The sequence below is a fragment of the Lissotriton vulgaris genome, chromosome 10 (genome assembly GCF_964263255.1).
Source record: "Lissotriton vulgaris chromosome 10, aLisVul1.2, whole genome shotgun sequence".
NCBI classification, from domain to species: domain Eukaryota; kingdom Metazoa; phylum Chordata; class Amphibia; order Caudata; family Salamandridae; genus Lissotriton; species Lissotriton vulgaris.
This window is the reverse complement of record NC_141698.1, coordinates 773,312,980-773,385,068: the sequence shown is the minus strand read 5'-3', so window position 1 is coordinate 773,385,068 and position 72,089 is coordinate 773,312,980. Positions and strand designations below refer to the sequence as shown.

General features: G+C 44.6%; 1 protein-coding gene across 1 annotated transcript; it reads left to right on the top strand.

Moving 5' to 3' along the window:
* Positions 1–20,031: 20,031 nt before the first annotated feature.
* Positions 20,032–50,233, top strand: NPVF (neuropeptide VF precursor). The gene is made up of 3 exons (XM_086939972.1): positions 20,032–20,169; positions 35,751–36,208; positions 49,857–50,233. The coding sequence occupies exons 1-3, from the start codon at positions 20,032–20,034 to the stop codon at positions 49,951–49,953; spliced, it is 693 nt and encodes a 230-aa protein (XP_086796098.1). The 3' UTR covers positions 49,954–50,233.
* Positions 50,234–72,089: the final 21,856 nt, after the last annotated feature.

The window sequence follows — 72,089 nt, the reverse complement described above, 5'->3', positions numbered from 1 at the left end:
ATGATACCTTTTTTTAGTGGGGGGTTCCTACTCAAACTATGCTGTCCTGAACAAGGATGGCTAGAATGACTTATAAGGTGATTTGCTAATAATGATTCCTGGCATGACAGCATCATTAAAACAAGCAGGTCTGCTTGGGGATATACTGTGATTGACAACTGCACATGCTGGAGCTGGCTCCTGGAAGAAAGTTATCTCCATTTCAGCATCAGTTTCTGGCAGGTAATTATGGTGTCGAAAATCCAGCCAAATAAGGCACTCGCCGTTGCTTGTTCCTCAGATTGAATAATGTGCTCACTAAAGTTATGAAAACAACATCAGTGGCATACATTCAAATGTTCAGGACAAAATTGTTGAGGACCTCATGACCCACAGTCTGAATAAAAAAATCTACGTCATTCAACGATACCTCTTGAATCTTTATAGATCGACTGTCCATTGGTTCTCTAAGCATTTCAAGGGCTGCAGTGGCTTGATACTGGATGCTTAGCTATTGCAAGCTTTTAACTCATTTTGTGCTCCTCTTTTATTAGACCTCTTTTATTCTCTCATGAACCAGTAACATTTAAAGCGTTTATCAGTTGACTGGGTCGACTGATTCCTTCCCTCCATTTACCATCTTCCAAGAGAACTTTGGAATTTGAGAAAACAATGGATTTATCTTGTCTAGATAATCTGGTTTGGCATTCCCAAACTATTTTTGTATTTCTACAGGAAATGTAAATATTCTACCATTGCCCCCGGTCTACAACTGCCTGAGTTCCATGTAACTAGCATTTTTCTAATTACGAGGCTGTCTCCTGGAGTTCTGACAGATGGCAAGACCTTTCAGAGCATGCTGAGGAACTCAACAAAGAATACTGGGACATAGAAAACAAATACACCTATAAGTGAGCCTAGGAAATCTGGGTTCACTGGTGCTATGAACAGAACAAGGATTTCCTTATTTCCTTAACATCTGTTCTGGTGAGCGGAGTGTCTGACCTTTTCCAGAGAAGTTCCCCTTGTAGAGCTGTGCATGCCTATCGCTTCACTATTACTTGGAATTTTTCCCTTTTGAGTACTGTGAGAAGTTGGCCTGATATATGATGTTTCCAATTCTCGAACCACCTTGTATCAGTCCAAACAATCCCTTATGGTGTCTGGTTGTAAGTCAACCTTATAGACAAGCTATCCTAGGGGTAGCATGGACTAAGCAGCCTGAAAGGCTAAATTCAAGAGGTCGTGTTAAGCGAGCTGTTTTACCAATCACAATCCTGTAATATCAAATGAAAGGACACCACACAAGTATATATTATAACAATATATGTGTTTATTTCTAAAATAATCCCCAGTACTCTTTATGAGCAAAGGGGCACAAGCGTTAAATCAAAAGCACAGTATAACATATGAAAGTTGCACAATTATGGATGAGGGCAGGGGCCACTCAAACCATATATTAAGAAAGTGGTATAAGAGATACCAATCGAACAGTGGTTAGGCCTAGGGCCTAGGGAATCGCTGGGAGCAGTCGGGACAAGCAATGCTGAAGTCGGGAAAAGCCCACAGGATTCGGGTACAGCGCTTAAAGCACACGCATGCACCAATGCAAAGTCAATGGTGCGTAAAAGTTATACAAATAGAGTTTAAGGATATTTCCGCTGAACCTAGAAGGACAAAACTTTAGACACAGACCCTAGAGGTGTGTACCAGTGTGGGAACACCGGCGTTGCTGAGTTACCTCACCCACAGGAAGCGGGTGCATAGGGTCAAAGTGGCGTCGGGTTTCGTCACGCAGGTTGTTGGTGCTTGAAGCTGAAGATGCTGCGGGCGATGTGAAGGAGAAGTGTCCGGTGTGATCCAAGGGTGGATCAGAGTAGTAAAGTACCTGAAAGCAGAGGGGACAGAGTCTGGGTCACTCAGCAGTGACCAGGGTGGTACCAGGACGGAACCAGGTAATGTCGGGCGCAATCAGGTGGTTGTCAAGGAGCTTCTCTCCACTGCCACATGGGCTCTGGGGCATCTGCAACGTCCAGGAATGGGTAACGAGCTGTCCCATGCAGGCTCTCACCGTCGGCGCTGTCGGCTTCAAGATCGGAGCAAAAAACACTTGGCAAGAGCAATCCATGCGGGATTGTAAGATGGCTTCTCACTCGGACCAGTAGGGTCAGAGCGGGTGCTCCTTTTCAGAGGAGCGGGTGCAAGTCTGGATCAACCAGAGTCACAAGTCGTATTTAGGTTTTCGCCGGCACAGGGGCCACAAGCCAGCTGGCAAGTGACCGGGCCAATGCATTGAGCCAAAGAAAGCAGAAGGGCCCCGCGCAGCACTCGTCGAGTGTAGAGGGTTGAGCTTCGGTGCAAAAGTGGCTCAGGGTTGGGGCTTCTCAAACCCCGGTGTACAGCTTCGAGGGTCATTTGTGGGCTGCACAGTCAGCGTCTTGAGGTTTTTTCAAGATGGCGTGCCCCACGCTTCCGGTCGCCTCCACGGGTCTCAGCTCTGCAGGGACTGTGGATCGGGCTGTAAGAAGGCAGGCAAGCTTGATCTTGTTGATCTCTGTCGCTCGAGTTTTGGCGGGAACTGCAACAAAGCAGACGTCGAGGTGCTGGATGGTGCCTGTTTGCACAGGGTGGTCACTCCTTGACCACAAGGGAGATTCTTCAGTCTTCTACGTTGAGTAGGATGTCGAAGGGTCCAGAGTTTTGTTTCAAATGTTTCATCAGGATAATCTGAGTGCGTTGGCACTGCTCCCATTCTTATACCAATCTAGGGGGCTGGATTACCGGCTAGGTCCCCTCCTATGGGTGGGATCCAGGAAGGGGGTGGATACACCCCTTTCCCTTTGATCCAGTCCACACTGGGACTGGGGCTGGTGTGCCCCAGAACCGGTTTGGCCGGATTATGCAAGGGGCAGCCTTGTGCGCCCCAGGCAGTGTCTGGTTTCTTTCAAACCTCCCTGCTACAATCCACTATCTCCTGTCTGGGGTGGTGTAACACCTCCCTGCGACAGGAAAGCCTTTGTCCAGGCCTCCTCTGCTGAGTTTCGGTCAGCAGCAGGAGGTCAGACTTGTGTCTGTGGCAGAAGCATCCATTTTGTGGATCTGTTGCTCTTTTAAAAATCAACCGCGTTTCAGTAAAGTAACATGTCTTCTCCCTCTAGAGGGTTGGAATGCTATCCCCGTTGACAGAACTGTCGAGGGGATAGTATTCCAAATCGTATGACACCTTACACGACATGTTTTGATAAAGCCAAACCAAAGTTGCTATATAACCGCGAGGATTATAATGCACTTAATAGTATATGGTATGGCATTATCCCGGAACAGCTTAGGGAGTTGTTCCCGACAGCTGCAGACAGGCTCAGCTCATGCCAGAGCTCCATCTCACAATAAACCACGCACTCTGCCTCCAGGATTGATAAGGCCTTTCATAGGAGTGGCTCACAGGTTTATATGTGTCCAGATATAGGTTTAGATATAGGTATACTATATCTAAGCAAGGGGTGATTACACCCACTTGCCCCAGCTGAGTGATCAGCCAGTTGTGTCAATTTAAGAACCAGCCAGGGGTGGCAAAAGCTATGCTTCAGCCCCTGGTAGGCCTTGGTGGCACCTATGCCCTGAGCACCTATAGTGCATGGTACAGGGGCTGACAAGGAGTCCATTTCCAATTGGGTTATGTACCTATAGTACATGTATGTGAATTTAGAGAGAGAACAGCAGGCTGGGGGTCTGATTAGCAGGCCCACAGCCTCAGTAAGTCGAAAACCAGTGAAGCAAAAAGCAAAAATTGGGGTGACCGTAGGATAGCAGACCCTACTCTCCTACACATCCCCCCCCCCCCAAACGCAGGGACATTAAACTTAACCTTGACCAGATAAGTCTTCATGTTCTAAGTGGAAGTACCTGGAGAGACCATCTGCATTACCATGGTCAGTCCCTGGACGGTGCTCCACTGTAAAGTCCATCCCCTGTAGGGAAATGGACAACCTGAGCAGTTTGGGATTTTCACCCTTCATCTGATTTAGCCACAAGAGGGGCTTAGGGTCTGTCTGAATTTTGTAGTGAGTTCCAAACAAGTATGGCCTCTACTTCTTCAGGGCCCAAACCGCAGCAAAGGCCTCTCTCTCAATAGCTGACCAACGTTTCTCCCTGGGGGTCGGCCTTCTGCTAATAAAAGCAATGGGCTGGTCTTGACCATCTGTATTCAGTTGTGAAAGCACAGCTCCCACCCCAAACTCAGAAGCATCTGTCTGTACAATGAACTGTTTGGAGTAGTCAGGACTCTTCAGAATAGGTGCAGAGCACATGGCCTTCTTCAGGTCATCAAATGCCTTTTGACAGCTAACTGTCCACTGAACCTTTTTGGGCATCTTCTTGGATGTCAAGTCATTCAATGGTGTCACAATGGACCCATAGTTCTTTACAAATTTTCTGTAATACCCAGTCAGGCCCAAGAAGGCTCTGACTTGTGTCTGGGTAGTTGGAGGAGCCCAGTCCTGTATGGTCTGGATCTTGCTCTCCAATGGTTGAACCTGACCCCCACCTACTAGGTGGCCCAGGTACACAACCTTGCTCTGCCCTATCTGGCACTTGGTAGCCTTGATAGTCAGGCCTGCCTTTTGCAGGGCCTCCAGAACCTTCTTCAGGTGGATCAGGTGATCCTCCCAGGTGGAGCTAAAGACAGCAATATCATCTAGATATGCTGCACAAAAGTCATCCAACCCAGCAAGGACTTGATTCACCAACATTTGGAAGGTGGCAGGTGCATTCTTCAAACCAAAGGGCATTACCACGGACTCTCTCCTGAGGCGGAAGCCGGGAGATTTTAGCTCACTAGCACGTTGTGTTTTTAAAAACTGTAATTTACTGTCACCTGAATTGACTCTGAAGCGCTCGCTTCGCTGATCGCACCCGACCGCCCAGCAGATCCATTGCTGTTGCGGAGAGGGTTGCCACAGCAACGCCGCCCTCGGCCACAGGACACGCCCATCGAAGCTGAGCACGCCCACAAGCCAGCCTTTAAATTGATTCGCGCTGCCTACTAGCGCTGTTGTCACGGACTCTCTCTTGAGGCGGAAGCCGGGAGATTTTAGCTCACTAGCACGTTGTGTTTTTAAAAACTGTAATTTACTGTCACCTGAATTGACTCTGAAGCGCTCGCTTCGCTGATCGCACCCGACCGCCCAGCAGATCCATTGCTGTTGCGGAGAGGGTTGCCACAGCAACGCCGCCCTCGGCCACAGGACACGCCCATCGAAGCTGAGCACGCCCACAAGCCAGCCTTTAAATTGATTTGCGCTGCCTACTAGCGCTGTTGTCACGGACTCTCTCCTGAGGCGGAAGCCGGGAGATTTTAGCTCACTAGCACGTTGTGTTTTTAAAAACGGTCATTTACTGTCACCTGAATTGACTCTGAAGCGCTCGCTTCGCTGATCGCACCCGACCGCCCAGCAGATCCATTGCTGTTGCGGAGAGGGTTGCCACAGCAACGCCGCCCTCGGCCACAGGACACGCCCATCGAAGCTGAGCACGCCCTCTACTATCCAATCCAATACTATTTACATGCATAGGAACCGGAAGCGCAGCGGACGAGCGCAGCGGGCGCGACGATTGCGCGCCAAAGGCGCGCATAAGGCAAGCTCGTCTGCGCTCGTCCGCGCCGAGGCCGGGCCTAGGGCCACCCCCCCTGCTCCGCTTGGTCCCCGGCCCATCACCAACTCCCCACTGCTATCCTACTCCTCCGCAGAACTCCTCAGTTATAAACCATACGCCGAGAAAGCCCATCCCTTACCCCTCCTTAACTACAACTCTTGCATCGGACCGCTTAAATGTCCCACATGCACGAAGACGCCGCCTACAGACCCTACTACCTCCCCACCTACAGTGTCTGCAGCCCTAATAAATGTACGTTCCTTACCTAAGCACAATTTTGAAATCGCCGAGTTCATTGACTCCCATGATCTGGATATATTATTTATTACCGAGACATGGGGAGACAAATCCTCTGGACCTGACTTCAGAGACGCCATGCCCAACAACTATTGTGTAAGCAAGCTAGATAGACCATTAAGAAAAGGCGGAGGAATAGCAATTATACACAAAGAACACCTAAAACTAACAACATCAGAGACAACTCTCTCTGAGTGCGAGGCTCTCCTTTTTGCCATATGCATCTCCAGTAAAACTACCTTTAGAGGTTTGCTAATCTACCGACCCCCAGGATCCAGATCAAAATTTCTCTCAAGCATAGACAAAATCATCGAGATGTCTATTGGATCCCAACACTTTACCGTTTTGGGTGACTTCAATTTTCATCTTGAATCTCCCAAAGACCCTGATACAGGAACAATACTTGGTGACTTAGAGACAGTAGGCCTCCTGCAAATTGTTAAACCTCCCACCCATTTAGCAGGGCACACCCTAGACGGCCTCTTCACCAACAACAGAGACATCGCAATCACTAAGGTCATCCCTCTAATTTGGACAGACCATTCTGCAGTATGCTTTTCAGTTCCCATTAATCCTTGTCCACCCTCCCAGACAAATTCTGGATCAACGAAGTTCAGAGACTGGAAGAACATTAATCTCAACCAGCTTACTCAGATCATACATGACAGCCCTCCGCTAAACAATCAGGACCCCGTAGCTGCTTCAGCTACTTACCTGGAGAATCTGAACGAAGCTTGTAACAAGCTAGCTCCCACAAAAACCTCTCATAGGAACAGAAAGCTTCCATCTGCCCCCTGGTTCTCTGAATCCCTCAGATTACAGCGTCAATATTGCAGAAACTTAGAAAGGCAGTGGCGCCGACATTATAATAACCCGGACAAGAGTATCTATAAAAACGCCCTCTCTAATTACAAAAAACTCATTACATCCGAGAAAACCACCTACTACACCAATCAAATTAATCAGGCCAAAAACTCATCAGGAAAACTGTTCCAGGTGGTAACATACCTGTCCAATCCTCTGCCACCTTCCTCAGAGGGATCCCAGGCCCTCTCAGATGCACTGGCCAAATTTTTCGAAGATAAGGTCAGAGCCATCTTTTCCACTTTCTCGCCTGACCCTTCCTTATCCTATACCGAACACTCCATTGTCAATAATACTCCACAATTTGCAGCCTTCAAAAACACCACGAAAGAAACTGTTCAACCCCTGATCGCCCGAACCAAATCCGGATCACCGCTTGACCCATGCCCTCCTGCCGTTCTCAACCTCGTCTCAGAAGCCGTTGCTCCATCACTAACCACTATATGCAACGCAATGTTCACATCCGGCACCTACCCTTCGGTATGGAAAGAAGCCATTATTAAACCGTTACTCAAAAAACCCAGTCTAGACCCTGCTCTTCCAGCCAGCTACAGGCCTATTGCATGCCTCCCTTTTCCGGCCAAAATCTTTGAAAAGATCATGAACCAGCAATTGTCAACATACATCCAGAACAACAACTTATTGGATGATACCCAGTTCGGGTTCCGTCAGGGACACGGCACGGAGACAGCACTCCTGAAAGCTGCGGACGAGATACGATCCACTATGGATAATGGAGGAGCCGCAGTCCTCATACTTTTCGATCTGTCCGCAGCCTTCGACACGGTCGATCACACCACACTGATCGACCGTGTCGCGGCTATAGGAATAAGGGACAAGGCTAAGGAGCTTCTCGCCTCATTCTTGTCCAACCGCCCACAAACGGTGAAGTTGGGACAATACACCTCCCAGACCTTCTCCTTGCCTTGCGGTGTACCACAGGGATCCTCGCTAAGCCCGACACTGTTCAATATATATGTGTCGGACTTGGCGAGGGTCATCAAATCCCACGGAATCTCTCTCACCACATACGTAGACGACACACAACTGGTGTTGTCCGTATACGATGATGGCCAAACAGTAGCTGCAAACTTCCAATCTGGTATGAAGGCAATAAGCTCCTGGATGTCATCAAACTGCCTCAAGCTAAATTCTGATAAAACAGAAGTGATGACATTCGGGAGACTACAACCAATCTGGTCTCCACAATGGTGGCCCCAACAAATGGGACAACCTCCAGAACCAGTAGTCAAGGTACAAAATTTGGGGGTTATCTTTGACAACAAATTGTCCTTCCAGCAGCATGCCAATTCAGTGGTTTCATCCTCCTTCCACACCTTAAAAAAGATCAAAAAACTCATTCCTTATTTACCATCTTCTGCAGGCAAAACTTTAGTCAGCACATTAGTCTTTTCCAAAACGGACTATTGTAATGCCTTGCTTCTAAATGCACAACAAAGGGTCCTCAACAAACTACAGACTGTACAGAATGCAGCAGCCAGGACCCTGCTACCCATTCCCAAATTTGCATCTGTCTCCCCCTACATCCAACAGCTTCATTGGCTGCCGGTGAGGAGCCGCATCAAATTTAAAGCCTTGTGTATAGCTTACAAAGCGATCCACAATCATGGCCCCCTATTCCTAAAACAAGCCTTCCGCCCGCTCGAACAGCAAAGAACACTGCGTTCATCCTCGGCCCATCTGCTAACAGTCCCCCGCACAAGTAGGGCTAACTGGGGAGACAAACGCTTCACCGTTGCCACAGCCAGATTGTGGAACACACTCCCTCTCCACATCAAATGTGCACCAACTCTGCTCAATTTCAGAAAAAAACTGAAAACATGGTTGTTTCAAGCCTAAACTCCCCTTCTCCGACAGAGAGTTCTGTGATAACAGCGCCGAGACACCCTCGGGTATTTGCGCGCTCTAAAAATCGACATATTAAAATAAATAAAATAAATAATACCACAAACTGATAATGTCCACTAGGGGTAGAGAATGCTGTCTTGGCTTTTGACTCTTCAGCTAGTCTGATCTGCCAGTAGCCAGCTGTCAAATCAAATGTGCTCAGAAACTTGGCAGAAGCCAATTTATCAATGAGCTCATCTGCTCTTGGAATGGGATGAGCATCTGTCCTAGTAACAGCATTGAGACCTCTGTAGTCCACACAAAACCTCATTTCTCTCTTTCCATCTTTGGTATGAGGTTTTGGCACAAGGACCACTGGGCTAGCCCATGAGCTCTCTGAAGGCTCAATCACTCCAAGCTCCAACATCTTTTGCACCTCAGCCTTTATACAATCCCTGACATGGTCAGGTTGCCTGTAGATCTTATTCTTCACAGGCAGACTGTCACCAGTGTCCACCTCATGGGTGCACCAGTTAGTTTGACTGGGTGTGAGTGAAAACATATGTCTGTGGGCCTGCAACACCTGTCTGCAGTCCACCTGTTGCTGCTCAGTGAGGCTGCCTGCCAAGGCTACTCCATCAACTGAACCATCATCAGGGTTCTGGGAAAGCAGGTATGGGAGAGGGTCACTCTCTTCCTCCTGATCCCCATCTGTGGCCATGAGGAGACTCATGTCCTCCTGTCAACAAATGCTTTCAAACGATTTACATGGAGCACCCTGTGGGGGCTCCTAGGGGTTCCAAAGTCAACCACATAGGTGACTTCTCCCTTCTTTTCAACAATTGGGTAGGGTCCAGTCCATTTGTCCTGGAGTGCTGCTGGGGCCACTGGCTCCAACACCCACACCATCTGTTCTGGTTTGTACTCCACCAGAACAGCCTTTTGGTCATGCCAAGCTTTCTGCAATTCTTGCCTGGCCTTCAGGTTTTTGGATGCTCTCTCCATATGCTCAGCCATCCTGGAGCGGAGACCAAGTACATAGTCCACAACATCTAGCTTAGGCTTTTTGAGAGGTAAGTCCCATCCTTCCTTCACCAAACATAGAGGACCCCTCACAGGGTGGCCAAACAAAAGTTCAAAAGGGCTGTAGCCAACCCCCTTCTGTGGGACCTCTCTGTAAGCAAAGAGCAAGCAGGGTAAAAGGGTGTCCTATTTCTGCCTAATCTTCTCTGGTAATCCTTTTATCATTCCCTTGAGGGTCTTGTTGAATATCTCCACAAGCCCATTGCACTGTGGGTGATAGGGTGTGGTAAACTTGTAGTTTACTCCACACTCCTTCCACATTGCCTTTAAGTATTCAGACATGAAGTTGGTACCTTTGTCTGAAAGAACCTCCTTTGGAAAACCCACTCTTGAGAAAACTGCAAGAAGGGCCTTTACCACAACAGGTGCTGTTGTGGTCCTCAGGGGAATTGCCTCTGGGTACCTGGTGGCATGATCCACTACCACCAGTATAAACCTGTGCCCAGATGCTGTTTGAGGATCAATGGGACCCACAATATCTATTCCAACTCTTTCAAAGGGTACCCCCACCACAGGTAGTGGTATCAGGGGGGCCTTTGTTGTGCCACCTGACTTACCACTGGCTTGGCAAGTGACACAGGAGCGACAAAACTCCTTGACATTTTCTGAAATATGAGGCCAGTGAAAGTGAGGGACAAGCCTGTCACAAGTCTTGTTCTGGTCTAAGTGTCCTGCAAGGGGAATATCATGGGCCAAGGTAAGAAGGAAGCCCCTAAACTTCAAAGGTATAACCAACCTCCTGGTGGCACCAGGCTTGGGGTCTCTAGCCTCTGAGTAAAGGAGCCCATCATCCCAATATACTTTATGGGTACCTTGAGCATTCCCTTCAGACTCAGCAGCAGCTTGCTGTCTGAGGGGTTCAAGTGAAGGGCAATCTAATTGGGCTTGCCCCAGGTCTGCCCTTGAGGGTCCCCCTGTCCCCAGAAACTCAACCTGATCAGGCTCCAGTTCCTCAGAGACAGTCTCCTCTTGGACTGCAGAATCAGCTTCCTGTGAAGTCTGATCCTCAACCTGGGGCAAGTGGGAAGACACAGCCTTAACCCTCTTGCACCTTCTCTTGGGTTGTGATTGGTCTATTGTTCCAAGATCCACCACTGGTTCAGGAAGGCACTTCTTAGCCTGGGACCTTGTCAATGCAAGGACATGAGCTGAAATCCCTAGCATTTCTGCATGAGTCCTGTACTCCACTTCTGACCAAACTGAGCTTTCAAGATCATTGCCCAACAGACAGTCTACTGGGAGGTCTGCACTTACCACAACTTTCTTGTGGCCATTTACCCCTCCCCAGGAGAAGTTCACAACAGCCACACTATGTGTAGTAGTGGTGTTGCTTGCATTGGTCACTAGGTAATTCTCACCTAGAACAATCTGACCAGGGTCCACAAAGTCGGGTGTCACCATAGTGGCACTGCCACAAGTGTCCCTGTAGGCCTGAGCCAGTTTCTCATTTATCAAAGGCGTCTGCCTATAGTTGCCCAGGTTACTGGGACTCACAGTAGTGGACAGAGATAAGTCCACATTCTATAGGAGAACTGCCTGAGTAGGGACTCTGACTAGGCGAGATTCCATCTCAGTACCCAGGGTTAACCCTACTATACCCTTTGGCTGTGTACCACCACTGCTAACTGTACTAGGGGGTGCAGGTGCTTTAGGAGCTGCAGTGGTGGGGACTGGATTTTTCTTGGTGCATTCACTGCCCCAGTATGAAACTGATTTGCAGGTATTACACCAAGGTTTCTTTGGGCCACCATTCTTCTTTTTCTTGTTTCCATTTTGGGAACCACCCTCCTTATTACTAGTTTGGGGGCCTGAAGACTTCTGGTCCTTTTCTTTATCTTTCTGATTCCCACCCTTCTGGTCTGTTTTCTTCTGGTCACCACCATGGTTCTGAGGTTTCTGCTTAATCCTTGTTCTGACCCATTTGTCTGCCTTCTTTCCCAATTCTTGGGGAGAGGTCAGATCAGAGTCAATAAGGTATTGATGCAACAGCTGGTTCTGACAGTTATTAAGGATCTGCTCTCTCATTATAAGATTATACAATCCTGTATAGTCTGAGACTTTACTTCCCTGCAGCCAACACTCCAGAGCCTTAGTGGCACAATCAACAAAATCAGTCCAGTCCTGAGTCTGTGCTTTTTGGGTGTCTCTGAACAACAACCTGTATTGCTCAGTGGTTAGGCCAAACCCTTCAATAAGAGCACTCTTCAGGACAGAGTAGTTTTTGGCATCCTCAGGTCTAACTGTGAGGAGCCTATCCCTCCCTTTCTCAGAAAAGGAGTAGCATAAAATTACAGCCCAGTGATCCTGAGGAACCTGCTGTACCATGCAGGCTCTCTCAAGAACAGTCATCCATTTGTGGATGTCATCCCCTTCTTTGTAGGGGGGCACAATTTTTGTCAGGTTTCTATTGTCATAGCCCCTGTCTTTCTCTCTAGGATTATTGCTGCCACCAGTGGCATCTAAGTCACGAAACGTATGTTCTCTTGCTAAAGCAAGTTTAGCTTGAGCCAAGACTATCTCTTCCCTCTCTATCTGGAGTTGGGCAACCCTCATCCTGGCCCTATGCTCTTTCCTCCGGGGGGAAGTCATTCCCCTTTGAGATTCCCTTGAGACACTAGAAATATGAGAGTCCCCTGATGGAGATCTCACCCTTCTGTTGCCTGGGGGAATTATGTTATAGGATCTGGGTGGGTGCTGGCCCTCTCCATTCCCATGTAGGTCTAAGTTGGCCTGGTTAAGCCTGGCAACTACAACCTGGTTACCCTTCTGATCCGGATCATCAGGCTCATCTACTACTGAGCCATCCTCCTCCTCTTCCTCCTCTTCTTCTTCTTCCTCATTTGGAGTTTTCTCATTCCCAGGGGTGTTCACTCCATCTCCTGCATCTAAGGGAGCTGCACTCGCCTTATCTAAGTCATCCTTTTCCAGGATAGCTACCAGGGAAGGAATGGTGGGGTTTCTACCCCTTTTTAGCCCTCTTGCAATGCACAAGGCACCCAAGTCTTTATGGCTAAGTTTGTCATAACTGGAAGTTGCCTTGGTAAGGTCAATTGTCACAGGGGCAGAGCCTGAAGCTCCTCCTGTGCCAGACATGACTGCTAGTGAGGTGCAAGTGGTGCACTTACCTACACTAAGTGTTTTCCGACTGTACCTTGCTAGTGAGTTGTAGTCAGGGTGTGCTAATCCCTTTAATCTACAACTACTAAGTTCAGTAGAATTTAAATATGCTAAGCTTTTGATTTATATGTACCTAAGGTACTTGATGTGATCTTTCAATTTGATAAAAAGATTGCAATGGTAAAACAACAGCAAGCTCAAATCCGCACCGCTGCGCACCAATGTGAGAAGTTGGCCTGATATATGATGTTTCCAATTCTGGAACCACCTTGTATCAGTCCAAACAATCCCTTATGGTGTCTGGTTGTAAGTCAACCTTATAGACAAGCTATCCTAGTGGTAGCATGGACTAAGCAGCCTGAAAGGCTAAACTCAAGAGGTCGTGTTAAGCGAGCTGTTTTACCAGTCACAATCCTGTAATATCAAATGAAAGGACACCACACAAGTATATATTATAAAAATATATGTGTTTATTTCTAAAATAACCCCCAGTACTCTTTATGAGCAAAGGGGCACAAGCGTTAAATCAAAAGCACAGTATAACATATGAAAGTTGCACAATTATGGATGAGGGCGGGTGGCCACTCAAACCATATATTAAGAAAGTGGTATAAGAGATACCAATTGAACAGTGGTTAGGCCTAGGGCCTAGGAAATCGCTGGGAGCAGTCGGGACAAGCAATGCTGAAGTCGGGAAAAGCCCGCGGGATTCGGGTGCAGCGCTTAAAGCACACGCATGCACCAATGCAAAGTCAATGGTGCGTAAAAGTTATACAAATAGAGTTTTAGGATATTTCCGCTGAACCTAGAAGGACAAAACTTTATACACAGACCCTAGAGGTGTGTACCAGTGTGGGAACACCGGCGTTGCTGAGTTACCTCACCCACAGGAAGCGGGTGCATAGGGTCAAAGTGGCGTCGGGTTTCGTCACGCAGGTTGTTGGTGCTTGAAGCTGAAGATGCTGCAGGCGATGTGAAGGAGAAGTGTCCGGTGTGATCCAAGGGTGGATGAGAGTAGTAAAGTACCTGAAAGCAGAGGGAACAGAGTCTGGGTCACTCAGCAGTGACCAGGGTGGAACCAGGACGGAACCAGGCAATGTCGGGCGCAATCAGGTGGTTGTTGAGGAGCTTCTCTCCACTGCCACGTGGGCTCTGGGGCATCTGCGATGCCCAGGAGCAAGTCATGAGCTGTCCTACACAGGCTCTCACCGTCGGCGCTGTCGGCTTTAAGATCGGAGCAAACAACACTTGGCAAGAGCAATCCATGCGGGATTAGAAGATGGCTTCTCACTCAAACCAGGAGGGTCAGAGCAGGCGCTCCTTTTCAGGGGAGCGGGTGCAAGTCTAGAGCAACCAGAATCACAAGTCGTATTTAGGTTTTCACCGGCACAGAGGCCACAAGCAAGCTGGCAAGTGACCGGGCCAACGTATTGAGCCAAAGAAAGCAGAAGGGCCCCACGCAGCACTCGTCGAGTGTAGAGGGGTGAGCTTTGGTGCAAAAGAGGCTCAGGGATAGGGCTTCTCAAACCCCGGTGTACAGCTTCAAGGGTCACTCGTGGGCTGCACAGTCAGCGTCTCGTGGTCTTTTCAAGATGGCGTGCCCCACGCTTCCAGTCGCCTCCACAGGTCTCAGCTCTGCAGGGACTGTGGATAGGGCTGTAAGAAGGCAGTCAAGCCTAATCTCGTTTATCTCTGTTGCTCGAGTTCCGGCGGGAACTGCAACAAAGCAGACATCGAGGTGCTGGATGGTGCCTGTTTGCACAGGGTGGTCACTCCTTGACCACAAGGGAGATTCTTCAGTCTTCTACGTTGAGAAGGATGTCGAAGGGTCCAGAGTTTTGTTTCAAATGTTTCATCAGGATAATCTGAGTGCGTTGGCACTGCTCCCATTCTTATACCAATCTAGGGGGCTGGATTACCTGCTAGGTCCCCTCCTATGGGTGGGACCCAGGAAGGGGGTGGATACACCCCTTTCCCTTTGATCCATGCCGCGCTGGGACTGGGGCTGGGGTGCCCCAGAACCGGTTTGGCCAGATTATGCAAGGGGCAGCCTTGTGCGCCCCAGGCAGTGTCTGGTTTCTTTCAAACCTCCCTGCTACAATCCACTATCTCCTGTCTGGGGTGGTGTAACACCTCCCTGCGACAGGAAAGCCTTTGTCCAGGCCTCCTCTGCTGAGTTTCGGTTAGCAGCAGGAGGTCAGACTTGTGTCTGTGGCAGAAGCATCCATTTTGTGGATCTGAGGCTCTTTTAAAAATCAACCGAGTTTCAGTAAAGTAACATGTCTTCTCCCTCTAGAGGGGTGGAATGCTATCCCCGTCGACAGAACTGTCGAGGGGATAGTATTCCAAATTGTATGACACCTTACACGACATGTTATGATAAAGCCAAACCAAAGTTGCTATATAACTGCGAGGATTATAATGCACTTAATAGTATATGGTATGGCATTATCCCGGAACAGTTTAGGGAGTTGTTCCCAACAGCTGCAGACAGGCTCAGCTCATGCCAGAGCTCCATCTCACATTAAACCATGCACTCTGCCTCCAGGATTGATAAGGCCTTCCATAGGAGTGGCTCCCAGGTTTATATGTGTCCAGATATAGGTTTAGATATAGGTATACTATATCTAAGCAATGGGGTGATTACACCCACTTGCCCCAGCTGAGTGATCAGCCAGTTGTGTCAATTTAAGAACCAGCCAGGGGTGGCAAAAGCTATGCTTCAGCCCCTGGTAGGCCTTGGTGGCACCTATGCCCTGAGCACCTATAGTGCATGGTACAGGGGCTGACAAGGAGTCCATTTCCAATTGGGTTATGTACCTATAGTACATGTATGTGAATTTAGAGAGAGAACAGCAGGCTGGGGGTCTGATTAGCAGGCCCACAGCCTCAGTAAGTCGAAAACCAGTGAAGCAAAAAGCAAAAATTGGAGTGACCATAGGATAGCAGACCCTACGCTCCTACAAGTACCCATCATGAAGACTCCTCATGTACTCCTAAAAAAAATGGGATCTGCTTAAAGTATCTTGTGCTGCAGCACTACTCTGCCACTTGAGAGTTGTCACTATCATGATGTTTCTGGTGCATGGACAAACCGAAACCAACCTCTTCTGGAAGGTGACTGGACTGAAATCAGGAATCTATGAGTCTCCATCCTTCACTTCCCACCTGATGAGTATTGTTCTACATTTGGGAGTGAGCCAAAAGTAGCAACTGCTCAATTCTTGACCCCTATATCCTCTTTCATCATGCTTTCTGCATTGTAGAATGCACCAGTAACTGAACATCCCAGATCAAGTGCTTAATTTAATTTCAATTATTGGTAAGAATTCTAGCCCAAAACGATTCATTGATGTAATAGATAGAAACTCTATTGGGACGAGATTGAATTGCAATTTACACCCTTTTCATGATGAACCAAATGCACACAGACAGGAGAAGTTATTTGAGTGTGGAAGTCCTCCCAACCGGATCACTGACAGAATTTCGACCTCCTAAATATCGACCTATAGGAATATCGAGTCAACAATATCGAGGGCAAGAATATCGACATCCTATCTACAACATGGTACGTACAAAAATATCGAAAAAATAATATAGATGTAAAAAATATCGATGTTAAAAATATCTACTTTTTTTCTTTTAATATATAAATGAAAAATAAAGTATATAACACTAATAAATAAAATCTACATATTTAAAAGTATCTAATAATGTTTAAATTTAATAAATAATACATATATATTAATAATACATTAATTAAATATATACAGTAAATATATAATATATATGTACTGAACAATATGTATTAATAATTATTTTATTAATTTATAAATTAATAAAATATATTCTAAATTACTAATACATTTACAAACATAAAACAATAACATAAATAAAATGTAACTAATATAAAAAATAAAATAAACATTACATTTTTTTACAATTAATTATATAAAACGTTGGATAGCGTAAGGGTAAAAATTACTATTCCCACTCCAGAGGGTGCAACAGTAGGGAAAGCGTTGGATAGCGTAGGGGTAAAAATTACTATTTCCACTCCAGAGAGTGCAACAGTAGGGAAAGCGTTGGATAGCGTAGGAGTAAAAATTACTATTCCCACTCCAGAGAGTGCAACAGTAGGGAAAGCGTTGGATAGCGTACGGGTAAAAATTACTATTCCCACTCCAGAGAGTGCAACAGTAGGGAAAGCGTTGGATAGCTTAGGGGTAAAAATTACTATTCCCACTCCAGAGAGTGCAACGGTAGGGAAAGCGTTGGATAGCGTAGGGGTAAAAATTACTATTCCCACTCCAGAGAGTGCAACAGTAGGGAAAGCGTTGGATAGCGTAGGAGTAAAAATTACTATTCCCACTCCAGAGAGTGCAACAGTAGGGAAAGCGTTGGATAGCGTAGGGGTAAAAATTACTATTCCCACTCCAGAGAGTGCAACAGTAGGGAAAGCGTTGGATAGCGTAGGGGTAAAAATTACTATTCCCACTCCAGAGAGTGCAACAGTAAGGAAAGCGTTGGATAGCGTAGGGGTAAAAATTACTACTCCCACTCCAGAGAGTGCAACAGTAGGGAAAGCGTTGGATAGCGTAGGGGTAAAAATTACTATTCCCACTCCAGAGAGTGCAAGAGTAGGGAAAGCGTTGGATAGCGTAGGGGTAAAAATTACTATTCCCACTCCAGAGAGTGCAACAGTAGGGAAAGCATTGGATAGAGTAGGGGTAAAAATTACTATTCCCACTCCAGAGAGTGCAACAGTAGGGAAAGCGTTGGATAGCGTAGGGGTAAAAAATACTATTCCAACTCCAGAGAGTGCAACAGTAGGGAAAGTGTTGGATAGTATAAGGGTTAACATAACACACTTATAAATAAAAGATGTTTGTAATTATAAAAAATAAACTATTAAATAAATATAAACCATATACAATACCTATACATAATTATAAAATACATGCTTAGCAAAATATATTTAACCTAAAATCAATTTAAAATAATACCATTTAATAATATTTTATTACCAATTAATAATTAATTAACAATTATATTATTAACAATACAATTAGTTTTAATACATTATTAATTAATCAAATTTACATTACTTCCCACCATATTTCCCTATAAAACCACTACCCACAACATAACACATTTATCCATGTATGAATTAATGAAAAATAATTAGCAAATAATTAAAATTAATAAACTATTAATTAAAATTAATAACCAATTATTAAATTTATTTTATAATTCCTACTAATTATTAAATAAATAACCATAATTAAATTACTTCCCACCCTATTCCCCTATAAACCCACATCCCGCTACAGAACATATATATCAATTAATCAATTATTATTTTTTTTTCCAATTAATTAAAAATGATTAGCAATTAATTATAATTAATTAATTAATCCTACTAATTATTAATCAACTTACCATAATTAAATTACTTCCCACCCTATTCCCCTATAAACCCACAACCCGCTACAGAACATATATATCAAATAATAAATTAATTAAAATTATTTTCCAATTATTTACAAATAATTACCAATTAATTATAATTTAATAATAAATCCTACTAATTATTAATACATTTACCATAATTAAATTACTTCCCACCCTATTCCCCTATAAACCCACAACCCGCTCCGGTACTAAAACATACAATTTTCTTATAAATTGATTTATTATCATATTAAATTAATACACATATAATAGTAATTATTTTAAATACTTAAGTTAAACATATAACACATACATAATAAAAAACTATAAAATAATATAAATATCGATATTAGTGTCATCGAAATTAGTAACATCGATATATATGCTATTGATATTACTAACTTCGATATTACTTATATCGATATAAAGAATTTCGATATTACTTACCTTAGGGTCGATATTCTGTCCTACGATATTCTTGACTTCGATATTATGCTCCTTCGATATTTCATACTCGATATTATGGTAGGTCGAAATTTCCAACTCGATATTTTGACTGTGTACCCTCCCAACCACAGCATCTGCGATGGGACCTATGCTTTCATCCAGGTTGTACTGCCGTGCCTGTTCCACAGTTTCTTATGTGGCACTGTTTCTCACTCTTTAATTTAGAGCAATCTAATCTTAGTTTGGCGAATGATCTAATAGCATTATAGCACTTCTGCTATACTGGTTGTTTAAGGCCTTCTCCCTTTTTATAGGCCCTCATCTGCGGCTCAGGACAACAGCTCTGATTCAAGGCCTTTAACAAATTAAAACTCTCTAAGCAGCAGTGTACAATGCTACATTCAAACATGAATATCAAAGTTTTCAGGGCCAATATATACAGATCATTTGCCTCAGAATCTTTTTTTGTTTCCCATTTTCAAGATAAGGCTTTCACCGTAACTCATAGTTGGATATTTCCTGACCCAAAGGTATTAGCCAAACAGGTTAAATAGCCGCACAATCTGAAAGACTTATCTTGGTGTCAAAGGGGCTCAGACAGGGTTCTGATGCCTGGAGGGAGTTGGAATTATAAGCACCATCTTAAAGATCACCCATATGGACCACTTAGAGCCCTCTTAAAGCCTGTTTGGAAAAACTGTTTTCCTTTGCTATCTGATGAACCTCTCTTTCTTTGATGAGCCCCTTAAGTGTGATGAATCGAAGTAGTTTTAGTTAAGAATCATAAGCCTAGTTATCAATTTGCGTCGTGATTCTTGAGGTAAAACTCTGTCGCCGCAATGACGTTGTTCCTGACTACTCATTCAAAATAGATGAGGCATGTTCCTTTATGGGAGTTGTTTGTTGTATTTCAGGAAGCTAAATGGTATGACGGCTTTGAAAGAAAAAAAATGTCAATGATGTTCAGTAGTTCTTCCAAATCCTAATTGCCCTCGCCTCCATAGTTAGCTAATTAATAGGTATTACCACGCATGGGAAATATTTCCAAAGGGCAGTGTGCTTGCAGGAGATGCTGAAACGAGTTCAGAAAACAAATTCCCGACATGCTTGCTTCCTGTCTATAAATTAGCAATGGTAACCTTAATTAATACAAGTCAGAAGCTCTAGAAATGGCGACACAATGTGAGGAATGCTGCTTTTTGTTTCCCAGGAGTATAAAGAGCATGGCCATTGACAGCAGGGCAGAGATTGTTAGTCCTGTGTGCGAGCACCGGTTCATTTTAAAATAAAATGGAGACACTCTTCAAGAGCAGGCTGTTGTTATTGACACTGGCTACTCTCGCGCTTGCTTCTCAGATTCTCGGCCTAGAAGACACAGGAAGAGCTCATCTGTATGGAGAGGAAGGCGACGAAGAGGACTTCCCCGAGGTAGGATTTGTGTTCCCTCCAGGCCAATGTGGACACCTTAAGGGGGCCTGACCATCCAGTGCAGAGAAAAATGGTTCTCTCTCCCCTGTCCTGCATCTCATAAATCACCAGCAATAGGCACTCTAGAATATTTGTTTATATGATGATGTCAGCCGGAATTTTTAGATCCACTGTAACATAATTCTAAGGAATGTCCATTCAAAAAGTATCACGTTTCAGAAAAATGTCATGTTTTGTGTGAATATTTATGATGATTAGCATGCATTCAATGAAATGTTATAATTTTATCTGCTTATCAGCTGCTGATCATTGCCAGAAAGTGGTCAGTCATTTGGTGAAATATACAAAATGCATCAATTGAACCATGATCTGCATTGAAGTTCCTGATGTCATCTCAAATCTCCCTGTTCTAGAAGGATGCAATTTGAATCTTTACCGCATGTTCTAATTCATATGCAGAGCATAGCTCTGCCTATCCTTTTACTTCAGCTGGGGGAGCCTCTTGTGCTCCCCCCCTGCTGAAATATGCAGGCGGGAGGCAGCTGGGCACATCAGCTGTCTGCAGCCGCCCCCCCCCCCTTCCCAGAGCACCATGGGTGGGTTTGGTGTCTCCAGGGCCATAATTTCCTGGTCTGGAATTTGAAGACCCAATAAATATCAGCCAGGAGACACTGGGACGACCAGCTTGTAATATGGCACAAAATAATTCCAGGGAATTGTGGATTTTAACTATGAAGGCTAGGTAATACATTGCTGAGTTTTAGTGATTTTTCCTCAGTTATTAGCTTCTAATCACGGCAATGCATTAAAAAATTTAAAACACAACTATCATCTAACTGTGAAGTGTAAACAATACCTACATCATTTTTACTATTGTTTGCCAAATGGGAGGCAAGTATTGCAGAGCAGCTGTCAAAACCCTTCTATTCTGCAAAGAAAATGTGATTAAAAACACTTCCTAACTAACATGAATATTTTCTTGAAAGGTGATGCCTGCTGACAGAGAGTACTCTACTCTCTATACCATTATGTATATTTGGTGTATTAGATACTTTAGCTCCCTTGTGTTTATCCCTTTTAACATCAATGTTCAGATTCTGTCTACCTGAAACTAAGTGTGTCATCCACTCACCCCCAAAGTGTCTCTTCCCTACTAAACATTGTAATGCCTGTCAAGTTGTGTATAGTTGAAAACAGTTTGAAACAAAACATTTCTGAACAGAGTTTTCACTTTTCACGATAAATCTCACATTTAATTATGTAATTGCACGTTCTACAGCTTATAGAGAGTGTCTGCTATGACCTCTAGAAACAAGAAGTATCCTGAGTAATATCACAATAGGCGCCCTACTATTCTCACCATTGTTTTAAGGCACTTGTGAAAAGCCATCCGTGTTTAACGAGTGCAAAGGGTTCACCCTACTTTTCTTCCTATTTGCAATCACTTTGTATTTTTTACATCGGCTATTCAGCTTTCGAAATCCTCTGCACAAGAACCTCTCCTGGTCTAAAATATCAGAAAGTCACCGTGACGGGACTTAAATCCGGGTTCAGAAGGGAAGGCTGCGGATATGTCGGTTTCATTCAATCCACTTGTCACAGACCGTTTTGAAAACATTTGTAGCCAAGGAAAATTAACGCAGATTCAAAATGCCAGTCGAAGTTCATCTGTAAGGCTCCTGGCACATAGACTTTTTCTTCTGATACCCTCTTTTTTTTGCTCATTGTTAGTTCCACCTAGAGATATCCTTAACCATTTTTAGAATTGATACCTTTAATACATAGAAATAGAAGCGATAAGTCAACCTCTCACAGTCATTGGTTGTTGTAAGAGTCCTTCGCGTGTTGAGGAGCCCCCGTTGAAGTGGGCTGTTGTATCTTGTATTCATGAAGTATGTTTTGCCTTTGCACCAGCATGCAGCCATATAATTGGACTGTGGTTGTGTGAGGAGTTTGTTGCATGAGTAGTTTGTTGTATGAGTAGTTTTTTTAATCGTGGGCTTCTGGAAATACTGAGAAACAAAGAAATACTTGGCTCAAATATGGCTGCCACAAGACTTCGGTGTTCCTATCAGGCTGCTCGAGCCTAGTCAGGAGGCATGTCTCCAAAAAATAGATTTGGAGACAGTCGGTCCAGTCCCTCCATTTTGGGGCGAGTGAAGAGGGAGCTTCCTATGAAGGGCTTGATGGCAGGGATTGACGCCATCAGGATGCAGCTGTGGGTGTACCTCGCGGCACATGCACGGCCTCTCGTTCTGACCTGAGGTGTAGCCGCCTGGCCGAGGTAGATTGTGGCCAAATGCCACTGTGGAGTCTGCCCCAGCCGTCGAAGTCCACCAGGGGGCGCTGGGGAGGGAGACAAGTGCATGGTATAGGCTTGGGTGCTGAGGGCTCATCACTTGCGTGCACTCTGGCTCTGACTGGGGTTGCAGGGCCCTCACAAATGGCAGCAGGCTGACTTTTACAGGGCTGCAGGGCCCTCCCTGGTGGCAGCAGGCTGGCTTTTACAGGGCTGCAGGGCCCTCTCTGGTGGCAGCAGGCTGGCTTTTATTGGGGCTGCAGGGCCCTCACAAATGGCAGCAGGCTGGCTTTTACAGGGCTGCAGGACCCTCCCTGGTGGCAGCAGGCTGGCTTTTATTGGGGCTGCAGGGCCCTCTCTGGTGGCAGCAGGCTGACTTTTACAGGGCTGCAGGGCCCTCTCTGGTGGCAGCAGGCTGGCTTTTATTGGGGCTGCAGGGCCCTCTCTGGTGGCAGCAGGCTGGCTTTTACAGGGCTGCAGGACCCTCCCTGGTGGCAGCAGGCTGACTTTTACAGGGCTGCAGGACCCTCCCTGGTGGCAGCAGGCTGGCTTTTACAGGGCAGCAGGGCCCTCTCTGGTGGCAGCAGGTTGGATTTTATTGGGGTTGCAGGGCCCTCCCTGGTGGCAGCAGGCTGGCTTTTATTGGGGCTGCAGGGCCCTCTCTGGTGGCAGCAGGCTGGCTTTTACAGGGCTGCAGGACCCTCCCTGGTGGCAGCAGGCTGACTTTTACAGGGCTGCAGGACCCTCCCTGGTGGCAGCAGGCTGGCTTATATTGGGGCTGCAGGGGCCTCTCTGGTGGCAGCAGGCTGGCTTTTACAGGGCTGCAGGACCCTCCCTGGTGGCAGCAGGCTGGCTTTTATTGGGGATGCAGGGCCCTCTCTGGTGGCAGCAGGCTGGCTTTTACAGGGCTGCAGGACCCTCCCTGGTGGCAGCAGGCTGGCTTTTACAGGGCAGCAGGGCCCTCTCTGGTGGCAGCAGGCTGGCTTTTACAGGGCTGCAGGACCCTCCCTGGTGGCAGCAGGCTGGCTTTTATTGGGGATGCAGGGCCCTCTCTGGTGGCAGCAGGCTGGCTTTTACAGGGCTGCAGGACCCTCCCTGGTGGCAGCAGGCTGACTTTTACAGGGCTGCAGGACCCTCCCTGGTGGCAGCAGGCTGGCTTTTATTGGGGATGCAGGGCCCTCTCTGGTGGCAGCAGGCTGGCTTTTACAGGGCTGCAGGACCCTCCCTGGTGGCAGCAGGCTGGCTTTTATTGGGGATGCAGGGCCCTCTCTGGTGGCAGCAGGCTGGCTTTTACAGGGCTGCAGGACCCTCCCTGGTGGCAGCAGGCTGGCTTTTACAGGGCAGCAGGGCCCTCTCTGGTGGCAGCAGGCTGGCTTTTACAGGGCTGCAGGACCCTCCCTGGTGGCAGCAGGCTGGCTTTTATTGGGGATGCAGGGCCCTCTCTGGTGGCAGCAGGCTGGCTTTTACAGGGCTGCAGGACCCTCCCTGGTGGCAGCAGGCTGGCTTTTATTGGGGCTGCAGGGCCTGCAGGACCCTCCCTGGTGGCAGCAGGCTGGCTTTTATTGGGGCTGCAGGGCCCTCTCTGGTGGCAGCAGGCTGGCTTTTATTGGGGCTGCAGGGCCTGCAGGACCCTCCCTGGTGGCAGCAGGCTGGCTTTTATTGGGGCTGCAGGGCCCTCTCTGGTGGCAGCAGGCTGGCTTTTACAGGGCTGCAGGACCCTCCCTGGTGGCAGCAGGTTGGCTTTTATTGGGGCTGCAGGGCCCTCTCTGGTGGCAGCAGGCTGGCTTTTACAGGGCTGCAGGACCCTCCCTGGTGGCAGCAGGCTGGCTTTTATTGGGGCTGCAGGGCCCTCTCTGGTGGCAGCAGGCTGGCTTTTACAGGGCTGCAGGACCCTCCCTGGTGGCAGCAGGCTGGCTTTTATTGGGGCTGCAGGGCCCTCTCTGGTGGCAGCAGGCTGGCTTTTACAGGGCTGCAGGACCCTCCCTGGTGGCAGCAGGCTGGCTTTTACAGGGCAGCAGGGCCCTCTCTGGTGGCAGCAGGTTGGATTTTATTGGGGTTGCAGGGCCCTCCCTGGTGGCAGCAGGCTGGCTTTTATTGGGGCTGCAGGGCCCTCTCTGGTGGCAGCAGGCTGGCTTTTACAGGGCTGCAGGACCCTCCCTGGTGGCAGCAGGCTGGCTTTTATTGGGGATGCAGGGCCCTCCCTGGTGGCAGCAGGCTGGCTTTTATTGGGGATGCAGGGCCCTCTCTGGTGGCAGCAGGCTGGCTTTTATTGGGTATGCAGGGCCCTCTCTGGTGGCAGCAGGCTGGCTTATATTGGGGCTGCAGGACCCTCACAAATGGCAGCAGGCTGGCTTTTATTGGGGCTGCAGGGCCCTCTCTGGTGGCAGCAGGCTGGCTTTTATTGGGGCTGCAGGGCCCTCTCTGGTGGCAGCAGGCTGGCTTTTATTGGGGCTGCAGGGCCCTCTCTGGTGGCAGCAGGCTGGCTTTTATTGGGGCTGCAGGGCCCTCTCTGGTGGCAGCAGGCTACTCACGGTTACAGAGCGCTGTGGAGTAGTGTAGAGATGCGGTGGTGTGAGCTCTTTACCACCTCGTCGTAAGTGTAATAGGCTGCAGCGCGTGATGCCATGTGCGCGCTGCAGCGGCCGAAATACCGAGCTACGCTGGTGTTAGGTTCTATGGTGCGGTCCCGACTGCCAATGCGGGGCCACGCCTCTCTATTTTATACAAGCGCATGGCGTCATGCTCCAGCGCTGGTGCATACTCTCCGGACATGGGTAAACTGAACCGCTACCCCGCCGGAGGACATTACAGGTGGGAGTGACTGAGGTTTTTGCCTAACAATCAGGCAAGGTACAAGCTTTAATGCATTCAATTAGACTTGATGCAGGGTTGTAATCACATGGACAGGGCTTCAGCACTCTCTCAAAGAGAGAGTCTGTGTTACAGGGCTGGAGTGACACAGGCATTGTTACAGTCATTTGGGCAGGTTTGCACTCACTGGTACAAAATGACAGATGCTCGGGGTAGTAAGCATTCTGACAAAGTGGCAGTCATTTGGACATTGATACCATCAATTATGTAGGGTTGCAAACACACAGGGAGGGCTGGAGGCATTCAGGCAGAGTTGAAGGCACCCAGATGTGGTTACATCCACCTAAGTTTGGTTAGAAATACTCTTCAATAGTTACACGTACTCAAGCAGAGTTGCAATCACACTGACAAGGTATCAGTCTCTGAGGTCTGATGCATGCTGGCAGGCACCAAATCAAAGTTACATTGATTCAAGAAGTGTGGCAGTCACTCAGGCAGTAGTAGACACTCTGTGAGGTTTGCCAATGCCTAGTCATCAACCCCAGCTTGATTTTCAAAACCCTAGCTTGTTTACTGTCATCCAGACCGGGCGCAGACACTCTGCCAGGGTTGTAGATATCCATAAAATATTTCATATGCCCAGGCATGTTGGTAGGTGCCCTGGCAGGGTTGGAGAGACTTGAGCATGGTTGATGTTTCTTCTGGAAGGCTAGGGGGAGGGTTGGAGTAACTCCCCCTTCCAGGATATTAAGGGGAACAGATCACACACAGTTTGTCTAGAGGGTGTAGGAGAAGGGATTTTTCCACAGGGAAAAAAAGTTTGATCACAGTAAGCAGAAAAGAAAATCATACATTATCACAGGGCACTTCAGTACTCTCAGTACTCCTGCTTTTAAATTGATCATATATAGATTTCTGACCAGTGAAAATGTCAGATGACATTACTATAAGTCCACCTTGAATCCTGAGCCTGGGCCAGCTTTCCGGGCATGCTACTGGGAATGCTTTGTGAATTGTCTAAACTAGTAAATCTGCACCTATATTTGTAGGTGTACCTCTAAGGGGGCAAACATACTGCTTTTCAATAAATAGATCTTCTTAGCGATTACCTCTTTATTCACATCTTTAGTTAGCAAGTGTACACCTTGCCCCCTTGTTTATAGAGCCACTTTGCGCTTCAGTCATTGTAACATGGCAGCCCACAAAAGACGGCATGTGACGTCACAAGTTACTAATGAGTGTTAAACGTGTGCTGTGCAGTTCTCCTGATTTCATTGCAGAGTGTGTTTTTAGGTCCACCTAGAGGCAGCTGTAGCTGTTTAGCGGGAGTTTGCGCTATATATGCAGAATGAAGGACAAAAGACCAACCAACCTCAGCCACGGAGTTTTGTAATGGTCATTCATATATTGGTCAGCCCACCTTTATCACAGTTTGTGAATTGTAACCATCATTCACAGGGAATGGAGGTGCTCCTCTTCACCAGGAAATGCCCATTGTATTGAAACTACTTCTGCAATGGGATAGGCATCCTCTTTTTTTGCACATCATGATGTGTGGAATCTGCGACAGAAGCACCTCTGCGGGGGTGGGAGACCTGCATTCCTCACTGATGAGGCATTACTGGAAGATGCTGCCCATCCCAGACATGAGGAGGACCTTAGGTTGTGCTGGCAGGACGCTGTGGAAGGAGTATGGCAATCTTATGGTACAGCCTCATTTGTACAATAAAGCAAAAGTAAATATAAAAAAATCAAAGGGCCACAATAGGGTAATTGGTTTGATAAAATACAGATGCTGCACACCTCCTTATAGGTGTGTCAATTAGGTTGATAAGCTTTCAGGTCCCATAACGTTTTGTTGGATTCTTCTATGTATGACTAAAGCTAGATTAAGCAAAGTGGCAAATCTTCCATAAACAGAAATCGTAAAGTTAGAAAAGGCCTGCAGTAACTGAGGAAGCTCCGCCACATGAAGTGCAGCTGTACCACAAAGAATTGCTCCCCTATAAATATACAGTCATACTAAAGGATATACTTGTTTATTATGCAAGACTACCTTCCCATGCAGATTAGACAAACAGATCATGGTCAAAGATGCTTTTTGATTCATGCAATCATTATATTGACAAGATCACAAAGAAATACGGATTTAAATATAGGCCGAACTAAAGTTGAGATGTAAGTGCAAATAATATTGACCAGAAGAGCTTTAAGCACGGTGTGCAGTTGGCTGACCTTACTCAAAATCTGTACATTGAATATTGTTGAAAACAAGTTTATTAGCTGTGATAGCAGTTTGATAGAAAACAAGCAATGGATGGCCTCAAATGGGACCTTCTACAGGTAGCGATAGAAATGGCATAGAAGTCTTCTGTTACACAGACTATTCAATGTGTACAAAGTGGTATGTGCACAAATGGCAAGTGGTGAGGAGAAGACAAGACTGTTTGTAGAAGATATTCTGGAAAGAAAGGTATTCCTGTATGCAGATGGTCGGCAAATATATACATGTGGTTTGGAAAGATCAAACATAAAAATGCTCTTACTATAAAAAAAAACAATAAAACTTGAAATAAATTCATAAATTGCCTTGAAAAATCCAATGTTATATGCATAACTAAGGGTTTGGCGGATTCGGAGCAATGCCTTACTCTGGCTGTCCTCCCTCCTCGCCATACTTGTGATTCGTATGCTCCATATAGAGAAGGGAGAATGCAGTGTATTGTCTGTGGAGCCTCCGCTGGCTCCGCCAATGGTCACCCTTGACTCAGCAGTGTATCCACCACAAGACTGCATGGCCATAGTGGGTGCATCAGCATAAAAGCTTTGCGCTGGTGTAAAGCCACAAAAAGTGATGAAAATTGATGCAAAGTCAATACATAATTTCTTTTCCAGCACAAAACTTGTTTTTGCTCGAAGAGTGACACAAATAGGGCTTTGTGCTACTTCGCATTACTGTGCTTCAAGGGGCAATTCCGTGAGTGCCACATGGGCAGTCCCTCCAACAACCTGTGTGTTTTGTCGCAAAGCACTTTTGACTAGGGATGCTAGAGAGTGCTTTGCACCAAGAAATGACACCCCCTCAAGCCAGATGTTAAAAAGGAGAAGAGTTTTTATTACTCCTAACTTTTACAACATTGCATATGTGCTGTACTGTATGGTCTGCTGGGGCAAAATTTAAATTATGCAAACATAATTTGTGAAATTATGGGAATTTCACATAATACACGCCATTATGCCACTTTGTGTAATTATGCTCCATTTTCATTAAAAAATCACTGTAAAATGCGGAATTTGCAGTAAAAATGTACAGCAATACATGGGCACAACAGAACGCGAAGAGATATTATTCATCATGCTTTTGTTTAGATGCATCCTGCCAAAAAAATACATATCTTGCAATAAAATATAGCATAAAATATGGATTTGCAAGTTGCATAATTAAGCACAATTTTACTGATATTTCCTGTAATTATACACATCCGAATTACACTAATTTCTTACAACCCTACTATATAGCACGCATCAAATGTGGGAACGTTATACAATTAGTCTAAGGATAGGGTTTTGCAATGAAGTAATATAATGAATTGATCCAGTACAAAGATATGCTAGACTGCTTGGCACAAGGTAGGCTGAAGTGCACCGTCGCAGGAGAGAGAGAAATAGCGTTGTATCTTTGTAGCTGTGATGCTGTCCTGCTCTCTCTCTCTCATGCAAAGTAGTGCACTGGCAGAAGATCCCAGTTTTTCATAATCATTAAGGATAATAAAATTGCCTTTTTTGTAGACAACTGGATCGAAGGTGATGATTGCCATACTTAGCATAAGTTCAGTAGATACAAATATTATGTTGACATATGTCAATCCTTAATAAGTGCTGAGTTTATACAGATAGCAATAGCAATACTTGCCTAGGTTAATGAATGCTAAAACAAATGCATGCTTTTTATTTACAAGTTCATTATTGAAAAAAAAGTTGAGTGATGAAAAGGGTGACAACTTGTTATGTACAAGGAAGTGGCAAGCCTTTTTATTATACATTTTTTGTGAAGGCAAACTATTCCGCATTATTCATATATTGGGTAGTGAAAAACACTTTATGGAAGCATGGGAACATCAAATAGTTTGGTAACCGAATTCCCCATGGGATGCAGGGTTGCTCTATCATTTATTCTAGAATTGCACCACTACATGTGGATCTAGATGCCTTTTCCAATATCATTAGATGGACTTTAACAACCATAAAATGCACACATCTCTCTTAAATGCTCCTGCAATCTACATTATATGTAAGGAAATAAATAAATGTGCTTCAACGTCTAAGGCATTTGATCACAAAGCATGTTGCTTCTACACTAGAAATGCAATAGGTCCCACTAACTTAAAAGAAAATAGACTATTGTGTTAGAAGCTGAAGATTTAATGTAAACTAATGCCTAGTCCAAAAGAGATTAGGGGCCTGATTATGTGTTTGGCGGTAAACTCATGGTGGCACGGCAGTGGCAGTCCAGCCACCGCTGCACCAGCAGCCTGACCGCCCCATTAAAACTTGAGTGGTTGGACTGCCATTGCACCACCACCACCTATCTCCCTGGTGATGGTGTGGTGGTCTTGTATGTATTGTGACTTATATAGCGCACGTATCACCCGAAGGCATCAAGGCGCTTGCCTTGGGAACCCGTCCTGGCTTTTTCCCTGTGAGATAACCCTTACTGGGCATCCCCAAGGTGAAAGCCAGGCATCCCGCAGCGGGTGGGCCGCCGAAGTCTTGAGGCCGCAATACACTTGGTGGGACCGCCACAGTCCAGCCAAGCATATTACAAGTTTTATTTCCTCTGGAGCCCTAAAGGGCCCCCTTTAACCTCTGCGCCATAGGGTGTATGCAGGGGGACACATATTGTGCCCCCGTGTGTGCATGCACCCGGATACCTGCATGGCATGGACTGCACCAGTCCATGCTGTGCAGGTACTGCCTTTGATATTCCCATTGAGATGCCTACATCATTAACACTGACGTGAAATCGCCAAAGAACTGGCCGCCAGTGACAAAAAAAATCTTAATATGGCGGGCGGTGTGCACACGGGTTTGGCGGTGCTGGGCAGCGGGATGGCAGTCCTACATCACCCAACTCGTAATCATGCCTTGGTCAGTACTGATTCAAAGTTATCTTCTTGTTCTGAAAATCTGCAACAGCCACCTAACTCGCAGAAATAGAAGCCAATGCTAAAGCCTTTGTGAATAGCATCATGGCGCCAATTAAGATGTGCTGCTCATCTTTGAAACATAGGGTTTCAACCACAGACAAGACAGTAGGAAGATTTATAACATTCTTCCATACTTTCAATATCATTGACCCTAAACAGAACCAAATATACACTTGGAAAGCCAGATTAGTGGGCAGATGTGCAATCTTCAAAACTATGTGCACCCCAGAAATGACAACATATCAAGTCTAACTATGATAAATTGACCATCTAATTTTCCTGGGTTCATGTTTTGGTTACGAGTAGCGCCAATGATTATAAAAGTTCCTGACCTTTATACAGTTCATGTGGCTCCTGTTTACGAGCCTAAGTATGTGAATGAGGGTTTTTTATCGGTACAGGAACGAATAATAACAAAACCCTGTTTACTCCGGACAAGTGATCCTTCCCCACTTTGATTATTTTTTTGCTGTTTACTTGACTCAGCACCAACATTAAAACGATGTTAAATAAACAGGCAAGCTTTTGTTGAAAGGTTAATTACATTTTAAAAAAGGAAGTAACTAAGTTCTCATGCTTTGCTTAAATTTAGGAACATCTTCATTTTTAAAGACATCTTGTACCAAAAGTGTAAAAATATAAATAAAATCTCTTCAAAATTCAAAAAGTGCATTTCATTAATATTCAGAACTGTTTCGGCTTAGTACATCAGATTATATCAGTGCATTTAGAACTATGTCTTTTAAAGTGATAGTTTTCATTCATGAATTTAGAAACATTCATTCTGCCCGCCCCCTCCCCCTCTCACAGCAATGGCAATAGTGAACTAAGAGGCAAGTTAGTTGTTATGTGCACTCTTTGGGTGGCCTGGTTTCCTATTATATTACACATATTATATATAAACAACAATGTAGTTTATGAAACCAGAGAGCCCACATGCTGTAGTCATGTATTTCAAGGGCTTCTTATATGTGATAATGAGGAAAAAGGAGGGAAAGTGAAAGAATACAATTGCCTAGGATCACACAGTTTGTGGGGAAGGTGGGATTAATCCCAGGTGTTTTGGTTTCACATTGTCCTGTTTCTCCACTAGATGTATATGCTTTGCTTCACCTTACTGCTATCCCCCTCAAAACCGTCGCCTACTACCCCCGACCACCACCCTGCTAGCATTAATATGGCCATCTGTCACATCACAGACCAAACCTTTTCGCCCCTGGGAAAATGTTTGCAAGCACCCATGTGCTAACTAACATAAGGAGCAGCAAACTACCACTCGATTTCTTGCTCTCTGTGGCTCTAAACGGCCTATGTTGAATTTCACTGTTCCAGAGCGTATTTCTATTTGGCCACTAGAGGGCACTAGAACATTATAAAAAATAAAACAAAAGCCGGTACTTTCATAATAATTCGAAAACAATTAATAGCAATACAAGTCTTTATTTTGCCTTTTGTAGGTCCGACCGTGGCTTTCAAGCTTCATGTAGAAGAGGTAGAACAATGTTTAGCAGTAGCAGATGCTTCTTGCAACACATTTTGGGAATCTAGCACTGCTGCTCCACATGCTCTTCCTGCTCTGTGCTGTGAGAGTGTGATGAGGTAGTGTGCCCTGCTGCCACATGTTCCATACTTAGGGCCACGAGACTTACGCGTCAGTGAAAGGCCAAATTATTTGGCAGGGGTGACTTAATTATGTGGCACAATGCTGCACATTTTGCGATAATATTACTTCATTATATTATCATCTTTACACCTGTCTGAGAAAAGAGTTCACATTATCAGTACCAATGTGACACCCAAATACAGCAATACGCAACTGAGAGGTGATAAAAAAAAGCCTTCTGGTGGGCAGGAACCAGAGTTGCCTCCGTTTTTTGTAAGTTTTGATCTGTTTGAGCAAGACACAAAATTAGTTTTTGGTTAAAATCTGCCGAATATGCAGTAGCTGTATATGGCAAATGCAGCAAATCCATGATTGCGCGAAAATCCCCATGGTCGCAGAATCATATAATTCCAGTGGCCCTGTCCATAATTGTTCCTTATGTAGGAGAGCTTGCACTGATGTATCTGTGTTGTACCTTCGGATCACTGACAGATTATCGGAACCAAATATATAGTGTCCACAGAATATCATGTAAAAAATATCAAGGACCAAAAGATCGAGAAGGTAAGTGCAAACAGGTAAGTATAGGTTTACGGTTCTTGACCCCATATCTGTGTACCTTGAAGATATATAGATCGCCAAGGTAAATATATGTGAAGTTATATATAGTAAAACTTTACTTACCTATAGAAAGCTACCTTTGTCCTGGTTATTCTTTACACAATATTTGGTCCCACAATGTTCTCCGTTCCGATATTCTGTCTAAACACCGCACCTTCTCGGCTCAAGTTCTACAAAGTAGTGTCAGGATTAATTTGCATAGGCAATTCACAATAATGTCACAGGAAGTGACACCACAGGAAGTTATTTCATACCACTTTATTGTTCCTCACAGTTAACGGAATGGCCTTTTGCAAAGTGAAAGCTGAGGTACATTCTTTGAAGTACATAAAATATGGACATTTATACAATGTGTGAATTCTCATCGAAAGCTACACAAGTACATCTACTTGATGGCTGTGCACACAAACAGTGAATGTTTTAGACAATAAGCAAGTCTACGTTTAAAGAATTTCTTTATACATATTTAATCATTTGCGTAGTATGGAATAATGGCAAGAGTAAGTACCTGTGCACAGACAAATATAACATTGATGCCTGCATAAATTGATTAAGAAGCATGCAGAGAATAATGTCAGTTATATTTAGAAATAATGAAGTCGCTATCAATAATGACATACAAAAGTAAGTGCAAATATTTGTTATACTTTAAAAACGTTCAATGGTGCATAGATTAAGCATTTGCATGTTTTATCCACTCTCTGAAGCGACTTTATGACTGAAAGTGCGATTTATTAAAATGGAAAATGAATGCAGTTATACAGAAAAAAGAAAAACAACATTTTTGATTTCAGATGCAGTTTTATTAAATCACATGATATTTCTAATATAGCTGTGCGGAATTCAGCTTAGTATTGGCTGAAAGAGATTTTTTTATACAGCCATTTAAAACTTACCAATTAAATTTCAATCTGCTTTAAAAAAAGTGAATGAAATATGCTGAATGTATTTGTTTAAGAGTTTAACCTCTTGCTGTTAATTCGTTTGCTTCATGTATTCGCATCTCATTTAGCAATTCAAGTGTTAATAGTTCGCACTTAAGACATGCCTTCTGAGCCATTCTCAGGACTCTGTGGTCGCTACCTGTGGAATGGAGAGTTAAAAAAACTTGATGCCAAATTACAAGTGTATGTGATGTCTTACACTGTGTGGAAATTCGAGCTGATCTGGAGGGAGTTACAAGCCAACACCAGCAGGGGTGGACTGGCGTATAGGGCAATCTGGTAGCGCCAGGTGAGCCGTTCTGATAGGTCAGTGAGTGGGCCGGATGTTTGGCTGTTGGTGGGCCTGCTTTATGGTCTGCTAGCCCACGTTTTTACTGGTGATTTCCCTCATATTAAAACAAACATTGTCTACAGCAAGCTCAAATCCATGCAGTCTCCCATACCTTGAAAAACATATATTTAGCATATCTTCACAAATTTCAAAACTGTCCCAATTTGCAAACATAGGCCACTTTTGTAGCTATCTAATTGACTAACTGGGCCACATTTCTTTTGGCATTTTCTGTCCTAGCCCAACCCTGAACACCAGGAGCACTTCCCTCGGCCTCAGGCTAAGGGAACAGGCACCCTCCTTTACAAACAGGAGGGTACTCTACCCACCACTGACCTATGCCATCTGCACATGTGTTGTGTTTTCAAATTTGGGTGGACGCCATTTTTCACGAACAAGAGATAACGAAAGTAGGTACCACAGAGAGCAAGTTGGGGGGTGCAGTGGGTGTAAGAGGGAAAGGAAAAGGATACAAAGTGTCAGGAGAAGAGAATGCGAGGAGATCACAGAACAAGGTGCACAAACGGAGTAGTGCTGGGTTCAAGTAGGAAGCAGGGTAGTCTGCTGGGCCGAGCAGTAAGGGAAGTGGAATGAGGTGCAGGGAATCAGTAAATGATTAAAAGGGGTAGTAGCGCAGGGTGAAAGGACGTACAGCATAGTTTGTAAGGGGAGCAAGAAGTTTATGGTGCAAGAGGCAAGCACTACAGTTTGCAATGTGTTACAGCCAGGGTGGAAGCGTGAGAACTTAAGGGTAGGACACAGACGGCAGCACGCGGTGCAAATGGAAGCAGTACAGTGTGTGAGTGGGGCATGGCATGGCTCTAATGGGTGCTTTGGGGAAGTAGCCAATGAGGTGAGGGGGCAACATATGTTGTCAGCAGGTGCAGATCGGGGTTCGAATGTGAATACCAATGCAGTGCAAAGGTGCATGAGGAGAAGTGAACAGAACAGCGGCTGCAGTCCGAACAGTTTACTTCAACCAGATAGTCACAACGGTACCAGGGACAGGGCTGGACTGGGAACCAAAACCGGCCCTAGCAAAGTGCTCGGCTGGCCCCCCTGGGGGTTGGGGATGTGGCCTAGCTGTTTGCAAAGGGCAATGTCGTTACAGCGTCCGATATTGCAACTATGCTGCAAAAACGGTCCTGTAACAAAATCAGCCCCCAACGCGTACCGTCACAACGCATCCCTTTACACCGCATCCCTTACAATGCAAGTCGTTACCACGACTTGCGTTGGGGGCGCGGATTTCGAATAGTATAATTTACTATTCTAACACCAGTCCCCGTGGACCCTAGGGAAGGTGTTGGGATAGTAAATTTACTATTTTTAATCCTTTAGCACCCTCCAGCGCAAGTCGTGGTAACGACTTGCGTTGTAACCGCCGCGTGGTAAAGGTACCGCGTGGTAAAAACTTTGTGGTAAAGGATGTTTACCCCCGGCACAGCTAGGGTGGCGGGCGGATAGGAGTCTGCCCGCCATCCTAATGGGGTCCAAATTCCCGTCTTCTTTAAAAACTTGATTGTTATAAATTAAAATAATATCCTAATTACAGATATAAATAATTGTGCTTTGAACTTATGTGCATTTTTTGTCTCTGAAGCCATGATGTCGAATTAATTCTCCCTAAAATGTCTAAGAAGAGTTTACCAAACCTTACCCGTTCAGTCATGCTTTATTTCACATTATTATTTATCAATCATTTTCCTTAGTTCAACTTCTGGTGTATCTAGGTTACATTTATGAATTTTCTGTTTTGTTTTAGTCTAATGAAGATATATTTGAAGAAACTCAGAGAAGTGCTAACTCTGGTGAAGAAAATGAAGTTGGTGTTAGAAATATGGTCAAGATGAGCGTCCCTTTGGTCCACAGGATGCCGCACGCTTCGGCTAATTTACCACTGAGATTTGGGAGAGCTTTCCTAGAAGAAGCGAAAAGTAGACCTGCTTTTTATTCACCTCTGAGATACGAAAGCGCTTTTGATGAAAGAATTCGTAAAAGTGTCCCGAACTTACCACAGAGATTTGGTCGTTATCTTGCTAGCAAACGTTCCATCCAACCACTGGCCAACCTGCCTCAGAGATTTGGCAGAGCGCCATCTGCTGGCCAGTTTATACAGTCTCTCGCTAATTTGCCTCAAAGATTTGGGCGATCAATAGATCTTCACAACTTTGCGAGTACCTATGCAAAAGGTGGCAAAGAGTCTGGCTATGGTGACAAGAGGTGAGTGAACCTTTTTGTGGCAAATACTTTAAGCTGTTTATTACCAAGAACATATGTGGCAACAATTTAGAACAGGAAAGTGGGAGATTTTGAAATAAACTCAGAGAAATGTATTTTACCTATTGATTTCTTTTGAGCAGAGGCAATTTAAGGTGGAAAACAGCAAAAAGAATGTACTTTTTCTCTCCCCTCTGACTCGGGTCTGTTGACATGTACAGGATTATGTTTTGCACTGTTGTGTCAGGTTTTTCTTTCCAATTGAGCTACACAAATTGCATTGCCATAAATAAAACCGTCTTAATGTAGGTTTTGTCAATCCTCTACTTCATAATACTTTGCTCAGTACATTCAAAGTGAAGGGTCTGAACTTAAACCAAAGTTACAGCAACTAAGAGTTAAATCGAACCTGAATGGCAGCATTTTTGTTGATGTCACTATTGCATTCATAAAAGTACTTATTTAGGTAAGTAGATCCAGTAGACGTTGGTATTCTTAAGTAGGTATTTATTGGTTAAAGTTGGTAATAAGGAAGGTAAGAAGGAGGCCCCACCGGGAGCAGCATCCAGCTGCTCAGCCCACTCAATCAAACTGACCACACATTCAAACCATGCACACAGGAACATTCTAATGACATCACACACACAGGCTGAGCAGCAGGGAAAGAGATGATCAGGATATAACAGTCACATAATAATTATTTTAAAAACGCAGGTTTATATAGGAATTATGATCGTTTCCCTAGCTAAAGTGAAGGAAAGATCTGATTTTTAAGGACATGGTGGCAACAATTATGATTTCTCCCATATTACTTTAATTTGAAGCTGTATGAATATTATTGCTCTTAAGTACATGTGAAAAAAATATTAGCCAATTAAAATTTCAGTAGCCAAGCTAGTCAGCTCCTAGCACAATCAATGTAGCTCTACTGTGCTGCTTGCAAAACCTTTTTCAGCTGATGGGCCAATGAAGATAACAACTTGAAAATCAGATGACTTGGTAAATCCAGGCTAGCAAGTAATCTCTGCTCATCGACCAACCCAGGAGTTCACACTGTTGCTGAGTTTCCTCCTGCTGAAAAAACATCCCACGCATTTCGGATGAGTTTTATTTTCATGTGTGCATATTCTCTTCAGGAAATAAAAATATTTGCCTTTATGGCTTTATTAACATCATTGTTTTTTAATTCTCTGTAGCTAGGAAAATCCATAAATTATTGCAAGGACAGTGCCTCTGTTAAGCTCATCTAAAGCAGGATAGCAGCTGGCACCACTCGGCTTGCAATAAAACATTTTGAACACTTACTTACAGGATGAATCGGCTGTACAATGGATGTCCTCAGAGGCTATAGTGAACTCCATTGAGGAAGTTCCACAAAGGGGCACATTTATTCCTGTTCAGTTCATGGTCCACTTCAGACAGCCCACAAGTATGGCAGGGGAAAATGAAGAATGTGGGGGCATATTATCAAGGGGGTTTATCTCCGCTTTTTTGGCTTTAAAAGCCAAGAAAGCGGAGATAAAATTATCTCCCTATTACCAAGCTGTCGCTAACACCAGTTAGTGACAGCTAATAGGAGATAGCGACCATCTTGGGCCTTGCTTTGCATGTCAGTGATATTTATCACTAATGACATGCAAAGTGGGCGTGCCAAGATGTTAGCGACTGGAAACAGTCCCTAACATCGCTATCTCCTATTACCAACTTTTGGAGATATTCGCGCTAAGCGCGAATATCTCCAAAAGCTAACACCTGCCCTGAGCAGTTCTTAGCCATGTTATCCAATGGGAGGTGGATAACATGGCTAAGAGCATTTGCTCGATAATGCATGAATATCGCTGACTTTTCAGCGATATTCATGCATTTCGGCCGTTTTTTATCGCATTTGCGATAAACCTTGTTAATAGCAAGGTTTATCTGCGATAAAAATCGCCAATGTGCGGCGATAATTTTTGTCTCTAAACAAGTTAGAGACAAAAATTATCGCTAGTTGTTGGTAATATGCCCCGTGGTTTCTTGCAAGAAATCAACAGCCAAGAAGATGATATTTAATGCAGACCTAAAGTGTGCGCCTTCTATACCTTGAAACTGCGTGCAATAAGCCGCTTAGGTTGCGTCAAAAAGTAGGTCAATTACCCTATGGTGCCACATGGGTGAATTTAGTTTGGCTGATGTGGGACATCTTCCAAAAAGGGGTGTCCTACTCCTAACCACCATATTTAGAGTGCATTTATAGGTATACAAATTCAGTAAGGCGACAGTTTTCACTTTGGCACATATCACTCATCTGCAAAGCTCTAAGGGCCATATTATCAAGAAGGGGCGATAACATTATTGCCGCTTTAGCGGCAGGAAACTGACGCTAAAGCAATGATAAGGGGATTGATAATATGCCCTAGAGAATTCCAATAGAAGCCCAGATTCTGGTGTGAAGGACCACAAACCTGGGCTTCTATTGGGATTCTCAAGGGCATATTATCAAGCCCCTTATCGCCGCTTTAGCAGCAGTTTCCTGACGCTAAAGCAGTGATAATGTTATCACCGTTCTTGATAATATGGCCCTCAAACTAGTCCATAGTTTATGTGTGTCTTTCTATAGTAAAGGAAACCCAAGGGTGAGCTTTTCTACCTTAAGTATACAGCGCTTTAACTTCTGAAACTCTTTGAAATGAAATGAGGCATATACCATATGGACTATCGCATACCGCGGCTTGAGGGTAATGTCAGTGTTACCAGGCCCAAAACAAAAGGGAATAAAAAACAATTATATTATCCTATAGCGCTGAATATCTCAGTAAAGAAGGAGGTGTGGCTTAAAGATATCCTAACCCCCTCCTCCACCCCTGCCTCCACAGAAGCAGTCAATCGAATGGCGGTACCCTAGTGGAAAGGGTTTCATGTCCTGCTCAAATCATCCCTGCTCCCTTCCTTTATTTGTGCAAGTTCTCTCTTTCCATCCACTCATTCTCACTCTCTCCTTCTCTCCTCCCGCTATCAGATCACTTTCTCTCTCCCTCTCTCCCTTTCTCTCTTTTGAAGCCTCCCTGTGCCTGCTGTAATAAAGTTGGGGAAAGTGACAGAGGCCCCAGAAGTGGCCATGGACTTTTAAAATCAGCCTCCAGGGACTTCAGCCCACCAGAGAAATTCCCAGTGGAATAAAAGGGATGTCTGGCCCAGGATGCGCCACCCTAGGGATTCCTCAAAAACAATGGAACTGAAGACAGAAGACAAACAGTGTTCGAGCAGCACCAGGAGTCAGACTTGGGTTTCTCGAAATAGAGGAATCAGGCCAAGTGAAGCTTTCTGACACTGCATCTGGGATATCATTCTGGGAATCAGAAAGAAGGGAAGAAAGGAATACATTCGACTTATGCATAAATGCATCTGTTCCCATAGGCCCTGTTCTTCAGCTAAAAAAATCTGAATTATCAAGAATCAACCTTACCGATTATCATAAAGAATTCTTGTGAAGCATCAGGATAAGTGTTATGCTTAGTGCCCAGGGAGCGCAACAGGCATGTGCACCCTTTTTGTGGTCCCCGGGCACCATGGTATTTCAGAAGGTGCTTGTGCTTCCCCTTCTGGAATATTGAGAGCACTCATGCACATTTAGCACTAGGGCTATCTTGAGTGGGCGTGGACCTATGTAATGAGGGAATCGCTCTACCTCTGAACCCGTTTATGGATGCGGGTGCAGAGGCAAACAGGCCCTTAGGAGGAGCACTGGCACTGCACCCCAAAAAGTGATGCATTGTTAGTGCACAGCCTTAGGGCAGCACCCCCTCCCCCCCAATATTTCATTCCAGGGGAGTGGAGTGAATGGCTGCACCTGCCTGCGGGGGGGGATCCCTGAGCCCTCTTTAAAGTGCAGACGGATGTTGCCTGCACTGTAAAAACAGAGTTTTGTAAGCAGCAGCTTTACCTTTTACTGCATGTACTTCTCCAGTGCAGCCACAAATGTGCGTCTGCCCAAGGAGCAGCGCATTTATGATAATAGAGCGGACTGACCCAGTCTGCATCAGGCGCAGCTTCTGAGAGGTGTAGTTGGCACAGACCGGAAGTATGCACCAGTTCTATAATCGAGGCTCAGGTTACTTAAGTCGATTAAGTACTTTGAGATGAGGTTGCAACATATTGGGTTGAAATGGTATAAATCTTTGAATAGTTCTGCGAAAAGCTTTGATTTCATATTTCAATTCCAGCTGTCACTTTCAATTGTGAATTGGCCACTTCAGGTTTCTCAGCCATTCAGACTGCAATCATATTCTAAAATGAGATCTGGAGAAATAGAACTATTTCCCCATCCCTTCCAGGTATCTAGGTGATTGAACCACCATCAAATGTCTTCCTCAATTTCTATTTTCAAAGCCACCTTAGTGTCATAGGAGAGACATTGTCTGAGACAAAAGAATCAGTAATCTTTCAACAGACCGGTAGAGCAGAAGGTGCGGGAAGATCCCTTAAATGAATGGGAGTAACCAATTTGCTACTCTGGCTTGATGTCCAGGGAAGCAGCAGGAAGGATTCGTGTTCTCTACATTCCCTGTTTGTTGGACTTCAGTTTTGTTAATGGTAGGCATAGCATAGCCTGATGAGTGCTCAGTAGACATTCCATCAATTCTCTCTGCTGCAGCGGCATAGATGCTAACTTAGCCTGATTTGGAATATACCTCAGGTTTGGTCTGATGCTATTTGTAAGAGCGATTGATGGATGGAGCGTTTCTGTGCTATGGAAAGCATACAAAAGAATACCGGATAGCCTTGCCCAAATTGTAATAAACTGTATAAGTGAGAAACTGGGACCGATGGTTATTGTACTACGAAAAACATATCGTTAAGACTAATTAGTATGGCCACTACTTTTCACAGCTTTTCAGAAGCATACACTAGAAGACAGATGGTAAAGACGTGCTGATGCCAGCAAAAGTTAATTGTCACAGAGAAGTTGCAGGAATGGCGGATGAGGCAAAAAATGGAAACCAAGAGGCTTGGCCCTATCTGTTCAATGTTCTGACTCAACAAGAACATTTGGTTTGAAAATCATCTTTTCTACGTTTTTTAGCTAGGCTCCCATGAAGCCAATTTAAATGCATCACGTGTGCTTCAGTTACATCAGCGATTAGTGAATGCCTTGAATTGCAATCTTCAAGTGAACCTAGAAGAAGAATTCAGTATTGTAATCCAACGACCTCCTATTCTCCTTTGCATCCAGCTGTTTCCCAGCCCAGAACGTTTTCAACTTAGAAAGCCAACTTCTCCTGCAGCACTCACTTAGAACATCAGAATCCATTGAGCTCGAGTAGAATATTGGCTGCTAACTGCTCCTGTTCGCCCACCTGAGCCCTACAATTTCTTTTAAGTCTGAAGGTAACCATTAACATTTGATCAATCCTTCACAGAAGTCCAACCATGTCCACCTGTGGCCAGACATGTCTGTGAATAATGGTCACACTAAAAAGAGCAGTACACGTAGAAGAATTAAAAAGAATTTCTTAATAGTTTGCAAATCTTCTAGACTTCAGTGGACCCTGACCTCTAAGGTAGGTGAGACAATTTTCATACCAAGCTGATATATTTTGTGTATTGTTATTCCTACCTTTACCTGAATCATATGCATTCTGACAGTACTGCACGGTGCTTGAAATCCTGCATCCCTTGAGACTTATTCTGTGGTCAAACTTTTGACTTTGATCCACCTACCAAAAAGAACACAAACAGGAACTTTGAGCTAGAGCTTGTCAGACAGAGTATTCTGTTGCAATGATGGTCCACCTACCCTAGACAGGGTCGAGAGGACTGCCACCTTTCCATCAACAGAATCCATGTTGGCACTGTCGATGGAATGCTTCCGCTAACGGACCAACAAAGAAGCGGGCATCAGGGGAAGGGCATAACACCAGCTGCCTTATTTGGGTGCATGGTGTGATTTCCTGTTTTTCCCTGTGAGGGACAGAAAAAAAACACATAATGACCTCAACACCCAGAGAAAAACCTTTCTGCGTGTGAAATGCATTACTTTTACTTGCACAAAGCTTTGATTGCATTGATTTTGGTATTTATACTTGTGAAGCCTTAGCCTACCTAGAAAGCAGTAGAGCACTGTACTAAGATGTATAGGAATGTTCTAGGACAATTGATATGATGTACAATAGTGAACAATAGTTAGTATTTGTCCAACTTTCTGTTTGATCTATTTTATCTGATATTGTCTTTCAACTCTACCCTTTCTTTGAAGTTCCACTATTTGATGCTCTATTCACTGATCAGTGTGGGTTTCTCTCTGATCTCAATAGAAGTCTTTTGATTATATCTAGCACCTTTGGAATTTAAACTAATCCAAATTAGTCTGATCTCCCTGCCTGAATACCTGTAGTTTGTGTAATTTTACTTCTTTTTCTCATTTTATGCTATTTTGTACCGTGGAACTTCTTACTCGGATTTCAGTTCTATGTTTGGCTGTGAGACATTTGGTTGGGAATGCTGTCTCTGCCTTCTTTCTTCTTGATAGCCTTATTAATGTATTTAATGTCTTAACAACTGGAAAGAACTGTGCACTAGAGCCAATAACTCATGTCTCAGTCTTGGATCACCCATGACCCTTTATCGTAACCAGAATGGTCATGCCTATTTTTTCCAGAGGGTCTTCTTTGGTCCTCTCAGGTTAACTCTCCAGTGTGTTTCAGGAAAGAGGGTGTCTATTGTAAGGCTCCACTTCACCAGGATTCTACCCTCATCATTTTCCTTTGTGCCTTTTGGTACAGCCAGAATTCAAAGTTTGTCCTAAGCAGTACCATTACAACGCAGATGTTACAACGACGCGTTGTTACCACGCATACAATTAAATCGCAAGTCATTACTACACCTTGCTGTAGGGTGCGCACTGGTGTTGGATTTAGAATCCAACACCTTCCCTGCTGTTGCACAAACTGGAGAAGGAATAGTAAATACTACTATTCCTAAGTCCATCACGCCCCCTACAGCAAGTCGTAGTAATGACTTGAGATGTAATTGTATGCATGGTAACAACACTGTCAATGTAACAACCGCGTTGTAATGTCATGCGATGTATTCGCATGCGTAGTAACAGTATATTTTCGTCCATCATTGCCTTGTTGTCCTATTTTTCTAAACATAAGTCTGAATAGAAATATTTCATTAAAACCGCCTGGTTTATTTTCAATATCCTTGCAACTGTTGCCAAGCATATTCAAGTGCAATGGACACACTGCTCAGACCATGCTCCTCTTAAGAAATCATCATAGGATTAGTCATCTTGACAACCTTAGTATCCATTGCCATTATGTTGCTCTTAATATCTTTAAGGATCATCATAAAGCATGCCTTAGAATGAAAAAAGTCCCTTTCCTGTGTGGACTGTGGTTGATCCATTGTTCCTGCTGGAGTTTCTTCTAAGGAGAATAAATCATTTCTTCATTTGTACTTTTTTCTGCTGTATTGTGGCCTGTATTATTTTCTTGTAAATTTGAGGCAGTTCACTTTGTACTTTGTCTGGTGTGGTTACCACTCCAACTCTGCCATGCACCTATAGGACCAGCTGATAAGATCAGATCAGCTGCCCCTCCCTCTCCACTGTCTCTATTCTTCATTTAGTCTGTATGCTTACACCCACCCCTGTGCTGCTTAAACAACTCTCCTGACTCTCTCACCAGTTACTTTTCATTGGCAAAGACAATAGGTCCTTACACAGAGACGTTTTGACTTTGCCATTGCTTTAACAATCATTGCCAATGCTTGTTCCTCTTTCTCTTAAGTCTGTTTACAGGCTCCTACTTTTCTAATCTCTCCAAGGGGTTGTTTCCCCATACACAATATACCCATCCTTGTTTTTTGCCAATATGACTTTCTCCTTTACTTCGTGTCTCACTCCTATAACAATCCCCCCATATATATAAACTCTTTGTATAGTCTCTGGTTACTTTTATACGCTCCTATTTCTCCTTCTTAATTATTACTAAGTGACCAGTTATGTTTAAAAACCATTTATTTTGAGCCACATCATTTCTACTATTTGCAGTAGTCAGTGTGTTGGTAAATTCCACTGACAGCCTTGTGTCCAGTGCCGTCTTAGTTCCAGTTGCCCGGGGGCCCCACGAGGATAGGGGCACGTGCAGAGCAGAATTTAACACTAATTTTCTGTTAATCATTTGTATTCCTGTGAGTGGTTTTGTAGGCAGGGCTCATTGCAGTGCTTTGTCGGGGGGCCTATAGTGCTGTTAAGACGGCCCGGCTTGTGTCCACTCAAGAATGAGCTTGTGCGATGCGTTATGTACAGAGTCCGATTAATGCAAGCCCTTTATTTCAATACAAGTGCCAAGTTGATGAAAGAGTAGGAATGCCTGCCTATGGCTTACCCTCTGGATGCTCTCCCAGAGCCGCTGCTATTTCCATCAACCAGAGCTGGCTCTCGTCTTGTTGGACAGCGGTCCACTTTGGACACTGGCGTCAGCTCAGACAAAGGCATTGGTAAGAATGGTGGCTTCTTATGGCTCTATTAGGATACTAGACTTGGGCCAGATACATGTCTTCTATGCCAGGGACTGGAAAATGGGTTCTGTAAATCCTCATCTCTTTATCATCAGGACTACGGCAGGGCAAGCTCTACATTTGCACCAATATTAGAATACACTTTAATTCAGGGACGTAGCTTCCATTGGTGCAATGGGTGCAGTGGCACTAGGGCTCAGAGGCCTGAGGGACCCTCTGAACCATGATTATTGATGTATTTCAGAGTTCATATAGTGGGCAGGGGTTTGGGGGAGTGGAAAATGTCCTTTCTTCCACTAGGATCAATGCCACGCTGGCTACGCTACTGCTTTTATACACATTATTTTACAAGAATTTGTATAGCGCTTTTCTTCCATCTGTATGCTCAAGCAGCTCTTTTAAAATCTGGGCAGCTTTTACATTATTTTCATTCTGGATCAAGCATATGTAATGTTTATAAGGAGAGGCCAATGGAGATACACAGGAGTCAATTAGATTTTTTTGGGGGGGGCGGGGGTGGGGGGGTTAAAACCATATTTATGGAATCAGTATATGAGTGAGTGTGAGTGAGTGGTTGAGAGGAAAGCCTCATAAATCAACTTCATGCCACTCAGGTGTCCTTATGAAAGGGGAACAGCGTTTACAACGCAACTTTTACAACGCAGTACCTTTACGACGCAACCATTACAACGCAAGTCATTACAACGACTTGCGCTGGGGGGAGCTCTAGGATAGGGAATAGTTTTGATTTACTATCCAACACCTTCCCTACTATCCACGGGGACTGGAGTTGGAATAGTAAATTAAACTATTCACTATCCATCGCCCCCCAACGCTAGTCGTTGTAACGACTTGCGTTGTAAAAGTTGCGTCGTAAAGGCATGCATTGTAAAAGAATGCGTTTTAATGACATACATCCCTTATGAAACTATACAAAAGAGATGACGAATAATGGACGACCCATGAGGGACAAGAGAAAACGTGATGCAGATGCTAGAATCTAAGATCCTGGTTCTTGGGATTATCTGTACCACAGGTGACTCTTTTTTGAATGACAAGGTTTAGGTACTGTCCTTTGCAAGACATAGTGTTAGCTTACAGCCCACACATTGCTTACTGTTGGTTGGCTTTATTGTCACTCTTGTTTGTATACTTCTTTTTTGCTAGATCATGTGGGTTTTCTTTCCTCATCTTGTGGTTGTGCCTTCCCTAGAGCATGGAATCATTACTTGTGCCCTTTTACTGCTCACTTTGCAAGCACTACTTTTTTATTTTTGTTTAGTCACTTCTCAAGAGTGCATGTGTTTTCCAGTTCTCTCTCTGGTGTACTTCTTTCCCATCCCCTCCTCTGCTCTTGGTGTTCGTCTCTCTCCCTGTGTGTTTCTCCCTCACCTATGTGCTTCTCCCCTACTCCCCATATGCATTCTCACCCATGTGCGTCTACCCGCCAGCTCCACTTTGCTGTCTTTTGCATGTTTGTTCTCCCACCTGTGCCACTGTGCAGCTTCTCCTCACCTGTGCTGTCTGTGTTATTTCCACCCACCCGCATCCCATTTTGTTTCGCTCTGCTGTTGCTTCTGCCTCATGCCCCATGTCCCTTCTGACCCCCTTTCATGCTGCCTGTGTTGCCTCCACCCTATTACTTTCAGGCCCGCGATGCTTCCCCCTCATTGCTTCCACCCACCCTGCCGCTCATATATCTAAAAGAAAAAAAAAGCACCTGCATCCTTTTCTTGGCTTGCACATGTGTGGTACGCATGCCTAAAAATTGGCATGACCGACTGCACCATCAGTTTTTAAAACATGACTTCAGCCTTGTTGCCGAGCATCGGGAATACTGTTCAGCATGGCTTAAGACCATTGGCAAAGCCAATAGGTCCCAAAGACGAGGCCTATTGACTTTGGTAATGCTTGTTCCTAATTTGTCTCTGTACCCTCCTTTGAGAAATTTTGGGACTATTTGTAACACTTCAGAGCACATCTGTAACAAAATGTCATGTTTCACACCATTAAAGTGTATCATCAGGGGTGCTTTGGGATTACATAGTTGGATCATACTTTTGTGTTCCTCTCAATTAATTTCGACAACATGTGCATTTTTTCTCACTTTACCTCTCCAACAACAGCATTTGATTGAAAAACATAGGGCAGGTACGGTTACACGTTGCCTAACATTTCAGTTGAATTTCTTCCTCTGTAGTAGGATAAAAACATGTTCTCCGTTCATGAAATTGAATGTTGTTCTGAACTGAAGCTTATATAGGTGCCTTATTTCTGTGTTTTCAAAGTCATTTGCATTTCATATTCTATGTATTTTTCTGTTGTCATCAGAATTAGTTTGTTCCCTCTTCAGTGTGCGAATGTTGGATCGTTTTTGAAGAGCCTTGTAGGTTGATGGGCAGGACAGATTAACTTTCGATGTTATTTTTTATAATCCTTTTAACGTGCTTGTTTTTTAGAGCAACATAATCTGTAAAAAAAAATATAATTCTTCTGAATATTTGGGCAGCAACTATTCCATTGTTTTTCTTTGACTCGGGGCAATCAATAGTTTAATGTGTCTTTCTTCTTTTACACTTTTTTGATTGACGCTTTCTGGTATTTGCAATGTGTGGGAGTACAGGAGGTGTTTTAGCAGATGACATGGATGACAGTGCTTCTCAAGTAAAAGATGGTTTCTATCCAGGATTTTTTTTAAATATGGTGATAAAAACCATTTTTTTTTATTTTTTAGAGTTTTATATACCGCGAACTAGACCCGAACCGAATCAGCTATCAGAGCGCTTTACATAGCACCAGTTACGTTACATGAGGACACACATTCATTTTTAGGGTTCGCCTGTCGAAAGCTGCGCAGCAGCGTTTCGCGCAGGCGAAATCTTTTGTTTACAAGTATGTGGGCTTTGTCCCGCCTCTGTCTTCCATTGGCTAGCTCCATAAATGGAGGCTAGCCATTGGAAGAGAGAGGCGTCCGTCATTCTGCGAGGCGACTCGTGGGCGTTCCGGCGATTTTTTTCTCATCCAGCCTCTTTTAGCACGTCATTCCGGCGGTTGGCGGTGGTTTATATATATTTTTTAATACTTTTTTGGGCATTTCTTTGAAGATGGCGCCCGGTGGAGAGTGATTTAAGCCCCTGCTCTGTATCCCGCAAGAGAGTGAGCTCTGCCCGTAATGCTTGTTACAATTGTAGCCCAAAAATGTGACGATTTTAAGTGCACACGCTAGTGCATGTAGTTAATTGATACTACTCGTAATTTACTTGCTTAGTTGCTGCGCTATCGCTATGGGACTTGGCAGGCAAAATAAACTCAAGTGTTCGTGTTCTACTTCTCGTCCCGGTCGTCCGATTCCGGAAACCCTGTCTGCAGTATTGTCACTAACTTCTTCTTCAAGTTCTCCGATCAGATTCTTTACTTTCTTTCTGATCTCACTGACTGCTTGCTCGGCTGAGACGGCTTGCAGGCGTGGTTCGAATGTTGATGCAGTGTCGCCGCCAGCCCAGTGGGCAGGACACTGTTGTGCAGGGCTTGATTTGGGTTCTTGGGGGTTGGGGCTGTGCGCAAGCATTCGTCCAGTCAGTGCCACGCCCCAGCGATGGTCTCCATCCTGCAAGTTTGTTCAACGGCTGTTGACTACTGCACTCACTACTACTGAGTGAGTGACCCGGCCGGCGGTCGGACGACATTGTGAGCCTTCAGCTGCACCAGGTGAGACAGGGCCTAAGTAAACCCTAATCAATCTGAAAGTTAATAAAGGTGTGCATCAGCCGGCAGTGCACTGAGACTGAGTCCCTCCCACGGCCTGGCCACTCACGTCTGTTCCCACTCAACTGGTCCCCAATAAGTGCATCTAGGAAAGAGCATTACCGAGGGGCCATGGTCGCGTTGTGTTTTGGTGTACCCACCCACTGATTGATTAATTGTGTACTCTTCCCACCCACTCCACTTGCTCGTGTTGGCCTTTTGCTGCCCCTGAGCTACTCACACCCTTTCATGTGATGCACTGCTTGAGCGCTTATACCAACAAGTTGTGTGGATCTGTGTTCTTCTGCACCCCAGCCCCACCTTGCACTCTCTCTTGCCTGTTTGCTGCCCCCATGTAACCACGTTCCTCTCTCCATGTTCAGTACCCCCACCTTCACCCTCCGTGTTTCTTCCCAATCCTCTGTGCTGCTTCCCTGCTCACCCGTGTTGCTTCCCCCAGCCCTCCGTGATTACGCTCCCCATCACTCTCGCCTTGCTTCCCCTTACTCATGCTATTTTTTATTATTCCATTTTGTTTACCAATACAACTAGGATCGGAAAACAAAGAACTTTTTTAAGCCATGCTGTAGAGGTTAGAGCAGAGCATTGGGAGTGCTTTACAGCATGGCTAGAACCTTTGGCAATGACGGTGGTTCCCTAGGGCGAGCCCTACTGTCTTTGCTAGCTTTTTAGCTGCCATCTGTACCGCAGTAAAAGTATTTGTGACACTAAACTGTAAATCGGACACTGTGTCTTTCCTGTTGCACTGCAAGTTGCCTGCACTGTTATGAATCAATGCACACTGCCTGCAACACAGTTTGCTGTCTGTGACACATTTGCAGAAGATTAAGCTATTGGCAATGTAAATGACAATGCCATTTATTTATCTGTTTTCAGAACCAACACATAAATACAAATGTTGTCATTTACAATGCCAATAGCTCTAACTTTTCCAAAGGCGAAACTGTTGCATTGTAAATGCTTGTTTTTGTTAGGCACAGGGAGATTAAGTGATTTGCCCAGAATCACAGGATGTTTTTGTTTAGCATCTTTACCGAGACTCGAGCCCAGGTCCCCAGGTCCGCATTATGAATCATGATTGTGCAATGTATTGCATCACATTTGTTGTTGAAAAAAATATTCCAACCCCAGGCATTTTCAGTTCATATGGTAAATATATCATTAATGAATCTGATAAAAGAATGTTCAAGCCTTTTCCAATAATTATGTTCATGTCTTTAACAAATGATCCTCTATTGCCTTTATCCTTGTTTGTTAAAAACACTGATTAATAGTGTGAACTGCAGATTCCTTTTGCAACCATTACAGTTAACATTTACAACTTTGAAACTCTGGAAAAAACAATTTGCAGTATTCAACATTCATATTTCACATTTTTTAGGATGCTGGATGCAGACAATGACCCTGAAGAAGAGCAGAAAGAAGAAGGATTAACTCAAAACAACTGGAATCAGAATCACAACCAAATGGTGATGTGAAGGACCCTACCTGGCTTCAGAAGATCAGACCACAGTTCTCGTAGTTTAACTGAAATGATATGCATGTAAATAACTCACTCACACATAAGTTGAATTTTTAAATTACAGCAGTTTTACTGAACTGTGCACTTGGTGGGTGTGCTATGAGTTGTGACAATCATGTTCAACTGATGTATTGTATCTTTAAAGTTTATAATCAAAATAAAAAGCATCCTATAAACATGCATGAATAGTTCAAGGGTGAACTTGCACTTTGAGTTCTATGAAAGGAAAAAGCTAAACATTAATGGAATTGTCTCTTTCTTGGCACAGAACTGCTGTATTGGTTAAAGAACAAATAAAATGTTAAAGTGTTAACCACATTTCATTGTCTTAATGTGATCTAAGTACCTATACGTAGGAGTATTCTGACAGAATATAAACAAAGGCAAATATTACACAACTGTCAAACTGACTAATTAATCTGATTATTCTAAGATTTCCATCTTGGTGTAGCTCCAGGACAGTTATGCTGAACTAGGTGTTGTTGATGTATTTGCAGAGTCCCATGCCTTTGGATATTCCAAAAGCATTTCCTAGATTTTCTGTACTTAGTTTAATAACTGATGATCTGGAGCAGAATCTAGGCCCTTTCTCATACAACATATTTGCAACAATCTTATTTGATCATGTTAAATGTATCTCTAAGAAATCATGCTCCCAGTTTAATTAGCACATCAATGGTTATTCGGGTTTGAAGTTATGTACTGGTGTCAGCCTTGTCACAAAATTGAGAACCCATCTTAGTCAAGAATCAGAGTGGACAGGTAAAGACATGAGTAACCTGGAAAATGTTTGTTTTGATGTTGGACTTGTGCAGAGACATTACAACTGCATCAGTCTTCAAACCTAGTTAGCAACTCTGGAACTGAAGTAAGAGGGGATGGGGCTACATTGATCTGGATTCTGAATAACGGGTAAGTGTTCATGACGCCACAAAATGACTCCCACCTAGGGTAATAAAAAAGGCATTTTCAAACGATTTTTGGTATATGCGAAACCATCAATGAATTGTTAGTCCATATCTTATATTTTTACAGATTACTGCTTGTCCAGTCCTTGAGCTGTTGTACAAGCAATGGAGTAAAGGTACAAACAGTGGCGGCTCGCAGAGGTAAACCTGTGGAGTGGGGATGCTGGGCAGGGTGGGGGATACAAATGCAGGGAAAGAACATTATATGGAATAGCAATACGGACAGTTCTTACTGTTTTTTCAGCTCTTTGCTAACCTCAGAAAATTGTCTAGTGGATCGAGTACCAGTTCGTGCATGCACGTTTCTTGACTGGTGCAGATTGACCGACTAATAAAAAGCAATAAACCAGGTACTAACACCCAGCATCAATGCAGTTAGATATCCATGAAGCCAACACATGCTGGTGGTCAGGGATCAAATCACAGAAAATCCACAGAAAGTTTAGATCTCTGGAGGTAAATCATCCACTAAACCAAAAATAAATATCACAACTTTTGCAGCCAGTGCCTCTTCAATCGTGACTGCATGGTTCACCTCTGGTACCGACTTCAGCTGAGCTATTGGTTTTCATGTCATGTCGACATTCCAGGATTGGGTTATACGAGACTTAGGGGCATATTACCAACAAATAGCGATATTTATTGCTAAGTAGGGTTAGCTGCAATATTTTTATTACCGCGCATAAACCGGTTTTTATCGCTGAGATAACTTGCTATTAGCAAGGTTTATCTCAAAAGCAATAACAATCCAGGCGATAGCAGCGAAATGCATGAATATCGCTGAGAATACAGCGATATTCACATATTAGCGACTAAATGCTCTTAGCCATGTTATCCACCTCGGATTGGATAACATGGCTAAGAGCTGGTCTGGGCAGGTGTTAGTATTTGGAGATATTCGCGCTTAGCGCAAATATTTCCATCGCTACGCCTGCCTTGCTAATAGCCGATAGCGATGTTAGAGACTGCTGTCAGTCGCTAACGGGTTGGGTACACCCACTGTGCATGTCGTTAGCGATAAATATCAATGATATGCAAAGCGGGCCCCAAACCGCTCGCTATCGCCTACAAGCTGTCGCTAACTGCTGTTAGCGACAGCTTGTTAATAGGGCGATAGAATTATCGCCGCGTTACGCCTATCGCCCTCCTTGGTAATATGGCCCTTAGTATGTGCTGAATTCTTCTTTTAAGTGTACCATAGTATTTTCGATCAGAAGTAAGAAGGATGGTTATAGAAAACTCGTCTGCTGTACGGCTTACAATTTGTTTAGTGGCATACATTTAGCAGTGATTTAATATGCTGCATGTGTTAACATTTTAAAAGGGAGTAAATATAGATACGATAGAGGTTAACGAGGAAGAATGACAAGAAATGTATCTATGAAGTCAAAGAAAAGCTGATTAAGAAAAAGTTGGAATGTTGAAAAAACATCACAGAGGACACATGCCGGGAGTTGGTAATGAAACTTGCACTATTTTTTAGACACAGTTTGACAGTAATCCATATTAGTTTATATGTCCCGATAAAACAAGCTTATTATATGTCACTCTTTTTGTAGTACAACTGTGATGAACTGTAAACGATATTGATTCTTGATGCCTATGTTGCTTATTGAGCAGAGTTCGATATTGCTGCAACTCTTCAACTTTCTTGACATTTGAAAATGTTGAGGCTGCCAGAGCTTTTGGCTGTTGAATAATGCACATTTCAGGTTGTATGGCACTAAATTTAAGTCGACAATTTCACCCTATAAAAATACTACATCCACTGGATCGCCTGCCACTAACTACATCATGAAATACGTATACATCTACCGTTTCAAACTCCACATCTACTTACATAATGTTACCATACAATACCATGTTTAGACTCACCTAGTAGTTGCAATATATATTTTTGTCATACCTTTTTCACATGTGATAGAATAGCCCTGCACTGACTCACCATTGAGGTTAATGAAACTGTTGGCAGGCGCACACTGGTTTCTCTGCTAACGCGTCTAGTCAGGGATTTAAGTGGGATGAAAGGTTGGTGGGTCTCTCAAACGGCGTGGCCTGTGTAATTAGGGGCGTAGATAAAACACGAAAAACTACATTGTGTGAAACACATCCTCGTGGAAATTGCTAAAACATGGGAAATGCAAGATTAAATATATTTTGGGAAATGCAAAGAGAAACTAAACTGCTGACGCAGATTACCTTAACGTTTTTCAAACACATTCTTCAGAAATAGATCAGTCTTTCTGTCACTAAAGTTAGGGACATTAATTCAGGGCTTGATATGGACCCATTTCAATGTCCATTATTAATTACTACCAGGTCTCAGAGCCAGAGGGACACAGCTCACTTAAAGCCCTGCGTCTGTGGCAGCAGTATGGATGCCAATGCAAGTTTCAGCAGTACACAAGTTTGATTTTTCATAATTTCTGCACGGACACAGCTGCTGTGAAGCACCTTTGTATACCCGGCGAGCACAGGCAGGCGATCTGCCTCTGCTGTGAGTGTGGCCTAGGCATTTTCTGTTTCGTTCGGTTGCTGAAATGTTTTAAGACGATGGAAATAGTTCCAGCTCCCACCCAGCATTGGGTGTCCACATTATTTCCTCTCTCCAAATATAAGCAGAGATGGAGGAGCTCAAGACTTAATTCTTGCACAGTATCTCACAATGGTGAGTGATATAATTAAAACACAGCCTTTCACTATGTCTTAAATGGTCTCCATCCACAGTTAAGTCTCTACTTCAAACTGAAGACACCCTCAGACCTTGGAAACGTTTGTCTATTCAAACATCTTGCTAGCTAGAAAGGTATGTTGAGCAGAAAATTGACCTTTTTTATCATGCGCAAGAAATGGGTGAAATAAATTGCTGAACCCAGTAAATGTTTTCTCTTCCGTACAAGCAACTGCATCCACTCCCAGGTTTGATTTGAGATATCTTCCCCCTTAAGGTGCTATTGTGTAGCTCCTACTAATCTGTAGGATCTGCACATTTGTTGGACACAATAAACTGGGGGCTTGGTATCTAGACTGATTCCAGACACCCCCGCGGGATATGTTGGCCTAGAGATCATCTAGCTCACAGTGCCACCGTAAGTCCCCCTAACCGTACCAGGGAGTGAATGGTTTCTGGCAACCACTGAACATGACAACCTTGTCCCCTCAGGGATCACGGAAACAGTACAGAACCTTTCGCTCAGTCACTCATGCTTACTTATTCTCAAAGAGGTATACAAAGATTCACAGTGGGACGTTTTTCAAAATATTTATTGTATAAAATATATGTGCTGCAAAGATTAATAGACAGAAGTAGATAAAAGTGATTACAAGCACCAAAAGCATAAATAGTAGCTATAGTTCTACCATGGTGCTAAATTCGTGAATATATGCAAGCATATATAACAAGGCAATAACCGAATGCACTCCTACGATGCGAACCCTACTCTAAGTGTAATTAGAGTGTGTGTAGATGTAGAGCCAAGAATTCCCCCAAGGGACTTTCCAACCCCATTACCTGATGGGAGAGAATGAAGGACCCCATTATGGTCACGTACTGGACACCCCTCACGAGATGTCAGACCGCTGCATGGTGAAGTCTCAGCATGCAAGGATCATCGGTGTCTGCGGAACAGCCTCCTCTCCTAATCTATCGTGATGCTCATATTTTATAATAGAAAGCGTCATTGCGATGTGCGTATAGATTAGTGATGTTATGGATATGTAGATAGCCCTGTTGCCCCTTGGATGAAAATAGAGATGCCATTTTTAAATAGTGAGAGACGAGCCCTTGTTCATGATGCCAGGGCATTGAGGTAATGTGCAAAGCTAGATGTTTAAACAAGTTTAGTTTCAGGGAATCTAATCCAAAATTGTCAGGCATGCAAATATGTGCAAAAGGTCACTGCTGAAAAATAGGACAATGTAAGAAATAGGCCGCTTTGCTACATAGGCCTAACCAGGGAATATAACAGTGCATGAAGGCAGGCTATGATTTTGATTGCTAGTTAGATGGAGTCCGCCCGCACTCCTGTGGAAACAGCTGGACAGCTGCAGAGTATGTTGGAAGAATAGTGGGGGCTTCACTTGCTTAGCCTTCCTCTAAGGGTACCAATATGGCGCTAGCAGTGGGGTCCTTCAGAATGTGCACCTCTTGATAAAGGTCTTACTAAAAGGTTGTATCCCAATTCAGATGAGACGTGTCCACATGCTTGAAAGAACAAGCATTTGCAATACGAGAGGTCTTGCATTTGCAAGAGTTTCAGCTATTGGCATTGTAAATGACAATGCCTTTTATTTAAGTGTTGGTTTTTTAAAACAGATAAATTAAAGGCATTGTTATTTACAAATGCAATAGCCTAAACTCTCGCAAATGCGAGACCTAACAAGACGGGAATGATTTTGCAACACAACCGAGTGTTGCAAAGCATTTAACTTGTGTCCCTGCTGTAGTGCTGGGCAGTGGAAATGCGATCATGCTTGCGCTACATTTTCATGTGTATTTGTGGCAAAGAAAGTGTGCGCCGTGTTAATGTGAAAGTGGGTGCTCATGTTGTTAATCTTAAAGTGGGCACAATGCTGAAACCTAAAGCTCAGCGCCCGGGGTTGGGACGGAGATGAGGGGCTACGAGGGCCATTAGTGAATTTGTGTTAATTTCGGGCAGGCCTTAACAGCCGTTGCAGGAAAGTCATGTCAGCAGTAGGACAAAATAATTAAAGAAAATAGTGCTCACTGACTAAATAAACATACTGTGCGTCCACACAAATGTCCAGTCCTCGTGGGAGGTTACAAATGAGGACAAGGCGTTAGTAAAGTGGGACTAACAAGCCTATTAAGGAATCTGAAGCAACCATTTAGAAAGGACAGTAACAGAGTCAATTGAAAAGATGGACAGAGAGTGGGAGGAGTTTGAAGTCCATACCAGAGTACAGAATGCCTCGCAGAGCAGCGCATGCGCATGCGCTGCCCTGGCTCGACCTAAAAAGCAAACAACGTTTTACTTTCCACAGGGTCTATAAATTCTGGCAAGACTTGCGAAGAAGAAGAGCCAGAGTGGCAGTACGTGTCCCAAGTGTAGAAATAAAGATGCCGATGATCTACATCTGTTTGTAAGCTGTCCGGTGGTACAAGAATATTGGCAAAAGTTGGTTAAGGCAGCCTCTGAAATCTTAAAACAGAAAATAGAGGCCTTACCCTGATTATATTTGGGAAATCAAGTAAAGGGGAAACACTGATAATCCTATGCATATGATTTAAATCAATTGTATTAATTAATCGAGAGTAATATTAATAACTGAAGTTCAAAATTAAAGCCTACATAGTTAGGGGGATTTTTCCAGCTAAAAAACTGACTGCAGGCCCACTATTTTTTTAGTTCATCAATTACTTGTGAAGTGATATTTTCGCCAAATTGGCAACATGGGCTGGGGAGCATATGAAAGATATGAAATCCACTGGGGCTCAATGGCTCAAATACAAGCTAGCAAGCCTCAGCCTTTCATCCTTCTGAGGTGGATAAAACAAACATCCTCAACTTCGGAGAATAGCATCCAATTTTAAATGCAGTGCTATGGGAACGCAGCACATATAAAAATATTAATATTGCCTCTGATAAACACTTCAGCTAAAAAAGTAAATGTACGATATCACCTTTGGTAATCATTTGCTGATAAGATAGCTTACAAAACTGATGAGCACACAATACAGGAGCCTCGGTATTATGAGAAGAAGAGGACTTGATGTTTACCAACAATAAATCCATTTAAACATGCTGGGGCGGACATACAATAAGTGGCGCATCCCTGCATATCAGCAGGGATGCGCCACTTATTGTGCTCCATGCCTCCACCACTATAGATGCCCCTTGAAAGCGTTGCACGGCTTGGCTCTGTGCTCGGCGGAGGTGGATGCACAGCGTTTCGGAGGACATTTTTCTCTAGCAGGCTTGTTGTTCAACTAAGGAATGTTGGCTAGCAGTGGCGTAGCTAGCCCTTGTGCCGCCCATGGGGGTCACTGCTTCTGCTGCCCACGGCGGCCCCGTGAAAGAGCAGATGGTGTGGGGGGGGGGGTGATGCTGGCAGTTTCTGCGTTGCCGCCCACGGTGGTCGCATGACAGGAAGCCTCAGAAAGCAGTCTGTCTGTCTGTGAGGTGGAGGGCCTGCTCTGTGTCCGCGCTGTTGGATCTGCACTATATCTCTGCACAAAATCTACTGTAAAATACGACAGCAGAACTAATTACTTTAAAAACAACCCGCGTCTCTGGATCCCAGTGATGAAGCCAGCGACGGAAGATGAGAGGTCCCTTGTGTGACAAAAGGCAAGTTGATAGAAACGCCCAGCACCAGCCTCGCTGCTTCTCACGGGCCGAGGTGCGCAGCCCGGCCCGGATTTAGTATCTGAAATATATATTGGCCATCTTGAAACGTGCGGGCTGCCTTTTGCATACAATTAACGTGCGGGCTGCTAAAACAGGGGTAATGCTCTTGGCTTTACCGGGCTGCGGTGGTGAAAACGGGGCAGATGAGGGGTAGGCTCCCTCCGAATCCGAGGTCAAGCAGAAATGGCTCTCCAAAACGCCCTACGATTTTCAGACTGGGGGCGTGTTTTTCTTTCTCTCCTCTTCCCATAAAATTCCAGCCAATGGGAAGAGGAGAAAAAGAACATGAAAAAACACGCCACCGAATCCCAAAAAGACGTAGCTCAAACGCCTCTCTTCTCCAATGGCTGGCCTCCGTTTAGGAAGCCAGCCAATGGAGAAGAGGGGCGGGTTCAAGCCCCCACACTAAGAAACATAAGATCTCGCCAGCGAGACTGTGCAAGCGCAGCCTACGCAGGCCAAGACCTAAAAAGGCCCGGCATGACATCTTGCTGAGGCTGCAGTTATCACTTTTTTGTCCTCTCGCTAACAATCATAATATAATAATACCCTGTGGTAAACAGAGTGCTCACAGACTTAAAAACACGTACGTCTAACAACCGAAGTAAAGGGGCCAGTCGCCATGGGAGGTAACAATTGAACACAAGGCGGTACTAAGGAGGGACTAACAAGGATAGAAAGAATCAGAAGCCAGCATTTACGAAGGACAATGACACAAGCCAATGAGAAATATGGGCGGAGAGTGAGGGGGCTGCTCCTCCGTACTCCAGGGCAACAAGTCTCGCAGTGCAGAGCATGCGTGCTTACTCATTCTCAACTAAAAAACTACTCATGTCAGGCTAACATGAACCAAAGGGAGGCAAGCATGATAGTTATTCCTCAAAAAACATTTGAAAGTCCAGTAAACATAAATGGGCTATATATAGTGAAAGATGTTCAGCTCCCACACCACTTTAATTGAGTGCCCAGGGGTGGTGTGGTATGAGAAGTGACTCAGGACTCATTTGATCATTTATTGGTGAATGATGACCTCAGTTTCGGGTCCTGAGTGCAACTAGCCAGGTGCAAGGACAATGCTACATATGGTAGCGAGGGACCAAGAACTTCATCAGCTGGTTGCAACAGGACGCATCCATACACCAGTTAAGTGAGATTTAGTGGATCATGTCGTCTTGCAGCTAGGGTGACCAACTGGCATTGGTGCAAATTTGGGACGGCGAGTGTAAAAATTCAGGACAAAGGGTCAAAATTCAGGACACAAATTCAGGACAGGAGGTCAAACTTCAAGAGAAAACTTCAGGACAATTAGATAAGTTTTACAGACACAGCAGAGGTGATGCAACAGTATATAAGTAAGCCCAGCAATATCCAAACATATTCAACCATTTGCAAACGTATCCATCATGCATTCTATCATTTCAATCATCCATCCCTTCATTCATCCTTTCACTCATCTATCCATTATCCATCCATCCACCCTTTCACCCTATCCATCTGTACACTCATCCATCCACTCTTCTACCCATCATCCATTCACTCATCCATCCAGCCATTTACCCTTTCACCCATTCAGCCATCCTTTCACTTACTCATCCATCCACCCAGTCACTCATCCTTTCACCCATCCGCCCTTTCAGTCATCCATCCATCCTCCCTTTCTCTCTCCATCAACCTTTTCACTTAGCAATCCTTCTTCCATCTATCCACCCACCCATCCATCTACTTATCCACTTATGAATCCATCCATTGACTCGATCTCTCATCCATCCTTTCTCTCATCCATTTATCCTTTCACTCCTTCACTCATCTATTCATCCTTTTGTCCATCTACCCTCCCTTTCACTCACTCATCCATCCTTACATCCACCCTTTCACTCATCTGTCCATCCATTCACCCTTGCACTTATCAATTCATCAATCCATCCATCATTTTACTCATCCATCCACCGACTCATTCACTCATCATCCACCTTTTCACTCATCCATCCTTTCACTCATCCATCCACCCTTTTACTCATCCAGCTACCCTTCGACTCATACATCCAGCTATTTACCTTTTCTCTCTTCCATCCTTCCACTCACTCTTCAATCATCTATTCTCTCATTATCCATCTATTCAATCTTTCATTCATCGATTCACCCTTTCACTAATTCATCCAGCCATCCACCCATCCCTTCACTTGCTCACTCGCCCACCTTTTCATATACATTTTGAGCTGAGCCTTTTTGAGAAGAGGCCCATCAAGAACTGCACCCTCGCTGCAGGAGCCATTCCAGGACTGGGACAGACGCCACCCAGGGCAGAGACAGGATCCACCACAGGGGGGACAGAAGCCTTCACAGGCAGGGAGGGGGGGGGCAGGAGCCACCACATGGGGGGACAGGAGCCATCACAGGCTGGGACAGGAGCCACCACATGGGGGGACTGGAGCCATCACAGGCGGGGGTGGGAGGGGACAGGAGCCACCACATGGGGGGGACAGGAGCCATCACTGGGGGGCAGGAGCCATCACAGGAGGGGGAACGGGATCCACCAGGGTGGGCACAGGAGTGGGCATGCAGTATTCTAGTATCATCTTGGTCTCTTCCAGGGTGGGATAGGGCTCCCCACCCCCTCCTGGACAAGACAACGAGAATACAGGCTCTCTTTCCAAAATGTTAGTTTTGCCATCCCCCACTGTGATGCACAGTACTTAAAGGAGATACTCCAAGAGAACTGATTTAACTGATTGCCCTCCATACGTTGTTAATCAGTGTGGATGTGATTGTGCCATTTCTTTATTTTATTACATTATAAACTGCATGTTTGAAGAACCGAGGTTTGTTTACAATTTAGTGACAGTAATTAAGCTCTGTGAAGAGAACCACGTGCTGCCTCAGGGCCGGTTCTAGGATGTTTGGGGCCCTGGGCAGAAAGAGCATGTGTGAGGCCCCTCCAAATTACAGAGGCATGACGCATTCAGGGCTGTTTGCATCTGCATAGATGCTCCTGCTCTTGAAGCTGCAGCCCCTCTGTCTCAGTCACCTTCAAGCACCTCTGAACAGCTCATGAAGGGCTGAAGGTGTGAGGGTTGCCATCCTGCTGTGCCTCTCCAATACTGCTGGGTATGTGATCTTTGGTACTGCCTCAGAGTCTGTTACACCCGACCTCCACAGCATCGGAGACAAGAAGGGAAGCTGTGCCTAGGGTGGTGCGACCGGTTAAAATTACAGACAAATGGCGTCCATTGAAGAGTCCTTCACGAACAACGGACAGACGGCCGAAATTACGGACTGTCCGTGAAATTTACAGACGGTTAGTCACCCTACTTGCAGCACATTAGGTTCCACTGGAAGCTTCTATAGTGTCACAGCATTCTGTGGTTTAATGTACATATATACTTGTTCAACAGCCGCGCCTTCTTATCCGGCCAGGAAATGGCTCACCCGAAGCCTACTTCACATTGACGTCATGGATCTGAATGAAAGCCGCAATACACTGTCAGCTCTCCCCCATCCATGCTGAGTTCGTCATTGTCCAACCAGATTTGTGGCCAGTTCCAGTGACGTGGCCGGTGTGCCACGGACAGTAGTGCAATGAAGGAAATGGATGCCAAACCTCGCCGGAAAAGCGAGGGAGCATAATAATTGTGGTATAACTTGACTCTCGTCCATGAATCCATCTATGGAAAGGCCCACGTACATGTGAAGCAACTCTTTATGTCACATTGCGCATTCAAGGCCCCCAGGCCAAATAAATAGACATGCTTAATATTTCACTAAAAGCAGAAGTGAAACGCGAGTGACAGATCTTTACACAACACTGTGCAACCTCTGAACCATTTTACCTGATGAACTGAGGCATGGCAACCAGCAATCAAACTTAATATCAACTGGCAATGGCATTGATAATAATCCTGTTTAAGTAACGTCCTATTGCAGCTGCTCTAGCGCTTAGCTGCCGGTTTCATTTTTAGCGCTATATAAAATGTGTAGATACTCTAATTTAATAGCTCTGCTGCAGATAAGGTACCATCCTGTAAACCAGTGTTTCCCCCAGGTGTCTGTGACACATACCCAGGGGGTCCACAGACAGCAGTTTTAGAAGCACAGCAAAGTTCCTTCTTTAATTAGCAGTTTTCGACCAACAATAAACATGTCAAGATAATACCAGTGATCAATGTGCCTGCTGTAGAGAGATAAGAGTTTTGTCCAGTGGCAGGTTTGACTTATCTAATGCAGCAAAGAGGGTTAATATCCCTACTGCAAAGAACGTCTACCATGCATATTTAAAAAACAGTATTTTATGTGCATAGGTGAGGGGGTTACTGCTTTTGTCACAGAGATGATTTTGTTACTGTGCAGTTCATAAGTGACAACCGTAATCTAGCACAGTGACCAATAAACGTTCATCAAAGAGCTGCTTGCAAACTGCATGGTACAAGTTAGTATTTTATGTTTTTTCCCAGTCTTTCATTATCCTGATGCTGCTAAAAAGGTTTATTTGGGTGGAAATACATTTTTATTGTTAAACTCAATGCTAACCACTGTGTTATGTTCTGAATCCCAAGTTTGTGCTTCTCCAGACCAAGCACTCTTTAAAAATACCTACCAGTATGAATGCCATGTGAATCCTACACCTTGTAGTCACCTTTGCCTTATGTAACATTTTCTATACAATGATTTACACGTATGATTCATTGTCTCTATATGTGTGTGACGTAAAGTGCTCTTACATCCTACAATGGTACGAGAGATGTTATAAAACAAAGGAAATGCATGTGACAACCAGGGCTATGGAGAGACGAGAGGCACTGATGGAGAGTGATAATAAGCGAACCATTGAAGAACCCCAACAAAGATTGTTGTATCCTGTGCATAGTAGGGACCTCATTTACTATTCATTAAAAGCTAATACAATTCAATATGTAATGATAAATGCGTTTTAGACTGCACCATTGTCTCCTAAATTTCTTGGAGGGAGAGCCTCCCAAAGCCCCCTTTGTTCTATTCAGGCTCACTCACTGCACTTGGTGTGCACCGTATGGAGACTGGTTTGAAAACAATTGCCAGGACTGCTTTTAGGTTTCCACTCTGGACCTGGCAGGAGCAGGAGCCTTGCACTGCGAAATAAAATCAACCATTTAAAAGTTAGTCACAGAGATGCATCACCAACCTTCCCATTAAAAGGTTTTTGTTTTTTTAATTCTTTCAATATAAAATTCTAAGGGGGATATTCACAACAGAAGTGGTGGAGCGTGTTGTTAGCGTCCTTGGCTTAACGACACGCTGCGCCACTTCAGAAAAGCAGGACTGCACCATATGTACAAGAATATGGTGCAGCCTGCATTTCCTCCCATGCTGGCGCTACACTTAGCAGTTTAGCTGAAATGCAGGCAGCCTTGCACCATAGTGCAAGGGTGTCTGTGTGCAGGAGAAGATTGTTTATGTACAGGAAGGTCCTGATTTCCTGCATATAAATAATCTTGAAATGCAGTTTTGTCACTTCTTTGTGGGCTGCTTAATGCAGCACACATGGAAGTTACAAAATTCCATTTTATTTAAAAGATTGTTAATGTGCAGGAATGGTCAACTTCCTGAACAAAAACAATCCAATGCATTTTGCTTTTTCCATGTGTGCTGCACAAGGCAGCACACATGGAAAAAGCAAAAAGGAGGAGAAATAAAGCATTTCTCCTTGTTTAGCTAAGTTAAGACCTGGTTTTCCCTGGTCTTAATTTTGGCGCTGCCTCCTATTTACGCTGCCCTTGTAAATAGGGGGCAGCGTCAAAATTAATGGGTGTTGCGGTGGAACGCCCACGCAACACCCACTGCCCACCCCTTTCACGCTAAGCATTGCGTAAAATGGGGCCTTAGTTACAAAGCAGTGTCAAGCCATGTTAAGCGGCTTAACACTGCCTTGTAAATAAGGCGAAGCCCCTATCACCACGGGATCGTCACAAAAAGTGACGTTCCCATGGCAATAGGGGTTTGTAAATATGCCACTAAAATCCCTAGTAATGTGAGTTTTTGTTTTTTGTGCACATGTATTTTTTTATTTTTTTATTACTGATTTAATGTTTGAAATTGAAATCATACAAATTGCTTGGGGGCTCCAGTGATGGCTCAATGGGGGTCCTCAGGAGTCAAACGTTTGGAAACCACTGCTGTAAGTGATAAGAAGAAGAAGGCTGGGATGCTGCGTTCAACCCTGTCAAAAAGCCATATGTGCAGCCCCGCGCATTATATAATCACGACCTGGGCAGAAGTGCGCGAGAGTTTACTTTTATGGGAGGAAAGAAGGTGCGAGCGGCAACAAAGTTTTTAAAACAGTCTTATTTAGTAAATCTAGTAAGAAAAGTGGTCACTTGCAGTGAAGTGGTCAACGAGTTATTAAAGCCTTTGAAAGGCACGGCCTACCGTGTATTTGTCCGATAATGTTAATAGCCAGTGCACCCCCAGGCAGGTAGCGCCTCGAGGGAGATGGCCCTGGAAGGACATATGTGTAACGGTCAATTCAGAGTTAGCAAGATAAATGCTATCAGGTTGTTTTTTTAAATAGCTACTATATTTTCTCCAACATGCTCCAATATAAAAAAAAATATGTTTTATTTATCGAACTCTTGAAACCCCTGTGATTAAGAAGGTGTTAGGTGGTTGGGGCCTAACATGGCCGTCGATTCTTACTATTTTTTTGTGAACTTCAGCGCTAATGTGCCGAGGCTGTGAGTGCTTGAAAAACCACAGGAGGGCAGCAAAGGCTAATCATCACGAACGGAATTCGTTTTAGGCACTATAAGTGAGAGATTTTTAGGTCTAGTATTAGCAAAACCTTTTCGATTTTATTAACTTGTTATGTATAATTTATTTGCTTAGAGGGATTTCTTGTAAGAGACTCTAGCTGTGGGGTGAGACAAACGCTGTATTCACCACTGCAACTGGATCGCAGCCATCCCTCCGCCAGTCACTCTTTTTATTTATTTATTTCAAGAATTTTATATAGCGCTAACATGATCCATTGAGGGTACCAGAGCGCTGTACAGACAGTAGTGCAACCATTATTTGAAGGAAAAAAGAATGCAAATGAATTATAAACATACAGCCTGATAGAGTTCAGAAGCCAAGGTGCCTTTAGATATGCTGTTGAAGGAATCTATTCACAAAGAGCATGTTTACTTATTTTTTAACACCTTCGGTGCTCATGACGAGCTCAGCTCCTCATGAGGCACAGTGGCGCTGTGGTCATGACTAGCTGAGCTCGTCATGACCGCCACGGCGCTCCAACGCGGGGATAATTCCCCTACTGTGCTGAGCATCCTAAGAAACGGGTGTGGTCATGGCGAGCTCAGTTCGTCATGAGCACAGCACCACCATGCAGCACTCGGAGCCCGTGTGCTCCCGCACCACAGGGGAATTAGCCCCGCGGCAAAGGGGCTAAAGGGGCTTGTCGAGGGGTTTGTCCTGATTTCCGGAGGAAGATCGTTCCAAATTCTTGGAGCTTGGCCAGAGAAAGTGCAGTTGTGGGTACTTTTGTTGTGGAACTTCTGAGGTTTTAAAACTTGAGAATTGATGCTTGAGGAACAGCTACCACCAGATAGTTTGAGTTTTTTGGCCAAGTAACCAGGAGTGTTGTGGAGAAGGGCCTTATGAGCCAAGCAGGCTATCGTCGTTTGGATCCTCGCTTCAAACGGGAGCCATTTGAGCTGTTTTAAGACTGGTGTGATGTTGATGAACTTTCTAGATCCCGTAATGAGCCTAGCCGCTGAGTTCAGTGTAGCCCTCAGCGGAGCCAGCCTTGCTTTAGGTAGGCCTGCAAGAGTAGCACTTCCGTAATCTTATCAGGAGATTACTAGGGATTAGACTGAACATTGAAAATCAGCAAGAGGGGAGTGGTTAATTTTCTTTAAAGTGTTCCGTTGATAGGTTGTTCCTGTGGTTGTGGCACTGATATGGTCTTGCATGTACGTGTAGGGTATAGTTATGAGCCTTGACTTGTATAAGCCATACTTCTATGGAGGAGGATTGGTTATGATGGCCGATCAAAAGGAATTCTATTTTGAGAGTGTTCATCATGAGGCGATTTTGGGTTAACATTGCTGGGATTTTAGTAGAGTGCAGTTGAGAGTTTTGATGTTGTCAGGAGAGGAGATTTTCAGGTACAATTGTGTGTCATCAGCATACATGTGGTAAAGGATGTTAGATTGTTTCAGAACTTCAGTCATGGGTTCCATGTACAGGCTGAACTCTTCAACTGCCTTCGTTAAAATGCCGGCTCTTTCATTAGAACATAGACCACTACTAAAATGTTAACTCTTATATAACTTCTTTATAACATCTTCTCTTATACACACCAAGGATACATGAACACATGCATGGTAAAATGAAGATTTTAAATAAATAAATATTGAAATAAAATTAATGAAACATAAATAACGTACAATTTACACTTAAAAATAAGAAATATCTAATAAATATATTAATTTAGGAGCATAAGTGGTCTACGATTCCTAACAATGCTAGGCAAAATCGCACTTTGATTTGATACCCTTGGATCTCCTGACATACAATTACCTCCTTCATTGCATAAGGGTATAGTATTGTCAGTTTCACGTGCTGACAACTATAAATCCCCATCAGACATCAACATAAAACCATTACATTGCTGTTTCTCCTTACCCACATCACACTCACTACCTTTTTGAGACAAAGCTACTCTTCTGTTATTCCAGTTCTCAGTAAACAAAATGTCGCCCCCCTCAAGATAGTTACAGGAAGACACATCAAGAAGGCAAGCTGTTTCAACACTGAACTCCAAGAATCCAGAGGCTCTTGCATATGACTCGAAAAGACATGGAGGCACAATAGAACCTTGGAAACACACACCACCTACAAAGCAGCCACCACTGCATACCACCATCTCATCAAAACCACAAGGAAGAAATCTCTCCAAGACAGAATCCTCACCAATGCTCACAATACCAAGGAAATCTTCTCCATCATCAAGGAATTTGCCAAACCCTGCCACAAAACAACAGATGTCCCACCCTCCCAAGACCTCTGCAACGGACTCAGCACCTTCTTCCTCTTCAAGATTAAGATGACCTACGACACATTCGACAACCAAGACCTCCACACTGCTCCAGCTTCCCCGCCACGCCACACCATGCCACCCAACAGACCCTGCTCCTAATGGACCCCGCTAACGACTGAAGAGACCTTGAGGACCATGAAAAGCATCCACTCCGGAGCACCCTCAGACCCCTGCCCACACCACATCTTCCACAGGGCCACCTCGGCCATCACATCCAAACAACGTCGGACGACCAACTGCTCATTTGAGATTGCCATTTTCCCTGATGACTGTAAATACACCGAAGTCAACCCTCTATTAAAGAAACTCTCCTCAGACCCAGCGGCCCTCAAAAACTTCAGGACCATCTCCCTGCTTCCATTCACAGCCAAGGTCATTGAAAAGACTGTCAACACCCAGCTGGCAAACTTAATTGAATTTAACAATGTCCTACACATCTCTCAATCTGGATTCCGCAGCAACCACAGCGCCTTCGATTTGGTCTCCCACTGCACCCTAGCACCCAGACTCCATGATGCCAGCATCCGTAGCAACACCCTTGACTGGATATACTCATTCCTCACGGACAGAACTCAACAGGCCAGACTCCCTCCCTACCTCTCGGAACTGACAGAGACCAACTGTGGAGTGCCCCATGGCTCCTCCCTCAGCCCCACCCTCTACAATGTCTACATGGCCCCCCTTGCAACCATTGTCAGGAACCACGAGCTCAACATCGTCTCCTACACCGATGACACCCAGCTTATCCTCTTCCTCACCAATGAATCCAACATCACCAAACACAACTTCCAAGAAGGGTTGAAAGCCGTCGCCACCTGGATAAAGAACAGCTGCCTGCAACTCAACTCTGAGAAAATAGAAGTCCTCATCCTTAGCTCCAGCCCCTCTGCATGGGATGACTCCGGGTGGCTCTCCACCCTCTGAAATCCCCCCACCCTGACTGACGCACAAAATCTCAGCATAATACTAGACTCATCGCTCTCAATGAACCCCCAGATCAATGCAATATACTGGATCTGCTTCAGCACCCTCCATATGCTTGGAAAGACAATCAGATGCATCCCACCTACATCCAGAAAAACTGTCACACATGACCTCTTCAGCAGCAGACTGGACTAAGGCAACGTTGAATGCTGGAATCAACAAGAAACTCCTTCTCAAACTCCAGAAAGCCACAGCCAGACTGATCCTCAACATCCCCCATTACAGTCACATCACCCTCCACCTCAGTGATCACCACTGGCTATCAGTCGAAAGAAGAATAACCTTCAAACTCCTCACCCACGCATGCAAGGCCCTTCACAACACCGGACCAATCTACTTGAACAACCGCCTCTCCTTCCACGCACCCAAAAGACACCTCCGATCAGCCGACCTCCCATTAGCCAAAGCCCCACGCATCTAAAGAGCCTCACCATCCGATGGGGACAAGTCACCCACAGGATTCAATGGACAAGGACAGGATGGACCTGAAGGCACCAGACAAGCCTGCAGAGCCCTGGTCACATAAGCCTCAATCAGGCCCTGCACCTCCTCTTTAGACATGAGAGGCACTTCACCCCCCACTGGGCCCTGACTTCGAGGGCACTTAAGGGGGACCGGAGACCCATCAGAAGATGAAGAAGAGGACACCAGATTGTTTCTTTTGAACAACCTCTTGCGACCCATGCTTGCAGTATACTGGAGAAGCCACACCCTGGCAACCGCCCCATATGGCCGCGAACCAACCCTGCTGGCATCCAATAAACAGCTGTCACAAAAATGCCCCCAATCAGTAGAAAAATCAATTTTTCCTAAGAGAAATAAAATAACGGGTCAAAAACCCGACCTATCAGGTTTCATTGATGTGCACAGACATGGGCGTAGAGGCCGCCTCGCAGCTCCGACCAGATAACACAGCCCCATCTGCAGGAGGACCGCCGGACACAGTCGCAGCATCCTATGCAAGCGCTCAGGACCCTCAACCACGAGGAGACCATGGAGACACATCATATGGTGGAAAAACGCTGCTGAGGGCACCGCCGATGGAGAGAACCAGACCAAAGACTCTCCGGCACCACCACAAAGAGAAAGCCAAAGGTAAGTCTCACTTAGGGAGACCAAAAAAAACAGGTGGAGGTGAGGGCGGGCTGAATTTTTATAGGCTGTGGGAGAGTCTAGAGGGAGGCGGGTTCCTCATGCATTAAGAAGGAAGGTGAGGGAGGGACAGGTGGTAATGGCACCATTCCTCTGCTGGCACCATTATGCCCGAGTCCACGCTGGCAGTAGGGACACAAGCTCTGGAAGTGGCAGCTTTGGCAGTGGTGGTGATCTACACCTATCTAAGAAAGAGTTTGGAAACACTCCTTCTGTTTTTTGTGTTTTTTTTTTTCAAATTAAGCAGTGCTTAAATGGGCCTTACTAAAAGTAGCCTAGAGTTTTCATGTCAGCAGAAAAAAAATCAGTTTTCAGTCAAAATAGAATTACAAATGGTGCAGTATTCCCCAATAAAACCGTGAGGATTTCCAGGCTAGCAGCACCTGCTAATGCAGAATGAATATATGCTGGAAAAAGGATGCAAAATGTGTAAACCACATGCTGAAATCATTCCCCATTGCAGATGCTATACTAGTAATGGCCCAGTAACAATATGGTTATAACACATAGTATTAATAATACTGGGTGCAGTATAGCCATGCCATTCTACTGTACCACTTGTAACAGCGGCCTTAGTGACCAACTCTCTAGACTGCTTAGCTCTTCCCAGCACTAACCACTGACACATTCCCTTTGCTGTCACCCTCCCCACCTGCCATCAACAGAAAGCCCCAAATAACCACATGTTTAACAAGATTCTTACAGAAAATTTTACAACGGACTCTCACTACAAAATAACTGCAATGTCCTGTGGCACTTTGTTAGAAGAAATTAAAACCCAAACGTACCAACGTTTTGCATTAGTATTGGTGCGATGCAAAATATAGTATCAACTTACTTGCCATTTTAAAGGTCTGCTTGTGCAGTCCCAACTTTTTTTTTGTTGCATCCATGCAAACTTTAGTAAATGATGCCTAGTTCGTCAAACTAACAACATTATAGTCTAACTCCATAAAACGCTGAGCAAGGAGGGTTCTTTCAACAACTGTGTCCCTAATTATGAGCTGGTGGTTAAATTCCAATCACTGTGGCAAGAGAAGTTTGTGCAGGGATAGAAATTTTGTTATGTGATAATTACAGATTTTGGCCAGTATAACCTATGGAAATTTGTCAGGGGAAAGGCATGAAAAAAAGACACAAATAATCAGATGTGAGGATGTTAAATGCATATTCTTAAAGTTATGCTTCCTTTCCAAAATCAGAACTCAGGAAAGTAGGTATTTACAACACCCTATAAATACCCCATCCCATTCCTCACAACTTGTTTTCAGGGTCACCTGTCTGGTCTCCTACATATACCCAGTCAGTGGCTGAATTATCTTGTAGAGGGATGCCAGATGTGGGAATCCTCAAAGAGATCAAGACTAGTACTTCGAGGGCATACCACAAATCCACATTGATAACTGTAGGGTATTTAGTGACTTCACAGAGGAAAGTATATACTTTAAGTCTTAAGGGCTTCAGAGTCATTGGTCTTCATTTATTTTCAAAATTTGTTCTAGATATGTACTACATATGATTTTTGTTTTTTTGCTTGCATACCATGTTATTGTGAAAATGATTTTACGTTTTGTAATATGTTATATGCAGATGGAAACTGTTTAAAATAAAATACAACTTTTGACTTTAATCAATCAATAAATCTATCAATCAATCAATCAATCATGGTTGGTAAAGCACAACCACCAACACGTGAGGGTCTCAAGGTGCTGGGAGGGATGGGGGAGGCTCCATTGAAGCTAGGCTCATCGGAAAAGTCAGGTCTTGATGTCCTTCCTGAACTATGGCAGTGTGGGGGCAGGCCTTGGCTATGAGGTAGGAGAAGAAGTTTTCTCCTGTTCTGGTCTTGTAGACGCGTGGGGTGAGGGCCAATGAGAGGTCGGCTGATTGGAGGTGTCTTTTGGGTGCGTGGAAGGAGAGGCAGTTGTTCAAGTAGATTGGTCCGGTGTTGTGAAGGACCTTGCATGCATGGGTGAGGAGTTTGAAGGTTATTCTTCTTTCGACTGGGAGCCAGTGGTGATTACTGAGGCGGTGGGTGATGTGACTGTAATGGGGGATGTCAAAGATCAGTCTGGCTGTGGCGTTCTGGACGGTCTGGAGTTTGCGATGGAGTTTCTTTTTGATTCCAGCATGCAACGTTGCCATAGTCCAGTCTGCTGCTGAAGAGGGCCTGCGTGACAGTTTTTCTGGATGTGGGTGGGATGCATCTGAATGTCTTTCCAAGCATATGGAGGGTGCTGAAGCATTGAGTATATGGCATTGATCTGGGGGTTCATTGAGAGCGATGAGTCTAGTATTATGCCGAGGTTTTGTGAGTCAGTCAGAGTGAAGGGATTTCAGAGGGTGGAGAGCCACCCGAAGTCATCCCATGCAGAGGGGCTGGAGCTAAGGATGAGGACTTCTATTTTCTCAGAGTTGAGTTGCAGGCAGCTGTTCTTCATCCCGGTGGCGAAGGCTTTCAACCTTTCTTGGAAGTTGTGTTCGGTGATGTTGGATTCATTGGTGAGGAAGAGGATAAGCTGGGTGTCATCGGTGTAGGAGACGATGTTGAGCCTGTGGTTCCTGACAATGGTTGAAAGGGGGTCCATGTAGACATTAAAGAGGGTGGGGCTGAGGGAGGAGCCATGGGGCACTCCACAGTTGGTCTCTGTCAGTTCCAAGAGGTAGGGAGGGAGTCTGATCTTTTGAGTTCTGTCCGTGAGGAATGAGTATATCCAGTCAAGGGTGTTGCCACGAATGATGGAGTCATGGAGTCTGGGGGTTAGGGTGCGGTGGGAGACCATATCAAAGGCGCTGTGGTTGCTGCAGAATCCAGGTTGGGAGATGTGTAAGACATTGTTAAATTCGATGAAGTTTGCCAGCTGGGTGTTGACAGCCTTTTCAATGACCTTGGCTGTGAATGGAAGCAGGGAGATGGGCTTGAAGTTTTTGAGGTCCGCTGGGTCTGCGGAGAGTTTCTTCAAGAGAGGGTTGTCTTCGGTGTATTTCCAATCTCGAATGAGCAGTTGGTCGTCCGACGTAGTTTGGGTGTGATGGCCGAGGTGGCTCTGTGGAAGATGTGGTGTGAGCAGGGGTCTGAGGGTGCTCCGGAGTGGATGCTTTTCATGGTCCTCAAGGTCTCTTCAGTTGGTAGTGGGGTCCATTAGGTGCAGGGCCTGTTGAGTGGCATGGTGTGGCGTGGCGGGGAAGCTGAAGCGGTGTGGAGGTCTTGGTTGTCGAATGTGTTCTAAATCATCTTAATCTTGAAGAGGACGAAGGTGCTGACTCTTTTGCAGAGGTCTTAGGTGGGTGGGACATCTGTTGTTTTGTGGCAGGGTCTGGCAAATTCCTTGATGATGGAGAAGATTTCCTTGGTATTGTGAGCGTTGGTGAGGATTCTGTCTTGGAGGGATTTCTTCCATGTGGATTTGATGAGATGGTGGTATGCAGCGGTGGCTGCTTTTTTAGGTGGTGTGTGTTTCCAGGGTTCGTTTGTGCCTCCATGTCTTTTCGAGCCATCTGCAAGAGCCACTGGATTCTTGGAGTGCAGTGTTGAAACAGCTTGCCT

What these genes read in the sequence shown, in the direction of transcription:
- NPVF (XM_086939972.1), top strand. Translation starts at nt 20,032, where the DNA reads ATGGAGACACTCTTCAAGAGCAGGCTGTTGTTATTGACACTGGCTACT. An exon ending in ACGAAGAGGACTTCCCCGAG is followed by an intron (nt 20,170 to 35,750) that starts GTAGGATTTGTG and finishes GTTTTGTTTTAG; the next exon opens with TCTAATGAAGATATATTTGA. An exon ending in TCTGGCTATGGTGACAAGAG is followed by an intron (nt 36,209 to 49,856) that starts GTGAGTGAACCT and finishes CACATTTTTTAG; the next exon opens with GATGCTGGATGCAGACAATG.